Source organism: Schistocerca nitens, chromosome 4 (genome assembly GCF_023898315.1).
Source record: "Schistocerca nitens isolate TAMUIC-IGC-003100 chromosome 4, iqSchNite1.1, whole genome shotgun sequence".
Classification (NCBI taxonomy): Eukaryota; Metazoa; Arthropoda; class Insecta; order Orthoptera; family Acrididae; genus Schistocerca; species Schistocerca nitens.
Window position 1 is genome coordinate 477,161,299 of NC_064617.1, and position 72,089 is coordinate 477,233,387.

The window sequence follows — 72,089 nt, forward strand, 5'->3', positions numbered from 1 at the left end:
CTTGTCAAGCGCTGCAGCTCCCATTGCTGATAAAATATTTATTAGGGACAAATGTGTTTTAATGTGTGCAACAGAACTCCGACCATTTAATATGGTAAGTGGTGAAGGATTCATAAGCTTAGCTCAAGAACTGATAAATACAGGAGCAAAATATGGACAAATCACCGCCCAAGACGTGCTACCTTCCCCAAGGGCTGTAGCACGACATATTAAGGAATTGGCTGATCAAGTCAGGAGTAAACTTATTCCAGTAGTGAAAGACGCTATTGGTAAAAACCAGTGTTCAATGACGTGCGATCTGTGGACAGGCAGTTATCGTAAGACTCATTACCTGACTGTCACGTCCAGCTATACTGATGAGTCGACGGACAAATGGAAACTAAAAAAACTGTGTACTCTTAACTACGAGGTTTCCTGATGTTGCCAAGACTGGTGAACATATCATTACGGAAATATATGAACAATCGGCAGAGTTGCAGATAACGTCCTCGGAACTAAGACGGGTTACTTTCGTTACAGAAAAGGGAGCTAACATCAAGAAAGCACTAGAAGCACACGAACGACTCCCACGCACACACACAAAATTCAATATTAATATCTATGGTAGGCAGGAAAGTGGGTGGCTAGTTTTCCTTGCTACTGCAAGAAATGACTTCGTGTTAATGCTTAGCTTAGACCCCGCAATAAGCGTATCTTCATGTAGAAAATAATTTACAGTCGTCATCTCTTGCTTTATCATAACGTTTCACGATTTCCCTTGTCACCGTTACATGACAGTTGACAGTTTCTGAGTAATCTGAATGCCACCACTGATAGCACTTTTACAGGAAACTTTGGCAGCCTTACTTTTATAATTACGTGGACTTGATTTGTTCGAATGTCTCAGTTTTCATTCGTTCGACCGAAATGTGTCTTAAATATTTCAAAAAGCATTCATACACACCAGCACAACTGCGAAACGTCACACATGTATGTTCCTTCCTAGTATACTTGTAACTCGGATAGCCGCACGCAGTACGACCCGCTTTCGGAACGGCCCAATGTGACGGGCGGCGCTGCAGGTGGCCAGCCGAGAGGGTCGGGTCGCCTCGTTATCGAGACCGCGCTCTCGGAACACGATAATCTCGCAGGCAGCATTCTCGCTGCTCAGTCTCGCTTAGGAGAACGAGCGGGAATACGGCGACAGCTGACGGCCTCTAGTGTAGACATCTAATGCTATACACGTCCACAAACCTACCAACAGATTGTCGGATCCCAGATATGCAGAATCAGTGATGTATTTCGCTCCAAAGGCGGCCAAACAAGCTGTTAGACAGGTGGTCATTACATTTTGACTCATCAGTGTGTGTACCCAATATTATAGGATTGATGTTCACAGTGTGCGCTGCAAGATTTTCGTTGTTAGCAGTGTTAGTGTTATTACTTGCTGTTAGGCGCCGGTATTGATACGGCAACATGGAGCTGAAACACTAACATCATTGTACATTACAGTTGCATATAGGATTGGATTGGATTGGACTGTTTGGAGGAAGAGACCAAATAGCGAGGTCATCGGTCTCATCGGATTAGGGAAGGACGAGGAAGGAAGTCGGCCGTGCCCTTTCAAAGGAACCATCCCGGCATTTGCCTGGAGCGATTAGGAAAATCACGGAAAACCAGGATGGTCGGGCGCGGGATTAAAAGGTCGTCCTCCTGAATACGAGTCCAGTGTGCTAACCACTGCGCCACTTCGCTCGGTACAGTTGCATATGATCAACATAGATGTGTAAACGTGAACGGGGCTTTACTCGTAAAGCCGTTTTATCAAAATAAGAGGAATAGTGCTGCTACTCTTCGCGAGTATCGACGGATTGAAGGAGTACGGAGAGGTCATCTTTCCGCACTCGGTTGCACGAACATGAATCGGAAGTTCGAATTAACTGGCGATTTGAGATCTGCTCCTGGGAGAAACCGAAGACCAATTGCACCACAAATAGTTGAAGAAGTTATTGTTACCATGGCTGAGAATGCTGGGCGAAGTATGCTACCTCCAAGCAGCGCACGAGCTGTATCACGACAGCTAAACATTCCATGGTCCACCTGAGATGTTACGGGCGTCAGTAGAGCCATCTCTAGTGCGGTTCCTGGCTGTCGTGAATGCAGATGGTCGCCACTCGAAGCTCCGTTTGTAGTGTGGAACGTAAACATGATATGCAGGTAAAAAACATTAGTCACTATGTGGAAAGTAGAGTGTGTTTCTTTGAACGGATTATTACTTATTCCTCTTCCTCATGACTATGCAAAAGCGTTCGCAAAGTGTCATTGTTATACGATCACTCGTTTTTCATCGAAAAGTTGCAAAGTTTAATTATAACCACCTTGTACTGTGTTCATTAATATTTTTATAAAAGGTGTGAAAAGGAAAGGTAAAGGAAAATTAGGGCGTACAAATAAATTTCCAGGAATGGATTGCAAGGCATAGATAATAACTTCGCATACAAAATTAGAAACTTTTATTGTTTTACTGTTGATGACTTAGGCGTGCTACGGTGAAATTCATCGAGAAAGCAGGGAAGCAATAATTTTCTCGGTGTCGTGCACCCGTCATAAACGCCACATTTTTACAATTACATGTTTGTTATAAATTTTCAATAGAAAAATAAACTTATTCTGTCTCATCGGACAATTTGGCAGCAAACCACACGTAAGGCATCATTTGCCAAAAATGTTGTAGGGAGCTGGCGGGTATGCAATAGAATTTATTTTGATGCAGTCTTCACAAGACATAATTTCTTTTTCGCTCTCTATGAGATAAGAACAGTGCATTAATGGGGGGTGGGGTGGGGGGGGCGAATAATCACTTAAGTTATGCATCTTTCTTCACCTTCATTTGTTTGTCCTTGTCACAAGTGTCAATCAACACAAGAAGTTCCACATCTCTTTCTAAACCACTGGATCGAGCTCAATCAAATTTGGTACACACATCACTTATTGTCTGAAAAGTATCACTGGGGTAAGAACCACCTACCTCTGAAAAGGAAATTGTGTGTGTGTGTGTGGGGGGGGGGGGGGGAGGGCTGAAAAAGAAGCGTAGTTCATGGCGTGCAAAAAGCCATGCAGTATTTGAGAATGAGAACATTTAATGACTTGCAGCTAACTTAACATTTAATTTCAAACCTTTACGATTATTTAAAGAAGGAAGTTTATCGCCTACTACAATCTCACTATTCATGCAGTAAAACTGCTTCACTGGCGTGACCTTTTAATTTATTACTTATTTACCTCTAATTCTATCTGTAACACATTTTGCAGGCAATTTTAACATATACCACTGAATGCAGCTGCTAACATATACCATATTATGACATGTAATTCGAGGGATATGACATCATAAACACTGAGATGCATGAAATACTGCCCGCATCATGTATGACGTTTCAATTTATTACTTCTTTAATACTAACTTCGTTCGAAATAAATTTCGCAGACATTATACACACGTGTCGTCGTAACTGCCGCCTACATCATGTCTGCTGTGCAGCGAGCTACGTTAATTTAAGTATTAACTATTTTTCTGACTTGTCACTTTTTCTGCCGTGTGTTTTTGCCTTTAGGAAGCTTTAATTGTCGAGTGCTAGTAATAGTGTTCCATAGATTTCGTGTTTTTTTTAAATACAGTCAGAGACAGTCCCTTTAGTCAGCCATAGTGCCAGTAGTGCTAGTGTTTGTTTTGAATACAGTCCAGAGACAGGTTGTGCTATTTTCATTGTTTTCTACAAGCAGTGTCTAGTAACCACAGTTTAGTCAACTATCAGCCGCTTTTATTGATTTAGCAGCCTAGTTAAAAGGTGATTAACTCTCTACAGTAAATTGATTTCTTAGGATGGATAGGATGTGTGACTGGTTTGTACGGACGCAGGAGGAGCTGGCCACTTTTCGCGAACAGCTGAACGTGTTGATGGCCGCGGTCAGCCGTCTTCAGGCTGCTGCCTCGGAGTGTAGCGGCAGTGGGGAGTCTGGTGCGTCGCATGGTACACCCCAGGTGTTACATGCTTGACCCACTGTCCCTGCTGTCGAGACATCTTCGCGGGTACCGGGCGCGGTTGGGCCACCCTCTCCCCAAGGGGAGTGGCGGGTTCAGCGGCGTTCGCGGGGCACGAGGCGGGGGGTCAGTGTGGAGGCTGGCCGTGTGGCATCGCCCGCTCTGCCTGTGAGTGGACATGTGGCCGCTCCTTCAGCAAGGTCCGAGCAGGCACACGGGGGGAGTGGTTTATTAGTGATTGGGAGCTCCAGCGTTAGGCGGGTGATGAAGCCCCTTAGGGAAATAGCGGAAAGGTCGGGGAAGAAGGCCAGTGTTCACTCTGTCTGCTTGCCGGGGGCTCTCATCCGAGATGTGGAGGAGGCCGTGCCGGCGTCGATAGAGAGCACTGGGTGCACCCGACTGCAAATTGTTGCTCATGTCGGCACCAATGACTCCTGCCGTCTGGGTTCAGAGGTCATCCTCAGTTCGTACAGGCGGTTGGCGGAGTTGGTGAAGACGGAAAGCCTCGCTCACGGGGTGGAATCTGAGCTAACTATTTGTAGTATCGTTCCCAGAACCGATCGCGGTCCTCTGGTTTGGACCCGAGTGGAAGGCTTAAACCAGAGGCTCAGACGATTCTGCGGAGATCTGGGGTGCAAATTTCTCGACCTCCGCTATCGGGTGGAGAAATGTAGGGTCCCCCTGAATGGGTCAGGCGTGCACTACACGCAGGAAGCGGCTACAAGGGTAGCGGAGTACGTGTGGAGTGCACATGTGGTTTTTTTTAGGTTAGATAACTCCCTCCCTAGGCCCGACAAGACGCCTCCTGAGACGCGGCAAGGTAGGAGTAGTGCAAGAGTATCTAAGGAAATTGACGGAGATCCGAAATGTGAAATAATTTGGGTGAAGGTCACGGTTAAAGCAGGCTCAGACATGGTAATTGGATGTCTTTATAGGCCCCCTGGCTCAGCAGCTGTTGTGGCTGAGCACCTGAAGGATAATTTGGAAAATATTTCAAGTAGATTTCCCCACCATGTTATAGTTCTGGGTGGAGATTTTAATTTGCCGGATATAGACTGGGAGACTCAAACGTTCATAACGGATGGCAGGGACAAAGAATCCAGTGAAATTTTTTAAAGTGCTTTATCTGAAAACTACCTTGAGCAGTTAAACAGAGAGCCGACTCGTGGCGTTAACATACTAGACCTTCTGGTGACAAACAGACCCGAACTATTTGAAACAGTTAACGCACAACAGGGAATCAGCGATCATAAAACAGTTACTGCATCGATGATTTCAGCCGTAAATAGAAATATTAAAAAAGGTAGGAAGATTTTTCTGTTTAGCAAAAGTGACAAAAAGCAGATTTCAGAGTACCTGACGACTCAACACAAAAGTTTTGTCTCAAGTACAGATAGTGTTGAGGATCATTGGACAAAGTTCAAAACCATCGTACAATATGCGTTAGATGAGTAAGTGCCAAGCAAGATCGTAAGAGATGGAAAAGAGCCACCGTGGTACAACAACCGAGTTAGAAAACTGCTGCGGAAGCAAAGGCAACTTCACAGCAAACATAAACATTGCCAAAGCCTAGCAGACAAATAAAAATTACGCGAAGCGAAATGTAGTGTGAGGAGGGCTATGCGAGAGGCGTTCAATGAATTCGAAAGTAAAGTTCTATGTACTGACTTGGCAGAAAATCCTAAGAAATTTTGGTATTATGTCAAAGCAGAGGTGGATCAAAACAAAATGTCGAGACACTCTGTGACCAAAATGGTACTGAAACAGAGGATGACAGAATAAATGCCGAAATACTAAATGTCTTTTTCCAAAGCTGTTTCACAGAGGAAGACTGAACTGTAGTTCCTTCTCTAGATTGTCGCACAGATGACAAAATGGTAGATATTGAAATAGACGACAGAGGGATAGAGAAACAATTAAAATCGCTCAAAAGAGGAAAGGCCGCTGGACCTGATGGGATACCAGTTCGATTTTACACAGAGTACGCGAAGGAACTAGCCCCCCTTCTTGCAGCGGTGTACCGTAGGTCTCTAGAAGAGCGTAGCGTTCCAAAGGATTGGAAAAGGGCACAGGTTATCCCCGTTTTCAAGAAGGGACGTCGAACGGATGTGCAGAACTATAGACCTATATCTCTAACGTCGATCAGTTGTAGAATTTTGGAACACGTATTATGTTCGAGTATAATGACGTTTCTGGAGACCATAAATCTACTCTGTAGGAATCAGTATGGGTTTCGAAAAAGACGATCGTGTGTAACCCAGCTCGTGCTATTCGTCCACGAGACTCAGAGGGCCATAGACACGGGTTCCCAGGTAGATGCCGTGTTTCTTGACTTCCGCAAGGCGTTCGACACAGTTCCCCACAGTCGTTTAATGAACAAAGTAAGAGCATATGGACTATCAGACCAATTGTGAGATTGGATTGAAGAGTTCCTAGATAACAGAACGTAGCATGTCATTCTCAATGGAGAGAAGTCTTCCGAAGTAAGAGTGATTTCAGGTGTGCCGCAGGGGAGTGTCGTAGGACCGTTGCTATTCACAATATACATAAATGACCTGGTGGATGACATCGGAAGTTCACTGAGGCTTTTTCCGGATGATGCTGTGTTATATCGAGAGGTTGTAACAATGGAAAATTGTACTGAAATGCTGGAGGATCTGCAACGAATTGACGCATGGTGCAGGGAATGGCAGTTGAATCTTAATGTAGACAAGTGTAATGTGCTGCGAATACATAGAAAGATATATCCCATATCATTTAGCTACAAAATAGCAGGTCAGCAACTGGAAGCAGTTAATTCCATAAATTATCTGCGAATACGCATTAGGAGTGATTTAAAATGGAATGATCATATAAAGTTAATCGTTGGTAAAGCAGATGCCAGACTGAGATTCATTGGAAGACTCCTAAGGAAATACAATCTGAAAACAAATGAAGTAGGTTACAGTACGCTTGTTCGCCCACTGCTTGAATACTGCTCAGCAGTGTGAGATCCGTACCAGATAGGGTTGATAGAAGAGATAGAGAAGATCCAACGGAGAGCAGCGCGCTTCGTTACAGGATCATTTAGTAATCGCGAAAGCGTTACGGAGACGATAGATAAACTCCAGTGGAAGACTGCAGGAGAGACGCTCAGTAGCTCGGTACGGGCTTTTGTTGAAGTTTCGAGAACATACCTTCACCGAAGAGTCAAGCAGTATATTGCTCCCTCCTACGTATATCTCGCGAAGAGACCATGAGGATAAAATCAGAGAGATTAGAGCCCACACAGAAGCATACCGACAATCCTTCTTTCCACGAACGATACGAGACTGGAATAGAAGGGAGAACCGATAGAGGCACTCAGGGTACCCTGGCTCGCGGAGTATGGATGTAGATGTAGATGTAGATGTACCACTGGAATTACATCGTTACACGGCAGATAGTTCAGGAGGTATGACATCATAAACAATGGACGAAACAACAAAGCAAAATGTGCTAGAGATATACGTAAAATATGGGCATGTGGGCAAGGCCACGGTTAAAAATTCCTCCTGGTACCCACATTACTTACTATATGGAAATAAATACTCTGGGGTGTTTTTTTGTCTTTCATCGTCAACTAAGGCTTTAGACTCTTTCTGCGTGGTGTCGTAACGTCGTTTGATTGCAAATTTGCAGTACCTGTCGATTACGCGATTGCATAGTAGATAATGAGAATTCTCATCCTCCACTTTTGTTAGTCCCTTTAAATTCTGAAGGCTTATGCCAATAGAGTGCTGGACTGTCTGTTTTTGTGTAAACAGCCACTGGACCTATGAAGTTCCCTTACACCCTGAACAAAAGCGAAGGGTAAACAGTACTGACGCCACGATTCTGCCTAACTAAAGAGAGTCGTACCGATCGAAAAGCGCCGCACCGTAGTGCTAAATGAAATGTCACGCTGTTCCGAGTACTTCCGAGAAGGACCGAGCAAAGACGAAACACGCCGAGCCTCAGCCCGCACATCTAACTCGCATGCGATTTAGCAAGCCAGGGCCAACCTTGATTTTAACTAACTTATTGTGCTACAGAGCGCAGTTACTAATTAAAGTAACTGAATACCTACATCTGTATACATACTCCTCACGTTACCATACGGCGAATGGCGGAGGGTATCCTGTACCACTACTAGTAAGCTCCTTTCCTGTTCCACTCGCAAATGGAACGAGGGAAAAACGACTATCTATGTGCCTCCGTACGGGCCCTAATTTCTCATTTTTGTTTTCGCTGTCCTCACGCGAAACATACATTGGCGGCGTATAATCGTTCTGCATCAGCCAGAAGTGCTGATATTATAAATTTAACAGCACGACAGCTGCCTTTAGTATGACCTGGCGGGTGTCCTAAACATTCTGGCAGTACTCAAGAATGAGTAGTGCTAGTGTTCTATACGCGGCTTCCTTTTTAAATGAGCTACACTTCCCTAAAATTCTCCCAATAACCCTAAGTCTACTATTCACATTCTCTGCTACGGATCTTACGTACTCCATATTCATCTAGCATTGCAACAAAACATCCATACATTGTAACTTACTCTAATTGATCATTTACGTTGTGAGGAGAAGTCGTGTCACACTTCCTTGGAGTGCTCCTGACGATACCATCTACTCTCCATGCAGGGCAACACACTGGGTTCAAAAATAGTTCAAATGGCTCTGAGCGCTATGGGACTTAACATCTGAGGTCATCAGTCCCCTAGAAGTTAGAACTACTTATACCTAACCAACCTAAGGACGTCACAAACATCCATGCCTGAGGCAGGATTCGAACCTGCCACCGTAGCGGCCTAGGACCGCTCGGCCACCGCGGCCGGCCAACACACTGGGTTCTGTTACTTAAAAAAGTATTCATAGCGCATTCTGGGAACCTATTCCGTAAGCTCAAAGCTTCGTTAACAGTCTGCAATTGAGCACATTGTCAACCGTTTACAGGAAATCTGGGGATATGGAATCTGCCTGTTGCCATTTAACCATGAATAGCAAGATACTGTGTGAGAAAAAGGCAAGCTGAGTTTCACACAGGTGATACTTTCTAAAACCACGCTGATTTACGGACAAAAGCTTTTCCGTGTCGAGGAAATTTATTATATTAGAACTTAACAAATGTTCAAGAATTGTGTAGCAAACCCGTGTTGTCAAGGATATTGGACTGTAATTTTGGGAGTCCATTCTTTTACCCTATTTACCGGTATAGAGGAGTCATATGCACATCTTTCCAGACACTTGAGACAGACAATATAATAGTCTCAGTTTGACACTCAAGGGTGTGCAAAGTTTTAATTTTCACCCAAGTTGCTTACGTTAGAAGCGAACGATCTTTGTTGTTTTCTAGGTATGACTTTACTATTAAATCAACAACGCTAATAGTACCTAATACCATTAATTTGTTAAGATTAGGCATACTCATCAATCTGTCGGTCCGAGAAGACCTGAAACAAGACTCAAAAGACCAGACGTAAAAGCTTGTAATGCACATGCCTAGGTTACCCAGCTCAAAACTAGTATATGAACTATGTACACTATAATGATGATGCCTCTCGTCAAACGAACAATACAGTGCTACCCTACTATTATGTTGTGGTCCTGTAATTGTAACTTAAATTTCCTATCATATCCTGATAATTTCTATTTGCTCCATTATCTCAAACCACTTTGTCGCCAGCCGCGGTGGTCTAGTGGTTCTAGGCGCTCAGTCCGGAACCGCGCAACTGCTACGATCGCAGGTTCGAATCCTGCCTCGGGCATGGATGTGTGTGATGTCCTGAGGTTAGTTAGGTTTAAGTAGTTCTAAGTTCTAGGGGACTGATGACCACAGATGTTAAGTCCCATAGTGCTCAGAGCCATTTGAACCATCTGAACCCACTTTGTCTGGTGGTTAATACTTCTCCACAGTCTGTTTGTGCATTGTAACCCTTGACAGGGATGACATAGTTGTGACCGGATATATTTAGACAAGCTTTCGAGAAACTGAATATAGGTTTCAAAATGAAGTTTCCAGTATATGTCAAGCATCCATGGATTACCAGTTTTGATTCGAAACAAAATGATACCCAGCCAGACATCACCGTTTTATAGATACCTGTTGTCCCTGCTACCTAGTTACAGAAGCCAGAAGAAGAATAAGCGGAGAAGAAGAAACTTTGGAATAATTCATGATACTGAAATGATTATTTGAAATTCAATTTGTTTTCGAAAGTCGTCCCACAATATAATATATTTTATTTTCGTTTTCCAAATAACCTGCATGTATCCTCAAAAATATTTCTAACCCCTTGGCAAGGTATGAAGAAGATGTTGCCCATAGTTTTCTTAATCTATTTTTTAAGTTGCCTTTTTCTTCTAGAAAGTTAAAAAAAAAAACAACATCCATTAACCTCCTTTAGACCACTCCCTGTCTCGAAATTCTTGTGGTCGAAAGTTTGAATGAAACAAATATGCAATCACCGTTACTTGTACGGGAGGCTAACGAAGAGTCCGCTACGAAGAATCGTCTCAGTAAGTTTGATCTGTTGATTAATGCATAATAGACTTTACAATGAAGTGTTCCCGACAGTAACGACTATCAACGACATCTTGTCACGAAATTTTTAATTTGTTGATGAGGGTTGTCCATTACCTAAGTACACTTTACTAGAAGACTCTGGACGAGGTCTCGGACGAGAATTGCAGAATCGATAGAAGTCGAAAGGCATTGGTCGTTAGTAACTATTTTCCCGTGGCTGCCACTCTTAGCCAGCTTACAGTCCCGAATTTCCGCGAAATCAGGAGTGGAAAGTGGATTTATCATTGAAACGTTGTAAGTAATTAAGTTGTAGGTCACTTCATTCATAAAACTATTGTATGCATAAGTCGGAGAGCCGTCTGTTTTCTAAAGTTGCTAGGAGAGAAATTAGTCTACAGTGTCATTCATCATCATCCGGTTGTTATAGACCTAGCTGCTCCGGTCAAGTCACCTCTCTGACAGTCTTCTTTGAGTTCGCATTCAGCGAATGACCACGACGCGATCAGTTGCGATGAGATCTTTCGTCTTGCCTATAAAGTAATCAGACCGATACCAACTTCTCCATTTCGAAAAGAGCTCGCTTATTTAGTGTGCTACCTATGCCCATTCAGAAAATAAAAGTATTCACAAGTTCCTTCTCTGTTGCTGCTCTCTTACTCTGGAACAAACCACCATGCGCTCTGCGTACAGTTCGGTGCCCTGTTGTATTTACGAAAAAGCTGAAGTATTTCCTATTCTCATCGACATACATTTTACTTGTGAATTAACGTATATGGTCAGTTTATCAAGCAGTAATTTGTGATTTCATTTTCAGCCACTGATGTCACTATCTGTCCGCCTCATTTTATTACTTGTGTTTCTACCGCGTTCCTACTTCTCTACCTCCCCTACCCCTTCTCTACATCCACTGCAGACAATACTCTCAGTTTTGATCTACCTACCTGGAATATTACGATGCTGTTGTACTTTTATGAAACCAACATAAACGGTGTTTTTCTCCTACTGTAGCAACTACTCGTTACACAATAACTGTTACTGGTCTGCGCACGGTACCAATGTGTTCCAAACAGTCGCTCTCGAAAATAAGATGTTTCAGGTGGTCATATCTCGGGTTTATCAAAGAGATGAGGGGTCAAGTATTTTGGGTAACTCTTGGCCTAGCGGCCGTTTGTATACCTTCCGGAAGAACGGGCACTGTATTTGTCCTACAGTACAAGGTCAAAACTTAAACATTACACACTTCCTCCAGCACAGGCCCACTAAGTAAATCGGTTAGCTCGTTTGATTGAGGTGTTCTCAAGGTAGCTTGCATAGCATCATTTGTTTATGAGCGGTTCCAGAGAAAACCCCGAAACCATTATTTTTGGGTACCAAAAGTACCGTTTGTGGTGATGTCCACTTCTATAAATTCTGCTCATGGCACACAAACTAAATTTTTGTCTTATGCTCTTAACATAATATTCTCAGGGATCTTCCAAACTTTTTCGATATCATTATCCGTTACCTAGATCCAGAGTTTCAAATGTACCGTATTTATGCGGAAAACCGCAAATATCGTGTTTTTGCCGTTTTTGTACCGTGGGTCGCAATTATATACACAACTAACCGTAGCAAATGGTTCAAATTTTACCTGTACGTTCTTTAGACATTAACATACAAATGTCATTTTCCCGTTTTCGAAAATCTTTATCCGTTCACAAGACGTCCTCGGGGAATCTGGACACTTTTCCGAAATCATGTCTCCGTTACCGAGAGCCAGAAGATCGAAGTTACCGTGTTTATGCTCGTAAAATGTGCGTGAAATACCAGGTATGACGTGTAAATGTTGTTTAATATATTTAGTGACCCCATGGAAAAGGTTTTGGTGTCATCGTAAGAATTCTGACGTCATGATACTACTGTAAGTTCTCAGTCAGCATTATTTCACCAATAAATCTTTGTGACGAGCTGTCTCTGCATAGAGTGCTTTACCCCTATAAAAATATGAGCAGCGGTTCTGCAATGACAAAAATGGACTAAAAATTATCTTAACATACCCGAAATGAAACTAAAATATCGTCCAAAAATTACGTAAAATGAAATGACCCCAAATTTAGTAACATAGTTCTAATAGCGTTTTTACTCTTTTAAGATATAAACCATAAGCTGAGCGTTGTCGAAGAGCTATGATTGAGGACCAAAGTATTCACAAAAAATTTAAAGGAAATGTCTTTGTGTTAATCTTATACTGTGCGTACTTACTTGCTCATTTGTGTGTCTAAGTATAAAAAATATAGAAATATTTCGAAGTATGTAAACAAACTGTCAGAACCTTACTCAGCTATAGAATCCGTTTTATATAAGCAGCGCACCCTGCTGTAGCAGGGAAAGCACAAGAACCAGTAGAAAAAGGCTAATATGTTCCTCTTTAAAAGACGCTGAGAGGGAACTAGGGAACCAGCTGTCTCATTCCGCTTCCCTTAGCAAAAAATTTTGGCACTTTTTTGTGCTGAAAGCGAATAGGAGACAGAAAGTGATGCTGGAAGGGAGAGGAGACAGTGCCAATGGGAGAGAAATAGAAGACAATGATGGTGGGAGAGAGAAAGTGGCAGTGAAAGAGAAAGAGAGATGAATAAAGTGAAGAGCAGTGGGAACCACAGAGATAGGGGTTATTGATGGTTAGTGAGAAACAGTGTCAGTAGATGACAAAGAGAAATGGATTGAGATAGAAGCTGTCGAAGCAAAAGAGAGACGAGTCAGCGGAAATGAAAAATACAGATAAGTGTGGACCATACTTACGCTTGAGGGGTCTGGAACGTCCCACACCGCCGAATTAGGTATAGGGGAGGGCTCGTTCTGGACCGAAATTTAAACACGTGGGTATAGGGGAAAAAGTAAGTTGGGCAACCAGAATTTCTGAGCTACCCAGGTATGGTGGAGACAATGGCAGTGGTAAAGAAAGAGAACAAGGGACAGGGTGAGTGAGAGAGAAGGCAGTGACAGTGGGATACTCTGCAAATCAATGGGAGAAAAAGAAGACAGTACGAAAAGATATATATAGACAGTAGCAGTGAGAGGGAGATGCCGAATATGAAACCTTAACTACATATATTGTGTGGTCAGAAAATGTCTGAAACGCTTGTAGGGATGTTGCAGGGCAGGTTCTACTGAGATATGAATGTTACGAAAAAAATTCGGTACGTTGCGCCGTTTCCGAGTTATTTAGCATTGAAGTTAGCCAATCAGATCGTCGCGCGCGTAAATCCAAGTTTCAGCTAACGAGACAAAGCACTCGTTGGGCAACACCGCCCCTGGTAGGCCGCTTTAATGTGAGCGCGCGCCAACCATAGCGCCATCTGGTTTCCACCTTCAAGCTAGACAAGTTTCGTACTTTGTACTTTTTTCGTTTGACGCTTATTTTTTGGGATATTTGGCCCGGTCACGATTAATGGGCCTATATATATATATTCTTCATTTTCCTGAAGAAGTTTCGCACATTCGGGTAGAGGTGAATCTCGCCGCAGTTTGCAAGAGACGTGGACAGTGAAATATGCTTGTGTTTGTGCGGGAGACAACACAGCGGCCCTATACGGAGGCATTAACGGCGGTGGGCGAACCATTACGGACTGAGAATATATATATATATATATATATATATATATATATATATATATATATATATATATATATATATATATATATATATTACGCGCAGTTGGAGGTGAGCCGCCAGCAGTGGTGGATGTGGGGAGAGAGATGGCGGAGTTTTGAAATTTGTCATGAACTGCTATATATATTATGACCATTAAGGTGAATACATTCTTTGTTCTCTATTAAAATCTTTCATTTGCTAACTATGCCTATCAGTAGTTAGTGCCTTCCGTAGTTTGAATCATTTATTTAGCTGGCAGTAGTGGCGCTCGCTGTATTGCAGTAGTTCCAGTAACGAAGATTTTTGTGAGGTAAGTGATTTCTGAAAGGTATAGGTTAATGTTAGTCAGGGCCATTCTTTCGAAGGGATTTTTTTTGAAAGTCAGATTGCGTTGCTCTAAAAAAAATATTGTGTGTCAGTTAAGGCACAGTCGTGTATAATTGTTCGAAGGGGACGTTTCAGAGTAACTACATGGAAATGAAATGCCGACAGTATAACTACACTACTGGCCATTAACACTGCTACCCCACGAAGATGACGTGCTACAGATGCGAAATTTAACCGACAGGAAGAAGATGCTGTGATGTGCAAATGATTATCTTTTCAGAGCATTCACACAAGGTTGGCACCGGTGGTGACACCTACAACGTGCTGACATGAGGAAAGTTTCCAACCGATTTCTCATACACAAACGGCAGTTGACCGGCGTTGCCTGGTGAAACGTTGTTGTGATGCCTCGTGTAAGGAGAATAAATGCGTACCATCACGTTTCCGACTTTGATAAAGGTCGGATTGTAACCTGTCTAGATCGGTTTATCGTATCGCGACATTTCTGCTCGCGTTGGTCGAGATCCAATGACTGTTAGCAGAATATGGAATCGGTGGGTTTAGGAGGGTAATACGGAATGCCGTGCTGGATCCCAACGGCCTCGTATCATTAGCAGTCGAGATGACAGGCATCTTATCCGCATGGCTGCAACGGATCGTGCAGCCGCGTCTCGATCCCTGAGTCAACAGATGGGGACAACAACCATCTGCACGAATAGTTCGACGACGTTTGCAGCAGCATGGACTATCAGCTCGGAGACCATGGCTGCGGTTATCCTTGACCCTGCATCACAGACAGTAGCGCCTGCGGTCGTGTACTCAACGACGAACCTGGGTACACGAATGGCAAAACGTCATTTTTTCGGATGAATCCAGGTTCTGTTTACAGCATCATGATGGTCGCATCCGTGTTTCGCCACATCGCTGTGAACGCACATTGGAAGCGTGTATTTATCATCGTCATACTGGCGTATCACCCGGCGTGATGCTATAGGGTGCCATAGGTTATACGTCACGGTCACTTCTTGTTCGCAATGACGGCACTTTGAACAGTGGACGTTACATTTCAGATGGGTTACGACCCGTGACTCTACTTTTCATTCGATCCCTGCGGAACCCTACATTTCAGCAGGATAATGCACGACCGCATGTTGCAGGTCCTGTACGGGCCTTTCTGGATATAGAAAATGCTCGACTGCTGCCCTTGCCAGCAAATTCTCCAGATCTATCACCAATTGAAAACGTCTGGTCAATGGTGGCCGAGTACCTGGCTCGTCGCAATATGCCAGTCACTACTCTTGATGAACTGCGGTATCGTGTTGAAGCTGCATGGGCAGCTGTACCTGTACAAGTCATCCAAGCTCTGTTTGACTCAATGACTACGCATATCAAGGCCGTTATTACGGCCAGAGATGATTTTTCTGGGTAGTGATTTCTCAGGATCTAAGCACCCAAACTGCGTTAAAATGTAATCACATGTCAGTTCTAGTATGCCGCAGTCGGCGACCTCTGCTGGCTCGTCCCCTCCCTCAGTCCGTAATGGTTCGCCCACCGCCGTTAATGCCTCCGTATAAGGCTGCCGTGTTGTCTCCCGCACAAACGCAAGCATATTTCCCTGTCCACGTCTCTTGCAAACTGCGGCGAGATTCACCTCTACCCGGATGTGCGAATCTTCTTCAGGAAAACGAATGCTTGGAGTCCAGCCCCGACTTCGCCCCAGTGAGATCACGAGATACATAGGTTCCCTTCAGAAGAAAGCCGGTCTCTTCAGGTTTTGGCATCTTGCACTTCTTACTAGGTAGAGAAACTACATGGAAATGAACTGCCGACAGTATAATTATATACTCTTCTACTTTGATGATTTGTTGAATTGCAGGCAGTTCGTATTTTGAAAGGGTAAAGCTATTTTTCTATATATTTGTAGATATGTAGCTATTTTTCTATACATGGTGTTACAAAAAGGTACGGCCAAACTTTCACAAATAAAGAAAATATGTTATGTGGACATGTTTCCGGAAACGCTTAATTTCCATGTTAGAGCTCATTTTAGTTCTTCCACCTACGCTCAATGGAGCACGTTATCATGATTTCATACGGGATACTCTACCTGTGCTGCTAGAACATGTGCCTTTACAAGTACGACACAACATGTGGTTCATGCACGATGGAGCTCCTGCACATTTCAGTCGAAGTGTTCCTACGCTTCTCAACAACAGATTAGGTGACCGATGGATTGGTAGAGGCGGACCAGTTACATGGCCTCCACGCTCTCCTGACCTCAACCCTCTTGACTTTCATTTATGGGGGCATTTAAAAGCTCTTGTCTACGCAACCCCGGTACCAAATTTAGAGACTGTACGTGCTCGTATTGTGGACGGCTGTGATACAATACGCCATTCTCCAGGGCTTCATCAGTGCATCAGGGATCCCATGCGACGGAGGGTGGATGCATGTATCCTCGCTAACGGAGGCCATTTTGAACATTTGCTGTAACAAAGTGTTTGAAGTCACGCTGGTATGTTCTGTTGCTGTCTGTTTCCATTCCATGATTAATGTGATTTGAAGAGAAGTAATAAAATGAACTCTAACATGGAAAGTAAGCGTTTGCGGACACATGTCCACATAACATATTTTCTTTCTTTGTGTGTGAGGAATGTTTCCTGAAAGTTTGGCCGTACCTTTTTGTAACACCCTGTACAGTGAGAAGTGCAAGATGCCAAAACCTCAAGAGACGGGCTTTCTTCTGAAGGCAACTCGTGGTCCCACTGGGGCGAAGTCGAGCTTGTACTCCAAGCATTCGTTTTCCTGAAGAAGATTCGCACATCCGGGTAGAGGTGAATCTCGCGGCAGTTTGCAAGAGACGTGGACAGGGAAATATGCTTGTGTTTGTGCGGGAGACAACACGGCAGCCTTATACGGAGGCATTAACAGCGGTGGGCGAGCCATTACGGACTGAGGGAGGGGACGAGCCAGCAGAGGTCGCCGGCCGACTGCGGCTGCCCCTGCGCCCTGCTCAGCTCACACCAGTCAGCGGGTTACGACCGCTGCCGCAGCCGCAGGACGCCTTCCTGCTACTACGGACGTAAATATTACATGAGTTCTAATAGGTCGCAAATGGCTCAAATGGCTCTGAGCGCTATGGGACTTAACTGCTGAGGTCATCAGTCCCCTAGATCTTAGAACTACTTAAACCCAACTAACGTAAGGACGTCACACACAGCCATGCCCGTGGCAGGATTCGAACCTGCGACCGTAGCGGCCAGAACCACTCGGCCACCCCGGCCGGCAATAGGTCGCAATTTGAGTTGGAATTCTTATCACTCGGTATGCTCCAGACAATCAACATCCTACACGTCGGAGGCGTGTAGCACGGAAAGGAAAAGCGGTTCGATAAGTAAGATTTTTTTTAAATGTTACGTTTGAATTTAGATATTCTGAGTATATGTTTCAAATAAAACGTCTTTCTGATACAGCCGATAGTAATAATTTAGTAGCTTAATATGCATTACAAGCTGAGTTTGCTGGCAGACAGTCTGTTTGTAAGTGGGCTACTTCTGTGTTGGCAGTGCTGTGTAGCGCTTTGCATAGGACTCTGGCTGAACTTTCTTTGTAAGAGACTCTATGGATGGTTGGACTAGCTGGAATTTAATCGTCAGTAGTATTTGGCAGCTGAAAGTTAGTCGCCAGCAGTGATGGAAGTACTGTTGGGCAGTTGGACGTGAACAGCTAGCAGTGATGGATGTTAGATGTGAGAAGTTGGCATTGATGGAGGGTTGAGGTCTGAAGAGTTAGCGTAGGCTAACGACCTGAACATGTTCGACTTGGAAACTGAATATTATTCATGATTATATACCTTTGTATTAGATGTCAATGACGATTTATATTCGTCTCTGAACTGGATGTCACATTATTATGGTTTGCAACAAAATTTTTCCGTTGCTAACCACACGCCTATTAGTAGTTAGTGGTTTTAGTAGTTAGAATCTTTTATTTAGCTGCCAGTATTGACGCTCGCTGTATTGCACTAGTTCGCGTAATATAGATTTCTGTGAGGTAAGCGCTTAATGAAATGTATAGGTTGTTGTTAAGAGTTCTTTTTAGTCAGGGCTGTTCTTTTGAATTAATTATTTGAGGTCAGATTAAGGTTATCCTTTTTTTGAGCAGTCAGATTGCGTTGCGCTAGGATATTGTTGGGCTCAGTCATTCAGCAATTTAAGTACAGCCACACTCATTTAAATAAAGAAATTTCAAAGTATATGGAGATATAGGACGAGTCTGAACTCTTCGGCAAATTTTCGAAGACTGTTCAGGGATATTTTCTGAGTAATTTGGTATGAGGAACCCGTCGTCTCCAGAGATGTACACCAGTGGCAGAAGCGCCAAAGTTGAGCCCCACTCCTCAGAAAAACTAACTTTATGTTATTATTTCCATGCAGCTATAGTAAATTTTAAGTAGGTTTAATAAAATTTAAGCAACGAGAAACCGACCTTCTAGATAGGTTTGGATGTTTGGTACAGCTGTTTGGTTAAGCGTTAATCACGTTGATTAGCGGGGAAATTTGCGACTTTCGATAGTATAGCAACTTTCATCGTTTCATCTGCGCAAGAATAACAAGATACCGAAGACGTGGGTCTTAGACGTATCGCGCCTGATGGTATAGCGCTAAAGCGCGTGCCTGTAAACCGAGGGGTTGCGGGATCGAATTCCAGCCGGTCCACGGAAATTTTCAGTCTGCCTTTAATCTCACCTACACTTCTCAACAGTGTGAGTAATCATCTGGAACGACACATGCTTTCGATTTCAAGTCAAACTGTACGTCTCCTTTCCCAATTGGAAAACTGGAGCAGGTTACGAACATACAGGTCACCAATACAGCGTCCAGTCGGAAGACTTGCAATGGACCATTGAGCTATTCGCGATGAAAACGCCACATGCTTGAGCAATGCAGCCGTTGACAAGTGGCAGCGCATACCTTCTTTTACTTGACGGTTCCATTTGGATGCACAAAATATAGCTGTCTACAGACACAACGACTAATGTCTCGCTGCGCAGGTAATGGAGCCACTCAGGGAAATAGTAGGCAAGAAGCTTAAGAATGTCAGGAGGTACTCGGTATGCTTGCCGGGGGATCACTTCAAAGACGGGGAGGAGGCTCTGCCGACGGCTACCGAGCGCCTCCTACTGGGGTTCTGTGAGGACGTAGTCGGTTCCTTTCGGCGGATGCTTTCTTTAGTGAAGGCAATTAGTGTAGTACGCAGGGTGCAGGAGAAGCTTGCTACTTGTAACATCGTACCCAGTTTCGATCGAGGTCTCCTGGTCTGGAGCAGAGTGGTAGGTCTAAACCAGTCGATTCTGCGATGTAATCGGATTCGAATTTCTCGACCTCCGCTACCGGGTGGAGAATTGAAGGGTTCCCCTTAATATGCCAGGCGTTCACTGCACGCAGGAAGCGGCTTCTAATTTAGCGGAACATTGAGGTTTTCTAGGTGAGAGGACCCGCCTAGTTGGCATCAGAGACAATTTGCCTGCGAAAATCGAAGACACATTAGCCACAATGTTCTTAGAGAATGTTCGACTCGCATACAGAATAAAGAACGTTATTACTAAACTGCAGGAGCATCCAAGAAAACGCCCAAGACTTGGAGTTGCTTATGGAAGATTATAATACACACAAAGTATTAGTAATAGAAAGTTGGTTGAAACCGTAAGTGAATAGCAATGCAATCCTAAGTTCACATTGTAATATTTGTAGTAAGGATAAGTTAGTCACTAATGGTGGCGGCGTATTTATTACAGTAAAAAATCTGATAATATCTAGCATTCCGAATATGAATTAATCAGGCTGAAATTAAGTATCAACGGTCGGACAAAATGGGAATCAGATACTTTTAAGGACCGTCTGTGTCAGGAGCTGCAGTTGTACAGAGCTTCGGAGAGAACTTGCACAATATTACTAGTTATTTTCCTGATCGTGCTGTTGTACTACGGGGTGACTTCAAATTGCAACGTTAGATTGGGAAAGACATGTGACCAAAATTGGTGCCAGAGAGAGGGGCTCACGTGACATTATTCTGAAGGCCTTCTGCAAAAATTACATCAAGCAGGTAATAAGAGAACCAACTCATGAAGCTAGCGTCATGGACCTCCTAGTAACAAAAACCTAAACTGATCGAATCAGCCGGCCGCGGTGGTCTCGCGGTTCTAGGCGCGCAGTCCGGAACCATGCGACTGCTACGGTCGCAGGTTCGAATCCTGCCTCGGGCATGGATGTGTGTGATGTCCTTAGGTTAGTTAGGTTTAACTAGTTCTAAGTTCTAGGGGACTGATGACCACAGCAGTTGAGTCCCATAGTGCTCAGAGCCATTTTTTTGATCGAATCAGTTAACGCAGAGAAAGGTATCATTGATAACTATGATCACAGATTTTACAAGGAAAGTTAGGAAAGGTAAGAAAATATGTTTGCTTAGCTGGAGTTACAGGATACAAATTGTATAGGTAGTAAGTAGTTAGCATCTAGTATTCAGTTCTGAGGACGAAGACGTGGAGCACAAACGGAAAAAATTCGTTCGATATGCATTAGAGAAGTATGTTCCGGGCAAGGTGTTGAGTGATGGAAAAGACCAAACGTGGTTAACAGCCATGTTAAAAAACTGCTGCTTGAACAAAGAAGTTCATCACAGATACAAGAGAAGACAAAACGTATCCATCAAACAGAAGCTGAAAGGAAATAAAATGAACGTAAGGGAGCAATAACAGAACCGCTCAATGACTAAAATTTTGTCATCCGATTTGAGTAAAAACCCCAAGACGTTCTGTGTTTCGGTAAACAGTTTCCAATTCTCTATTCAGTAACTCAGTGCTATACTGGAGCGAAACGGAAGATGAGACAGAGAAGACCGAAATACTGAATTCGCTCTTCCGGAATTGGTTTCTATCGTTTTAAGAACCCTGGAATGACAGGCATTGAGATAACCGATCGCGAAATAGACAAGCAATCTTTTAGCAGCGGATCAGATGAGATACCTGTAAGATTCTACAAGGATTATGGGAGAGAAATTGCTCCCCTTCTAGTAGCAGTCTGCCGTATATTGCTGGAGCAGAAAACGGTGAAGAGCCTTTTACAAATCTGTCACAGCTGCAGTACACATATTTTGGAGAAAAGTTTCGACCCGGCTTCAGACTGACAGCCTGCATATCGATATACAGTGGTTCTATAGTTAGTCCGAGTACTTTTAAGTTTTCATCGTATAGTTGCGCTCCCTAACATGATTTGGAGGCGTCAAAGCACTACCGCTTTTGGATGCTGCTTATTGCTTTGCACTTAGTCACTATTGCTGTAATGTGACCATTTTGCACACGTCTATTGTTACCAGTGTCTTTTTTACTGCGTGTTCTGTGATGCTATTGCTGTTAGTTAATAACAGAAAGAAGACTATGTGCGGACATCAACAGGTGCCATGGCACATATGGCACTGATGTTTACGACTTAAATGGTTATAAAAAGCAGAATGTTAAAGACATTTAGAAGGCTCTGACATGCATGCTTCACATGATAGCTCTTTTATTCTGATACTTTTTAAAGTCAAATGCCCAAACCGGGTCTGGTATCCTCGCAGTGGAAAGCGAGTAAATTGGTAGTTTTGGAGCTGGTGTTCTGTGTGGCCATTCACGAATTCTCCGAAGGATTTCTGATTTATGGAGTATTGAAAGGTGGCTACACTGAGCCACAGCGCCAGAGATCGCGCTAGAGAGCATTGTTCCGCCGCCTCCACTGGCAGTGATTATTGAGAACTCGTAGTGGGCAGTGCTTTGGGAGAACTCGTGGTAGTCAGTGCTGAGATGTCGTAGTGAGGAGTGTTTGTTGAGATGAGCTAGTAGGCAGTGCTTGCTGAGATGTGATACTGAAAAGTTCTTGTTGAGATGTGGTAGTAGCGAGTCGGTGTGGAGAGATTGTAATGTCTAGAGTGCTTTTCATCAATATAAATTAAGGTAACAAACTACTTTTCTTTTCTGTCTCATTATTTCAATGTACTGAATAATGCGTCATTACAGGTTCAGTCAACAAAGCATCTGGCTTGTGTTCTTGTATTAGAGTGTAATTCTGGTTTTCTTGAGTAATTATGGTATTTCTATTTTCTTTAATTAATTCAGTATAAATGATATTTAAAATTTCTTGTGTTGTTGAAGAAGAACCGTGCCAGATGCGTACGTTGAGTCATACTTCCACACACAGAACAGTTACACTTGTGCTTTGGTTTCGTAGGTTTTATAGTTGCTGGGGACTTAATTAATTAATTGTGTTAATGAAAATTTCCATTTCATTCTTTGTTGTTGTTTCTTTGCAGTCAGATAGCGTAATAATACTAGTCAGAGCCAACCGTTACGAGACTTCGTAATCGGACAAACAGCTACCAAAAATTAAAATTATTTGCATTTTCATTTAATTAAGCCCCCATGCACGTGGCGACCCTGCCAGGATCGTCCCTTGGAATCTTCTGATTGTAAAAATAGTTGTTGTTGTAGTAATTTGTAGTTTAGCAATTGTAGTCTATTTTGCATGTGTAGATTTGGTAATTGTCATTCTTCTAATGGTATTTTTTTTTTTTGCAAAATTTCATTTCTGTTGTCTTGTCTATGGGTTTGACAATTAGTGCAATTATTTCAATTGTTCGGTTAATCGTGTTTGGGGGAAACATTTCGTGTGAATGGTATTGTTGGAGATAAAGTTTCATTGTGTGTAATTTCTTATAGTGACGAGTTTTGTATGTTTTGTAAATGATTACGCGGTCGATGAAAAAGGCAAAAATGATGGACAGTGAGAATGACGAAATTGTTGACATGGCGAACTCGCCAACACAGGACAACAGTATGATGAATAATGGAGTGGAAAACAATTTAATAAGTCGGGAAAATAGTCCGGAACCATTTCAAAATTTTTCTCAATCAGGAAATTCACAGAATACGAGATTAACGATAGAAGAGTCTGAAATAGTATCGAACACAGATAGCTTTACAGCTATGACGAAGGAAACTGGTTTTGCGGGAAATGTTAGGGGCGAAAGGAGTTTCGAATCAGTTACTATGGAGCAGTTGATGAGTGCTATATTAAAAATGGAAACACGGTTTGGATCTGAATTAAAAACACAGAGGGGAACAATGGAATCACTGGGATCACAAATAGGAACAATTAAAACAGAGATGGGAACTTTACGATCTGAATTAAAAACTGATATGGGAACAATGGAAACACGGTTTGGATCTGAATTAAAAACACAGATGGGAACAATGGAAACACGGTTAGACTCACGAATAGGGACATGTTTCAAAAACATGAAAGATGAATTAAAGAAAGAAATCAGAGAAGAAGTACAACCGATTTTGAATGCTCACAATAATAGATTAATTGCAGTAGAGATTAGACAAAGGGAACAGGATAGAGAACAGGAGGAAAGAGATCGCGTGATAGTACAACAATTTTCAGAGTTAAATTTACAACGTGCACATGATAAGGAAGAAATATTTGAGAGAATCGAGGAATCCGTACCAAATGACAGAATAAATAATCTAACACAACAATATGAACAGTTAACTACCAAATGTGTCAATACTGAAACGCGAGTCGCGACACTTACGGAAGACGTAAGTAAACAGAAAGAAAAAATAGGTGACTTATCGGAAAGAGTTGAGGAGATTTCAGATAAATTGACAAGTCTTAGTTTAAATGGGGATAGAGATTCAGATGATACAGCTCCATTACCATTTGCAGAAACCGAAGAGTACCAGAACATAAGTAAGCATGTTGAAAACCAGGGAAAATTTAATGAACGCGTTAAAAGGGAAGTTGAGGCATTACGAAAGCAAGTCAAACAAATTGAAGGCGAAATCGTAGGAAAGGACAGCAAAAGAAATTTGGAATCACAGTTAGCGGAGGGGTTTGAAGAAAATAATTTGTTTCATTTACGGGATGCAACAAGGGAGCGCCAGGCGCGCGAACTTGACAATAATCAACATTGGGACTGGGACAGACGCGGTAGGTCTTTGTCGCCACGAGGCGAAAACTGTGACTATAAACACTTTTTGACTGTTCGGAAATTTAAGATCTTCCGCAATTCTAAGAATGACATACATCCATGTGCATGGTTAGATCAATTTATGTATGCACTCCCACCAAATTGGCCACTAAGTCACAAACTGGAATTTATGTGTGGATATTTAGAAAATGAACCGGCGACGCGGATGCGCGCACTCATTAGAGATTGTAATAATCTGAATGATTTTTATCATGCATTTCTATCGGCATATTGGTCCGAAAACACGCAAGACAGAGTCAAACACAGTCTTATTATGCAGCGTAATTTCAAACAGTCTGAGTTCCGCACGCCAGCGGAATATTTTGAAGACATGATTCGAAAGAATCAGTTCCTTTCCAACCCTTATAGCCCGACTGAATTAATTCGCATTTGTTTAACTAAGCTGCCACAATCCATAAGACAAATTGCTTTAGCCGGAAGATGTAAAGACGACATTGAGACTTTTAAGACTTTGTTACAAGAACTTGAGTATGACAACGATGACGGGACTTCTTGTAACTTTTTCAGTAACAGTAATTACGATATATTTTCAGAGAAAAGGGATAGTGATCGGAACGGGCGTTATATGGGTAATTTTGAGAATGACAGACGTAACAGACAGGACAATAGATACCAGCATTATGACAATAACAGACGTTCTAACAGAAATTACACAGACAATTATAATAACGGTAATTCTTACCGGAATGATCAATCATACGGAAACAGTAATCGGTATCAAATGGTTCAAATGGCTCTGAGCACTATGGGACTCAACTGCTGCGGTCATCAGTCCCCTAGAACTTAGAACTACTTAAACCTAACTAACCTAAGGACATCACACACATCCATGCCCGAGGCAGGATTCGAACCTGCGACCGTAGCAGTCCCACGGTTCCGGACTGCGCGCCTAGAACCGCGAGACCACCGCGGCCGGCCCAGTAATCGGTATCATCAAGACAGAAATTATCCATACAATAATAGAAATTCTTACTACAGAAATGACCAGGGTAGTAGATACAACAATAATTACAGAAGTGACAGTCGAAATTATACAAGAAGTAGTTATGCAAACAGACAGGAAAACAGGAATTTTAATAACAGACACAACCAAGAATTTGCATCTAACAGACAGGAAGGACCTAATTGGCATCCTCCGCGTGACAGAAATTCAGAGAGACAAGTGGAAATAGTAGAAATTGATCCGCGAAATGTCGGGAATAATCAAAGACGTGACGCAAACAATCGACAATGACTAGCAGCTTCGGCTTCTGGCAGCAATATAGACGGGTCAGAAAGTAATGACACTACAACTTTACACTACGTACGCCTGGAAGATATGAGAGACATTTTGCTAGGCGAAAAGGAGAATAATGTAGACGCATTTTTACATCCTGTTATTGAACTATGTGTGGGTAAGAATAAGTTCACTGCAGTTCTAGATTCTGGGAGCCCATTGAACGTCATTAGTGAATCAGTTTTTCGTATATGTGAAAGAACTATTGCCTGTCCTGTGTTACCTATTTCTAAAACTACAATTCGAGGAGCGATTTCTGGAAAAGGTGTGGAAGTTAAACAACAGACCAACCTAAATTTCATTTGTCAAGGATACGAATTGTCTGCTAATTTTATTATTGTTCCATTACTCAGTACACAGATTATATTAGGTATGGAGTTTCTTAACACACATAAGGCAATTTTGAACTTTAAAGAAGGAAGTGTGAATTTGACTGTTGCCGGAATGCCGAAATGTCTGAAATTTTTCGAGTGTTTAGCAAGATCTGAATCAGATACAAAATGTTTAAGGTTTCTTACTTCTGATGTTTTCGTTGAGCATTATGACGACAGTGTGTTTATTCATGACAATGACAATAGATACAGAGACGCGATGGAGGATATAATTAGTAGCGAAGAATTAATTAATGAAAAGGTTAAAAAAGCTGAAGTGCCAGATGACGTTGCAAGAGAAGAGCTGCACCATATTTTGACTTCACATGCTACAGTGTTTAGTCATCACACAGGAACTATAAAAGGCTTACAATATTTATTTAAAGTAAAAGAACACACACCATTTCGCGGAAAAACGTACGCTATTCCTTTGGCTTACAGAGACAAGGTTAAGAATGAACTTCAATACATGTTAGATCAGGTCATTATTGAGCCAGCAGTCAGCCCTTATACCAGCCCATTACACGTTGTTCTTAAAAAGAATGGATCAATTCGTTTGGTTCTGGATTCCAGACAGATAAATAATATTATTATTCCTGAAACTGACCGTCCACAAAATTTAGATGAACTTCTTCAACATTTCCATGGAATTAAAGTTTTATCCACGATTGATATGTGCGCAAGTCTTTGGCAAATAGAACTCCACCCTGTTTGTAGAAAATACACTGCCTTTTTAGCCTTTGGTAACTGTTACCAGTTTCGGAAATTACCGTTTGGACTTACTGTGTCTCCTGCAGCATTCATTCGTAGTTTAAATGAAATTTTACCTGTTTATCTTCGTGACAATATTACTTCATATGTTGACGACATTCTTATTGCTAAACATTCTTGGAGTGAGCACAACAAAATTTTAGATTCATTATTACGTATTTTTGCAAGAGTTGGCATTACAGTGAACTTAGAAAAATCTGAATTTGGTCGTTCACAGGTGAAATTTCTCGGTCACATTGTTTCTACAGAGGGTATTCTCCCTGATCCAGAAAAACTAGACGCTATTCGTAATTATGCTGTTCCTACCACAAAACGTGATGTTCGTAGTTTCCTTGGTGTCTGTAATTTTCTTAGACGCTTTGTTAGATTGGACAATTTGGCCACACCTCGTTTATGTGAACTATCTGGAAAGAAATCTAACTGGTGTTGGGATGAGGAAGCTCAGTCAGAATTTGAACAACTTCGTGATGCTTTAGTTGCTGCTCCACTTCTTTCACACCCGGATTTATCTAAAGATTTTTGTTTGGCAACGGATTCATCATACAAGGGCCTAGGTGCACACTTATTTCAAGAGATAGAAGAAAACGGCGTTGTAGTACAGAAGACTATTGCATTTGGAAGTCGTGTTCTCTCTAAATCCGAAAAGAATTATTCGATTACGGAACTTGAAGCTTTGGCTGTTGTTTGGGCTTTCACAAAATTTCGCACATTTTTGTTTGGTAGACATACTAGGGTTTACGCTGATCATCGAGCTTTGTAATTTCTAATGTCGTTAAAATTAACTCATGGCAGATTGTCACGATGGGCGCTGTATCTACAGGAATTTGATTTTAGTATTGTTTACATACAGGGATCTTCAAATATTGTTGCTGATGCTTTATCACGTGCACCTATGGGTTTGAAACAAAGTGCTGAAGAGGACTGCAAAGAAAACCATTATTGTTTGATGTACATTCAAGGTGTTGCGTTTGAGAACTTTATTTCATCTTCGCTCCAGGACATCGCTAAGGAGCAAAATAAGGATCCAATCTGGAAGGACATTAAGGAGAAGTGGAGGAGAAAGGAAAGCGTAGCGATCAGACAGTATTATTTAGTTCGCAATGATATTCTTTTCAAACGAAAATCGGTCGACAACTGTGTTTGGTTAGTTTGTATTCCTGATGAGTGGGTCAATAAATTGATTTGGTACACACATTTTAGTTATGCGCACTTTGGTCCCAGAAAATGCTTTCATAAATTACGAGAAAATTGCTACTTCAGTAATATGGAAAAACGTATAAAATCTGTTCTTGCCAAATGCAAATTATGTCAAAAGGCTAAGCCGCCAACAATTTCTCACAGAGCACCGTTGTTTCCTATCATTCCAGCGAAATTAAAGGAGATGGCTGCAGTTGATTTGTTCGGTCCAGTGGTTCGATCTACTAATGGTTTTGCGTATATTTTTGTAGCAGTGGAATTGACATCAAAATATGTGTGTTTTACACCGTTACGCAAAGCAACAGCTCGTTCAGTATCTAATGCTTTCATCAAACATTTTCTTAAAGAAGTGGGTCATGTTGATAAGGTTATATCAGATAATGGATCACAGTTTCGCTCTAAAATTTGGCTTCGTACTCTACGGCGTCGTAAAATTAAACCAATCTTCATTTCACTTTTTCACCCTCAATCTAACGCTTCAGAAAGATGGATGAAGGAAATCAATAAATTGTGCCGTCTTTATTGTCATCAGAATCACAGAACTTGGGATCAGTATCTTCATATTTTTCAAAACATTCTGAATGAACTTCCTAATGACTCAACTTCTTTACCGCCTCTATTGATATTAAAAAATAAAGTACCAACAAATCGCATTTCTGAAATCGTTCCATTTCCGCCTTCACGGAAACTGCGGCATTCTGAAGTTGTCAACCTGGCTCTACAAAATATTGCATCTGCGGCTGCTAGAAGAGAGAAATCAGCTAAACGTCCTGGTCGTTTAAAAATCTTGTCAGTTGGTCAGAAGGTGTTAATTAAGTCTCATCGTTTGTCTCATAAAGGAAAAGGCTTATGTCGCAAATTTTTTCTGCTTTATAACGGTCCATATAGAGTTAGCAAAATTATTCATGATAACACTGTTGAAGTAGAAACTCTTAAATCTCGGCGCTCTAAGGGAATACATCATATATCGAACGTAAAAATTTTTGTGGAATGACATACTTTTGAGAAACCAACAGTTATAAGTAAATATGCGGAGAATGCAAGGATACCGCGCCGTGTTCCGGCGGCGGCAGATACTCAAAGCAACAGTGAAGTCGGCGCGCCGCACAAGGCAGTCGTTGACCGCAAACAATTACTTCCTACGTCACGCGCCTACAGCTGATCGAGCGCTCAGTGCGAATGCACTGACAGCCGTAAACAAATACACAGTCTAATTTTTCCGAATAAATTCTGTATAAAGCTATGGTGACTTTATAAATTATGTTATTAACGTTCAGTATTTTTCAGGATACGGTTGTGTAAAATATTTAAGACCTTTAGGTAAATTCTGTGCGTGTCCGACGTTAAGACGACTTGCTATTGAGAAAATTTCAGGAAGAATGTCATTTCGAAGAAGAAAGTAATAAACAAAAAAGGTAACTATTTATTGAGTTTATTTTTCAGGTAACATATTTCCACTTAGGTACGTACTTTAGACGTAATTTGCTGCTTGCGATTACGTGACTCATACTTTGTGCTAAATTTCGTGTTCTATGAATTTACTTGTGAAGCGACGTGCTTACGCACATTAACTGATTTTGACGATGATTGATTAATGAACAGGCTTGTTATTTGTATATATTACGCATCGCTTGGCTGAACTGCTTTTTCACTGATGTCACATTTTTCTATTATGTGCCTGCTGTGCTTATTTATTTAAATTATAATTGTCACCTGATTAATTGTGCTGACTGTAGTTAGGTATGTAGGTTACACTTTGTGATTTATCTGCTTGCGCCTTCATGTTTACTTATTAAGATTACATATGAACATTTATTTGCTTATGCTGAATGATGCTAATGACTTGTTTATTACGTAAGATATATGTTTGCTGCTGTGCGTATGGATTGCATATTTACACACTTCTGTTTTGTTGTCATAACTATAAGTTGGTATATAGAAATGCTGATATACTGTGTACAAACATAGAGTTTAGGTCACACTATGGTATTAATTATAGATTGTTCGCTTGGCAGAGCCTCGTTGTAGGGATTGTGTTGCATCCACTTGTTGACATTCTGTTCTCTACTGGTATATTTACTCGCGATTGCATGTTTTGCTTACACTCAGTGCCTGATATTTTTAAGATAAGAAAATGAACTGCTATAATGCTACGAACGACATTAGTACAAGAAATTTCATAGAAGTCACATGAGATGGAGGTTTTATGGAAGCTGTATAAATTTATGCTAATAGGAAGGAAGCTAACGACATGACATACCAACACTAGGATAGACCATTGACAGTTATTACACTGCATTTTTCGTGAGTAATTGAAATAGGAAGTGACACGACTCAAGAAATACTCCACATGTTTGCTTCTGTTTGCCATAATTCTTGAAGTGGTGTACACACTGTGAAATATTATGATCATTAACACTTCGTAATCGTAATTACTTACTGCAAGTTATTCAAACTAAAGGCTGTTAGAGGTCATGTATGCATTTCTTTTATTTAATGATGGACAAGGAACCAAAATGTATCTTATAATTTATAATGAGTAGAAAATTTGTGTCAGATGGATTACACAGAGGTTGTGTGTGGACACTGTGTCTTCGGATTGTATGAGATGATGAATTGAGGTTTCCATTAGGAGTTTATCTGTACTTGTTCGAGGAGACTGAGTAGAGGAAAGAGTTGTTATGGAAGTGAAATGATATTGGTGCTAAGGTGTATATGTATCGATGTATTGATGCTGATGATTATTGGAGTTTTGGTGGATAAGAGGTGAAGTAAGTGAGGAGCATATTTTTTTTTGTTGGTCTATATGGAACAAGGAGGATATAGATGGCAGACTAGAACACTCAGGTAGAAGGAAGATTGTCTACGCACACACTTTGTTAAATCACTAAGCAGTATATACTTTTTTTGAAGAGAGGAAGTATTTGCATATCTTGGCTCACTGACAGTTGTTCAGCAACCGTACATTTTGATTTGGCTTGGCAAACATTGGTCTTGACATGATGACTATGACGTTGACTAACTATTATTGACTGTTATACATTGCTGCCACTACTACTTGATACACATGATGAACATAAAATTTTGATAGAATTGCATTTACACAGTTAACACTATTCAACTACACAGTAGCACTAAATGTGGATGAAAGATGAGTGAGTGTGTTTTGTGTGTTTTCCTTTTATAATCACAGAGAAGTGATCCCAACCTATCTCCTAAATATTATTTTACTTGTTGTTGTGGCTTGCACTGACACCCATAAATATTATAGGTTTACTGGTATTTGTGTATTGTAATAGTTAATAGGACAATTATCTGATATCATTTGTGTGTTTGTTATGATTTGTAGGTTTAGTGTAAAAGCATTGTATGTGTATTCAAACTATTGTTCATGCCTGAACTGTCTGATTAGTGATGGTGCTGCACTTCTCAACATGGTGGATGCCACCAGGACATGTTTAATTTCTGCTGATGAACTGTGTGATTAGTGATAGGGAATGTTATGGACTGTTACTTGCACTTTTTCTACATGATTGGTGCCACTAGGACATGTTTAATTTCTGCTGATGAACAGTGTGATTAGTGATAGTGAATTTTATGGACTGCGGTCAGCACCTGGTCAACATTACTGGGTGCCACTAATGGAACTGCTTATACGGAAATGGTGTTACTTGTTGATGTCTGCACCTGCTCAACATTGCTGGGTGCCACTGATGGACTGCTTCTACTGAAATGGTGTTACTTGTTGCTGTCTGCACCTGCTCAACATTGCTGGGTGCCACTGATGGACTGCTTCTACTGAAATGATGTCACTTGTTGGTGTCTGCACCTGCTCAACATTGCTGGGTGCCACTGGTGGACTGCTTCTACTGAAAAGATGTCACCGGTTGCTGTGTGCACCTGCTCAACATTGCTGGTGCAACTAATGGAACTGCTTATACTGAAATGGTGTTACTTGTTGGTGTCTGCACCTATTCAACATTACTGGGTGCCACTGATGGACTGTTTCTACTGAAAAAATGTCACTTGTTGGTTTTTGCACCTGTTGACCATTGCTGGGTGCTACTGCTGGAACTGTCAACTGCTTATTCTTGAGCTATGGAAAGCGTTTATGTGAATATTTGTATAAACTGATTTTTTTGTGTATTACTGTTTGTGAAAAGTTATGAGACTCTTACCTGCACATATTCGTCATTGCTGACGCTATTGATTGAACTGTTTAACCACATAATACTTGTGTAAACTGTTATGTAAAGTCACACGTATGAAAGAATTTGTATTGCTTACTGTATTTTATATATTAGGTTATTGAAAGGTCAGTGCAAAGCCAAAATTTTATCTAGTTATATGATATTTACGCATGAATATTATCTTTTATTTTTGTCTGTATTTTTTTTACGAATTTGGTGGTATTTTCACCACCAAAGCTGGCAAAAATACCATCAAATTCTAGCCCGTGGAGGAAGGGCATATTGTATGAAAGGTGGCTACACTGAGCCACAGCGCCAGAGATCGCGCTAGAGAGCATTGTTCCGCCGCCTCCACTGGCAGTGATTATTGAGAACTCGTAGTGGGCAGTGCTTTGGGAGAACTCGTGGTAGTCAGTGCTGAGATGTCGTAGTGAGGAGTGTTTGTTGAGATGAGCTAGTAGGCAGTGCTTGCTGAGATGTGATACTGAAAAGTTCTTGTTGAGATGTGATAGTAGCGAGTCGGTGTGGAGAGATTGTAATGTCTAGAGTGCTTTTCATCAATATAAATTAAGGTAACAAACTACTTTTCTTTTCTGTCTCATTATTTCAATGTCCTGAATAATGCGTCATCACAGGTTCAGTCAACAAAGCATCTGGCTTGTGTTCTTGTATTAGAGTGTAATTCTGGTTTTCTTGAGTAATTATGGTATTTCTATTTTCTTTAATTAATTCAGTATAAATGATATTTAAAATTTCTTGTGTTGTTGAAGAAGAACCGTGCCAGATGCGTACGTTGAGTCATACTTCCACACACAGAACAGTTACACTTGTGCTTTGGTTTCGTAGGTTTTATAGTTGCTGGGGACTTAATTAATTAATTGTGTTAATGAAAATTTCCATTTCATTCTTTGTTGTTGTTTCTTTGCAGTCAGATAGCGTAATAATACTAGTCAGAGCCAACCGTTACGAGACTTCGTAATCGGACAAACAGCTACCAAAAATTAAAATTATTTGCATTTTCATTTAATTAAGCCCCCATGCAATATTCTTTGAGATGACTTCTTTGCTCTCGCCGCAACTCGCTGGTGCGAGGTAAGCCAGCTGTTTCATGCTCGTCCCGCGTGTACGTCTTCTCCAGTGGCATATAGTTGATTGGTATTATATGTTATATGAGGACTATTCACGAAGTAGACCTAAGCGAATACCTAAGCTGTGCCATCGTGGTCGAACTTCATCTCTTAATGAGAGTTTATTTTGAGGGTGTTTCATTCACCATATCAACTGAGGAAATTTTTCTTATTAATATTAATATATAAACTAAATGTAACTTCTATTAACTGTTTCAGAAGATTGTCCCGTTATATATCAGAAATCTTTCTTCTAAGGCCGATATACAGGGAGTGGATTGCAATGCGCGTTTCAAATATGACGCAAGCTTGATTTAAATTATGTGAGGTACTCTGCAACACTTGCTTGTGTTCAATAAACGGATTGTATGCGAATTCTTAGTATAGTTAATTCATTACAGTATTCATTTTATCTGAAGACATTGAAATATCTGCACAGTGAATCGAAAAAAGTTATAATTCCAATTTATTTGTCTTGGAGAGGGACATACAATGATACCACACTCTACCCTATACCCCACTCCTTGCGTGGGTGGAGAGCGATAACTTTGAAATCGTCAATGGGAATTCCGTTTTTTATTTGAAATTACGATTCTACGGCAAAATCTGCACACGTTTTGTCTGAAACATTTTCTTTATTTCGCCACACATAGCACTGTAATCGGAGGAATAGAAATGGGTACACAATATTAATTTACGACATGCTAGCCAATCTCCGTTGCATATGACACATGGGACCGCACTTCCATGCTGCGACGGTAGGACATGCCAGTACTTCACAACTTCTAATTGGAAACCCCATTCGCAACGTTGTATTCCCCAATATCGAACAGGGTCGCTGATGATCTCACCGCTGAGCGCCTGTAAGCACCAACAACCAGTCGAACAGGGTACTACTCGATGTGCCGCTGTGGCCGGGACTCGAAGCAAAACTACTCTTCTTTTCCATTTACAGTAAGTGTTAAAACGTAGTACCGCCAGATTCAATACCCTTAGTAATTCGTTTTTTAAATTATACCACACAGGACACAAGCATATCTCCGGGAATGTCAGCACAGGAGTTTCTAATGCGGTCGAACATGTCGTCACGGTCTGTTGGCAGGTGGTAGCACACATAATCTTTTAAATATCCCCATAGAAGGGAACGCGGTGGCGTCACAACCAGTGACCAAGCGGACCAGTTGATAGGGCCACCTATGCCAATCCACTGACCAGTGTAAACACTGTCTAATATCTCCCGTGCTTCAGTTACGTAAAGCGATGGGAAACCGTCATGCTGAAACCACATATGTACGTTGTCGAACGTCCAGGGAAACGTCCTGCAGTAGTACCGGTAGTTTCTGAAAAAACGTCCATCAGTATCCTGTTCGATAAAATACAGGCCATTGATTTTGTTCCCCCTGACACCACACCATACGTTAACCGACCAAGGATGGCCAACTTGCCATAATCAGTGGGCACTGTCTAGACTGCAGTAACGCGCGTTATGCTGGTTAACGCTACCCTCGTTTGTGAATGTAGACTCATCGGAAAATACGCTTAAGAGCTAAAAAAACCGATACGCCTGCCTAATATCGTGTAAGGCCCCCGCGAGCACGCAGAAGTGCAGCTACACGACGTGGCATGCACTTGACTAATGTCTGAAGTAGTATGGGAGGGAACTGACACAATTAATCCTGCAGGGCTGTCAATAAATGCGTAAGAGTACGAGAGGGTGGAGATCTCTTCCGAACAGCACGTTGACGGCATCACAGATATGTTCAATAATGTTCATGTCTGGGGAGTTTGGTGGCGAGCAGAGATGTTTAAATTCAGAATTGTATTCTGATCAGACAGAATGCTTAAGTGAGTGTCACCTGTCAGAGTGGTATCTAGACGTATCAGGGGTCCCAGGTCTCTCCCCTTGCACAATCCCCACACCATTACGGAGCCTTCATCAGCTTCATCAGTTCCCTGCTGATATGTAGGGTCCATGGATTCATGAGATTGTCTCCATATCCGTATATGTCCACCCGCTCCATACAATTTGAAACGAGGCTCGTCCGACCAGGCAACATGTCTCCAGTCATCTACAGTCCAATGTCGGTGTTGCTGATAAAATAATTACAACGTCGCAGGCGCAGCGCTATATTTGTTGAGGTAATAGTTGATGACCTGTTTACTAGATCATCTGCACATTCCAAATATCACTCGGACAACTGTTATCCTAAGAATTCTTTTGAGCAGATAGCCAACTCGTAATGCGGCAAATATAGAGTAACATCCGCAAAAATTATTTAATTTACAAATTCGTTCCCTCTAACAAGGGAACCTCCCCATCGCACCCCCCTCAGATTTAGTTATAAGTTGGCACAGTGGATAGGCCTAGAAAAACTGAACACAGATCAATCGAGAAAACAGCAAGAAGTTGTGTGGAACTATGAAAAAAAAAGCAAAATCAAACTGAGTAGTCCATGTGGAAGATATACAACATCAAGGGTATGTGAGCTCAGAAGCGCCGTGGTTCCGTGGTTAGCGTGAGCAGCTGCGGAAAGAGGGGTCCTTGGTTCAAGTCTTCCCTCAAGTGAAAAGTTTACTTTTTTTGTTTTCGCAAAGTTGTGATCTGACCGTTCGTTCATTGACGTCTCTGTTCACTGTAATAAGTTTAGTGTCTGTGTTTTGCGATCGCACCGCAAAACCGTGCGATTAGTAGACGAAAGGACGTGCCTCTCCAATGGGAACCGAAAACATTTGATCGTAAGGTCATAGGTTAACCGATTCCTCCACAGGAAAACACGTCTGATATATTCTATACGACACTGGTGACGGCATGTGCGTCACATGACAGGAATATGTTGTTGACCCACCTAACTTGCACACTGGCTAATGGCTAAAAAGATTCTTCTACCTTGCCCGATTTAGGTTTTCTTGTGGATGTGATAATCACTCCAAAAAAAGCGATGAAAACATAAGAATTTGTCACATAAACTGCAACAAATGAATGCACCAGTTTCACAGTCGCACAGTTTTCCCTGTGCTCTGTCAAAACATATGTTTTTAACGTTTTCAAATTTTTCCGTTTAGGTGTAGCGTCCCCATACTGCAGCGCAGTTACCTCACATCGGACGGACAGATAATAATCGTCTGAAAATAAAAAATTAAACTTCTCACTCGAGGGAAGACTTAAACCAAGGACCTCTCGTTGCGCAGTTGCTCACGCTAACCACTGAACCACGGCGCTCCTGAGCTCACATTACCCTTGATGTTGCCTATCTTGCCCATGGATTACTCAGTTTGTACATTTTGCTTATTTTTTTCATAGTTCCACACAACTTCTTCCTGTTTTCTCGATTGATCTGTGTTCAGTTTTTCAAGGCCTATCCACTGTGCCAACTTATATCTAAATCTGAGGGGGGTGCGATGGGGCGGTTCCCTTGTAAGAACTGACGGAGGACTCGATTAGAATCTGGTTTTATATTACGGAAACCGGTTGCAAATGTCGTGTGCACTCATTTTCGAGATGTCGGTGTAGTTCAGCTGGCTCCATCTGGGACGCAACAGGATGCGCCTCTACCAGCGCTCTGCACAAAATCATTGTAGACTCGGTCGGTGTTTCATAGAGACACCGTCCTCTTACGTCCGAAGTGACCTGCGATTCAACAGTGGATGTCACATGCCTCACTTCCAAGGCTTGTGCATATTTCCAGTAAAGAGTAGGGCAAAAGATAATACAGAACAAAACGTGTTGGCTTCCTGTTGGTACTGAGGAAAGAGAAGGAATTGTCATTATATGCAGCAAACATTATTTTTTAGCTAAACAGTAGAATAAAAATGGAACAGGAATATAATAATATTTTTGGTATGTTAATATCCTGATGTCGGGAGATCGTCTCACCGAAAGTGATCTTCGAGTAATTTTCTCTTCCAAAATAAACGAAGCGGAAGACACGGGAAGCTTTTAAGTCCATGTAATCAACAATGGGACACTGTGTAGCTGGCAGGTTTAGAGAATAATATTTATATTTTGAGTCAATAAACATGTAAATTTCGGATTCTGATTCTAGACAGACACTTATAACATATTTTTATTATCGTGTAAGTTACCTGGTAACCATTGCTCTGCACCGTGAAACAATGGGCCAAATGTCAGTTTCCATTATTTTCTCAATCTTCAAATGTCTAGTCCCTTATGAAATTTAGTTAAAATATGATTTCAGTAGGAACGAAACTAAACGTAACTATCGCCTAGTTGTTACGTAGTAATATACTACATGTCATCTGTTAACATTAGTATTGTTTTGTCTTCCAACCTCGTAGCAAGTAATTGATGATCTTTATTGGTTCAAATGACTCTGATCACTATGGGACTTAACTACTGAGGTCATCAGTCCCCTAGAACTTAGAACTACTTAAACCTAACTAACCTAAGGACATCAAAAACATCCATGCCCGAGGCAGGATTCGAACCTGAGACCGTAGCGGTCGCGCGGTTCCAGACTGTAGCGCCTAGAACCGCTCGGCCACTCCGGCCGGCTGATGATCTTTATTAAGCGGATTTTTGGTAGCTAATTCTTTCTTCATTCATTCTACGAGAATTTCAGAATAATGAGCTTAGCAATGTTCCTTTATTTGAAGTGATACTCCGTATCACTTTGTCTTAAGCACCTCATCTGACCCGATAGACCTTCTGCCACGTAACTGAAATTACACTGCATTTCTTCCAAGCTTTGTCTGATAATCGCACAATCTATTGCAAATTCATGTTAGACTATTAATATATGACTAAGCCTGTTTCTTCAGTAAAATTTCCAGCGCTATTATTTCCTATCTTCAGTATTAGTCTTAACTCAATTGTATTTTTGTTAGACCTTACGTTCGTCTTTCTGTGTCGAGATACGACTGGAACAAGGCTATAAGATTTACTTCCCCTCAGACTATTGACGTAAGTAAATGTTATTCTGTAGACGATGCAATTTGTTATAGGTTATGTTGTGTTGTACGATACGTAAGCTAATTATTATTTTTATGGTACTGGAATATTCGAAAAACATGCGATGTTCTTTGAAAACCGCGTTTGCCCATATAAAAGTGTAAACAAAATGGGAATATTAAGTGAGTGTGATTTCACACACAGAACCTATTAGCAAAATTTGCAGCTGTAACGTTAGATGCGACAAAAATCTACATACATTCATTTGTAATTCGCTATCGGAGGATCTGTTAGGTGACGTTAAGTTAAGCTTTCGGAAAGTTAAAAGCACCAGAGAGGCAGTTGTGACACTGCGCTTCACAACAGAAGCAAGAGTCAAGAAAAACCGAGAAACGTTCAAGACATTTGTCGACGTAAAAAAGCATTTGACAGTGTAGAACTGTGTCCCATGTTCGAAATTCCCGTGAAATTGGTGTGAGATATAGGGAATGACGATACGTGTAAGAATCAATAGGAATAAATATGAATAGGAGACGAAGAGTGAAGTACTCGGATTAGAACTAGTATAAGACGGCGATGAGTCTACTGCCTCTATTGTTCATCCTATACACCGAGGAAGTAACGACGGAAATAAAGGAAAAGTTTAGGAGTGAGATTAAAATTCAGGTTGAAGGGATATTAATGTTAAGAATCGCTGACGATATTGATATCCTTGTTGAAAATGAGAACGAGATGCTGAACCTGTTGAAATAAATGAACGGGATAATGAGAACACACTATAGAGTCAGGGTAGACCGCATAAAGACGAAAGTAATGAGGAGTAGAATAATTGAGATTAGGGAAAAACTTAACTTCAAAATTGAAGACGTGAAGAAATTATACTGTATTCGGAGCAGAATGACAACGACCGAAGAAGCAAGGTGGTCTCAGAAAGATGACTACTAGTATCAGACATCTGCCTTAACTTGAGGAAGGAACTTCTGAGCATGTACGTTTGGGTTCAAAAATGGTTCAAATGGCTCGAAGCACTATGGGACATCTGAGGTCGTCAGTTCGCTAGACTTAGAACTACTTGAACCTAATTAACCTAAGGACATCACACACATCCATGCCCGAGGTAGGATTCGAACCTGCGACCGTAGCCGCAGCGCGGTTCTGGAGTGAAGCGCCATAACCACTCGGCCACAGCGGCCGGCCGTACCTTTGGGGCACAGCGTTGTATGCACGTGAGTCCTGGACTGTGGGAAAACCAGAAACGAAGAAAATCACAGCACTTGAGGTGTAGTGTTCAGAATGATGTTGAAAAATAGGTCGACTGAGAAGATAAGAATTGAAGAAACTGCCCGTAGAATACGCAAAGAGTGGAATATGTGCAAAACATCGACAAGAGGAAGGAACAGGATGACAGTAGTTGCGTTAAGACATCAGGGAATAACTTCTGTGGTATCTGAGGAAGCTGTTGAGGGTTAAAAGTTTAGGGGAAGATAGAGACCGGAATACACTTAATAAGCAATTGAAGACGTTGGTTGCAAGTGCTACTCTGCGATGAAGAGGTAGGCACAGGAGCGGAATCCATAGCGAGTTGCATTAAAGCAGGTACAAGAGTGATGACTCAACGCTCACAAATGGGATTTTTCTGGCAGTTTGACACCGCAATGCAAGTCCTTCGCTAATCAACTGAAGCACTGATCGTGAAGCTTCACTTTGAAAAGTAAATTGGCAAGGAGACGCTACTGAAAACACAGAAGACGTATTTTATTATTTGCTATTCCATTTATTTCACCGTTCGGGGACCAATAGCCGCAATGGCTATCACGAAAAGTATCTTACGGTCGTCGAAAACTGGCCCATTTAAGAGTGTGTCCTCTGCTTGTCAGATTATTACATGTGACATTTGTAGCAGGAATCAACGATGGAAACTGGAAGGAGAATCTCATCGGCAAGAGGTGCGGTCGACAGGCGGTGTAAGCGAAGTCGGGCCGGGCCCCTAAAGCTGGCAGATTTACGGGAACAGCCGGCCACGGCAGCCTCTGCTTCCGCGGACAGAAGACACGCCGCTAATTGCGCCGCCGTATCTCGACCCCAATTAACGTCCACGGCTACACACTCCGTACAGTGCACACACAAGCCTCCACTGACGCTTCTGGGTCAGCCGACACGACCGATTCTGGCTTTTGCGGCAGCGAGAACTCGGCACAGAGAAACGACGGCTCCACACGGCCTCAGCAACCGACCGGTAAGCCCGACTTACCCTGTTTTCGTGACTTCCCTATATCGTTTTACTGTTCTTTTCAGGTATGCGTTGACACTGTGCTACTTACATCACTGACCATTAAAACTGTTAAGCCAGGAAGGACACCAAATTACTAAACTTTACTTATAGTGCCCGATGTTAAGCAACTCTTTTCCTACAGACTGGTACAGCACATGTGCAAATTCATAATGACACTCCCATTTGATCGGAATATTTAACCGGTGCTGAGGAGTATGATAAACAGCAGTACTAGTTATTTTTGGTGACTGACTAACATATCCTTACCCTTGTTTTGATCTTGATTCAGATATGCATGCCTCGTAGAAGTCGGAGAACGCTGAAAGCATTCTCGAAGCTGCAAAAAGCACGCGGACCTCTAGGGACAGTAACAGCCGGCCGCCATGAAAGCCATTCCACAGAAGGTTTTATGAGGGTGAGGCGAGAGGCAATAGCCCACGGCCAGGTAATTCTTTGTGACGCCAACCTGGGCGTATAAAGCTTCATGGACTAACAGATAGGACCTTCTGTGGCATGAGCAAAAAGCTTCAGCACACTGCTTACTTTGACACTTTGCTCGAAAAAATGGTTCAAATCGCTTTAAGCACTACGGGACTTAACAGCTGAGGTCATCAGTCCCCTAAACTACTTAAATCTAACTAACCTAAGGACATCACACACATCCATGCCCGAGGCAGGATTCGAACCTGCAACCGGAGCAGCCGCGTAGTTCCGGACTGAAGTGCCTAGAACCGTTCGGCCATATAACCGTTCGGCCACCGCGGCCGGCCACAATTTGCTCGTTAGAGGCACGCTAACTTCAGCAGTTACTTACATTGAAAACATTTGCGACTCGATCGATAATTTCAAGTCACCTTTCAAAATTTCATTCAGTAGACGACGTCTTCACAAGAACGCTGTACAATATCGTGGTATGAAATTCAGTCTACATTCCGTAGTAGAATCGCTAGTGTTGTTGCAGATGCACCATAGTGCCCTCCGTGGAAGGCTCTAAGTGTGATATAAAGGTAGAGCACCATACGATGATTACCTGTATACTGGTAGCTGAAGCTACTTTCAAGACACTAGCGTAACTGAGAAAAATAAAAGACTACCTTAAGATGCTAAATTTGAGTAAAAGTCACTGGCAAAGTGTATTTCCAACTGGGTGTGAGCCGTACTCAGCTCGCGGTCATGCCGTTTATTGCAAGGCATCTTGTTTTTATGGTTCTTTCTTATTCAACTTTTTGGCGTCACTAAGTTGATGATTTGCTTGCCCATGAGTGGCAACAGTGGCACTTATCGATAAGTGCACTGTCGTACTATCGCTGGAGCGACCCCTAGCATTTCCTTCTCATCGTGTGTTGGGAGTTCAGTCGTGGACGGAGCGCCAGTGAGGCGCGGACAGCCAGTACTTGCCGACCGCTGGCCACACACATGAACTGTCCGTAGGTAGGTGATTGGACCGGGAACGACCGCTGGTCGGTCGTCTCGTTGGGCGACGTGTATTTTGTCTTTTGACTGTTCCTGAGCCTCCTCAGTTGGTCATCTTTCCGGACGTGAGTCGGTTCCTTCCTTCTGCAGAGATGTCGTAGCCAATGGGCAAGAGTTACCTCTTCATGTTTAGGTCCTAGCCAGTGCGCCCGGGTCGCCTTATCTCCGAGTTCCGAACGGACATCGAGTTGAGTCGGGTTGGAGCTGCAGTCAGCTCCGGACAGCCAAGACTCGCCTGGCCGTTGCCGACACACATAATTTGAGTGTGGACCACCTTGCATGGGGGCTTAATTATAATAGAATGCAAATAATTTTAATTTTTTGCTTCAGTAGCTGTCTGTCCGATTACGAAGTCTCGTAACGGTTGGCCCTGACTAGTATTATTACGCAATCTGACTGCTTAGAACAATAACAAAGAATGAAATGGAAATTTTCATTAACACAATTAATTAATTAATTAAGTCCCCAGCAACTATAAAACCTACGAAACCAAAGCACAAGTGTAACTGTTCTGTGTGTGGGAGTATGACTCAACGTACGCATCTGGCACGGTTCTTCTTCAACAACACAAGAAATTTTAAATATCATTTATACTGAATTAATTAAAGGAAATAGAAATACCATAATTACTCAAGAAAACCAGAATTACACTCTAATCCCAGAACACAAGCCGGATGCTTTGTTGACTGAACCTGTAATGAAGCATTATTTACGACATGGAAATAATGAAAAATAAATCAAGTTTCGTTACCTTCATATATTGACCAAAATCACTCTAATCATTACAATATATCTCCACACCGACTCGCTATTCCACATCTCAACAAGAACTTTTCAGTATCACATCTCAGCAAGCACTCCCTACTAGCACATCTGAACACGAACTGACTACTACGAGTCCTCGACAAGCACTGCCCACTACGACATCTCAATAATCACTGCCAGTGGAGGCGGCGGAACAATGCTCTCTAGCGATCTCTGGCGCTGTGGCTCAGTGTAGCCACCTTTCATATGCCCTTCCTCCACGGTTAGAATTTGATGGTATTTTTGCCAGCATTGGTGGTGAAAATACCACCAAATTCGTCAAAAAAATACAGACAAAAATAAAAGATAATATTAATACGTAAATATCATATAACTAGATAAAATTTTGGCTTTGCACTGACCTTTCGATAACCTATTATATAGAATACAGTAAGCAATACAAATTCTTTCATACATGTGACTTTACATAACAGTTTACACAAGTATTATGTGGTTAAACAGTTCAATCAATAGCGTCAGCAATGACGAATATGTGCAGGTAAGAGTCTCATAACTTTTCACAAACAGTAATACACAAAAAATCAGTTTATACAAATATTCACATAAACGCTTTCCATAGCTCAAGAATAAGCAGTTGACAGTTCCAGCAGTAGCACCCAGCAATGGTCAACAGGTGCAAAAACCAACAAATGACATTTTTTCAGTAGAAACAGTCCATCAGTGGCACCCAGTAATGTTGAATAGGTGCAGACACCAACAGGTGACATCTTTTCAGTAGAAACAGTCCATCAGTGGCACCCAGCAATGTTGAGCAGGTGCAGACATCAATAAGTAACACCATTTCAGTAGAAGCAGTCCATCAGTGGCACCCAGTAATGTTGAATAGGTGCAGACACCAACAAGTAACACCATTTCAGTATAAGCAGTTCCATTAGTGGCACCAGCAATGTTGAGCAGGTGCTCACAGCAACAGGTGACATCTTTTCAGTAGAAGCAGTCCATCAGTGGCACCCAGCAATGTTGAGCAGGTGCAGACAGCGACAGGTGACATCTTTTCAGTAGAAACAGTCCATCAGTGGCACCCAGCAATGTTGAGCAGGTACAGACATCAACAAGTAACACCATTTCAGTAGAAGCAGTCCATCAGTGGTACCCAGCAATGTTGAGCAGGTACACACAGCAACAAGTCACATTTCTCAGCAGAAGCAGTTCCATTAAATTCACTTTCACTGATCACACTGTTCATCAGAGTTTATAAGCAGAAATTAAACATGTCCTAGTGGCACCAATCATGTAGAAAAGGTACAAGTAACAGTCCATAATTTTTACAATCACTGATCACACAGTTCATCAGCAGAAATTAAACATGACTAAATGTCACACATCATGTTGAAAAGTGCAGCACCATCACTAATCAGACAGTTCAGGCATGAACAATAGTTTGAATACACATACAATGCTTTTACACTAAACATACAAATCATAACAAACACACAAATGATATCAGATAATTTTCCTATTAACTATTACAATACACAAATACCAGTAAACCTATAACATTTATGGGTGTCAGTGCAAGCCACTACCAACAAATAAAATAATATTTAGGAGATAGGTGGGTAGGATTAGGAAAGGAAAACACACAAAACACACTCGCTCATCTTTCATCCACATTAAGTACTACTGTGTAATTGAATAGTGTTAACTGTGTAAATGTAACTCTGTCCAAGATTTGATGTTCATCATGTGTATCAAGTAGTAGTGGCAGCAATGTATAACAGTCAATAATAGTTAAGTCAACGTCATAGTCATCATGTCAAGATCAATGTTTGCCAAGCCAGATCAAAATGTACGGTTGCTGAACAACTGTCAGTGTACCAAGATATGCAAATGCTTCCTCTCTCAAAAAAAAGTATATACTGCTTTGTGATTTGACAAAGTGTGTGTGTAGACAATCTTCCTTCTACTTGAGTGTTCTAGTCTGCCATCTTCATCCTCCTTGTTCCATATGGACCAACAAAAAAAAAAATATGCTCCTCACTTACTTTACCTCTTATCCACCAAAACTCCAATAATCATCAGCATAATCTCAATACTTCACTAATACCTCTTCAATACGTCGATACATATAAACCTTATCATCAATATCATTTACCTTACCTCTTGTCCACGAAAACTCCAATAATCATCACTTAATCTTAATACTTCAATAATACCTCTTCACTACGTCGATATATATAAACCTCAGCACCAATATCATTTTACTTCCATAACAACTCTTTCCTCTAGTCAGTCTCCTCGAACAAGTATAGACAAAATTCTAGTGCAAACTTCAATTCATCATCTCATACAATCCGAAGACACAATGTCAACACACAACCTCTCATGTAATCCATCTGATCCAAATCTGCTACTCATTATAAATTATAAGATACATTTTGGTTCCTTGTCCATCATTAAATAAAAAAAATGCATACATGACCTCTAACAGACTTAGTTCGAATAACTCTCAGTAATTAAGTACGATTACGGAGTGTGAATGATCATAATATTTCACAGTGTGTACACCACTTCAAGAATCATAGCAGAAGCAAACATGTGGAGTATTTTTGTGTCAAGTGTCACTTCCAATTTCAATTGCTCACGAAAAATGCAGTGTAATAACTGTCAATGGTCTAAACCTAGTTTTGGTATGTCATGTCGTTAGCTTCCTTCCTATTAGCATAAATTTATACAGCTTCCATAAAACCTCAGCTCATGTGACTTCTATGAAGTTTCTTGTACTCATGTCGTTCGTCGAATTATAGGAGTTCATTTTCTTATCTTAAAAATATAAGGCACTGAGCATAAGCAAAACATGCAATAGCGAGTAAATATACCAGTAGAGAACAGAATGTCAACAAGTGGATGCAGCACAATTCTTACAACGAGGCTCTGCCAAGCGAACAATCTATAATTAATACCACAGTGTAACCTAAACTCTATGTTCGTACACTGTACATCAGCATTTCTATATACTAAATTGAGGAGTAGTTATGACAACAAAACAGAAATGTGTAAATATGCAATCCATACGCACAGCAGCAAACATATATCTTACGTAATAAACAAGTCATTAGCATCATATCAGCATAAGCAAATAAATGTTTATATGTAATCTTAATAAGTAAACATGAAGGCGCAAGCAGAGAAATCACAAAGTGTAACCTACATACATAACCATATCAGCACAATTAATCAGGTGACAATTACAATTTAAATAAATAAGCACAGCGGGCACATAATTAAAAAATATGACATCAGTGAAAAAGCAGTGCAGCCAAGCAATGCATAATATATACAAATAACAACCCTGTTCATTAGTCAATCATTGTCAAAATCAGTTAATGTGCGCAAGCACGTCGCTTCACTAGTAAATTCATAGAACATGAAATTTAGCACAAAGTATGAATCACGTAATCGGGAGCAGCAAATTACGTCTAAAGTACGTACCTAAGTGGAAATATGCTACCTAAAAAATAAACTCAATTAATAGTTACCCTTTTTAGTTTATTACTTTTTTTTTTTTTTGAAATTATATTCTTCCTGAAATTTTCTCCATAGCAAGTCCTCTTAACGTCGGACGCACACAGAATTTACCTGAAGGTCTTAAATATTTTATACAACCGTATCCTGAAAAATACTGAACGTTAATAACATAATTTATAAAGTCACCATAGCATTATACAGAATTTAGTCGGAAAAATTAGACTGTGTATTTATTTACGGCTGTCAGTGCATTCACACTGTGCGCTCGATCAGCTGTAGGCGCGTGACGTATGAAGTAATTGTTTACGTATAACTGTTGGTTCCTCAAAAGTATGTCATTCCACAAAAATTTTTACGTTCGATATATGATGTATTCCCTTAGAGCGCCGAGATTTAAGAGTTTCTACTTCCACAGTATTATCATGTATAATTTTGCGAATCCTATATGGACCGTTATAAAGCAGAAAAAATTTGCGACATAAGCCTTTTCCTTTATGAGACAAACGATGGGACTTAATTAACACCTTTTGACCAACTGACAAAGTTTTTAAACGACCAGGACGTTTAGCTGATTTCTCTCTTCTAGCAGCCGCAGATGCAATATTTCGTAGAACCAGGTTGACAACTTCAGAATGCCGCAGTTTCCGTGAAGGCGGAAAAGGAACTATTTCAGAAATGCGATTTGTCGGTGCTTTATTTTTTAATATCAAAGAGGCGGTAAAGAAGTTGAATCATTAGGAAGTTCATTCAGAATGTTTTGAAAAATATGAAGATACTGATCCCAAGTTCTGTGATTCTGATGACAATAAAGACGGCACAATTTATTGATTTCCTTCATCCATCTTTCTGAAGCGTTAGATTGAGGGTGAAAAAGTGAAATGAAGATTGGTTTAATTTTACGACGCCGTAGAGTACGAAGCCAAATTTTAGAGCGAAACTGTGATCCATTATCTGATATAACCTTATCAACATGACCCACTTCTTTAAGAAAATGTTTGATGAAAGCATTAGATACTGAACGAGCTGTTGCTTTGCGTAACGGTGTAAAACACACATATTTTGATGTCAATTCCACTGCTACAAAAATGTACGCAAAACCATTAGTAGATCGAACCACTGGACCGAACAAATCAACTGCAGCCATCTCCTTTAATTTCGCTGGAATGATAGGAAACAACGGTGCTCTGTGAGAAATTGTTGGCGGCTTAGCCTATTAACATAATTTGCATTTGGCAAGAACAGATCGAATACGTTTTTCCATATTACTGAAGTAACAATTTTCTCGTAATTTACGAAAGCATTTTCTGGGACCAAAGTGCGCATAACTGAAATGTGTAAACGAGGTGTGGCCAAATCATCCAATCTAACAAAGCGTCTAAGAAAATTACAGACACCAAGGAAACTACGAACATCACGTTTTGTGGTAGGAACAGCATAATTACGAATAGCGTCTAGTTTTTCTGGATCAGGAAGAATACCTTCTGTAGAAATAATGTGACCTAGAAATTTCACCTGAGAACGACCAAATTCAGATTTTTCCAAGTTCACTGTCATGCCAACTCGTGCAAAAATACGCAATAATTAAACCAAAATTTTGTTGTGCTCACTCCAAGAACGTTTAGCAATAAGAATATCGTCAACATATGAAGTAATATTGTCACGAAGATAAACAGGTAAAATTTCATTTAAGCTACGAATGAATGCTGCAGAAGATACAGTAAGTCCAAACGGTAATTTCCGAAACTGGTAACAGTTACCAAAGGCTAAAAAGGCAGTATATTTTCTACAATCAGGGTGGAGTTCTATTTGCCAAAAACTTGCGCGCATATCAATCGTGGATAAAACTTTAATTCCATGGAAATGTTGAAGAAGTTCATCTAAATTTTGTGGACGGTCAGTTTCAGGAATAATAATATTATTTATCTGTCTGGAATCCAGAACCAAACGAATTGACCCATCCTTTTTAAGAACAACGTGTAATGGGCTGGTATAAGGGCTGACTGCTGGCTCAATAATGCCCTGATCTAACATGCATTGAAGTTCAGTCTTAACCTTGTCTCCGTAAGCCAAAGGAATAGCGTACGGTTTCCCGCGAAATGGTGTGTGTTCTTTTACTTTAAATAAATATTGTAAGCCTTGTATAGTTCCTGTGTGATGACTAAACACTGTAGCATGTGAAGTCAAAATATGGTGCAGCTCTTCTCTTGCAACGTCATCTGGCACTTCAGCTTTTTTAACCTTTTCATTAATTAATTCTTCGCTACTGATTATATCCTCCATCGCGTCTCTGTATCTATTGTCATTGTCATGAATAAACACACTGTCGTCATAATGCTCAACGAAAACATCAGAAGTAAGAAACCTTAAACATTTTGTATCTGATTCAGATCTTGCTAAACACTCGAAAAATTTCAAACATTTCGGCATTCCGGCAACAGTCAAATTCACACTTCCTTCTTTAAAGTTCAAAATTGCCTTATGTGTGTTAAGAAACTCCATACCTAATATAATCTGTGTACTGAGTAATGGAACAATAATAAAATTAGCAGACAATTCGTATCCTTGACAAATGAAATTTAGGTTGGTCTCTTGTTTAACTTCCACACCTTTTCCAGAAATCGCTCCCCGAATTGTAGTTTTAAAAATAGGTAACACAGGACAGGCAATAGTTCTTTCACATATACGAAAACTGATTCACTAATGACGTTCAATGGGCTCCCAGAATCTAAAACTGCAGTGAACTTATTCTTACCCACACATACTTCAATAACAGGATGTAAAAATGCGTCTACATTATTTTCCTTTTCGTCTAACAAAATGTCTCTCATGTCTTCCAGGCGTACGTAGTGTAAAGTCGTAGTGTCATTACTTTCTGATCCGTCTATATTGCTGCCAGAAGCCGAAGCTGCTAGTCATTGTCGATTGTTTGCGTCACGGCTTTGATTATTCCCGACATTTCGCGGATCAATTTCTACTATTTCCACTTGTCTCTCTGAATTTCTGTCACGCGGAGGATGCCAATTAGGTCCTTCCTGTCTGTTAGATGCAAATTCTTGGTTGTGTCTGTTATTAAAATTTCTGTTTTTCTGTCTGTCTGCATAACTACTTCTTGTATAATTTCGACTGTCACTTCTGAAATTATTGTTAGACCTACTACCCTGGTTATTTCTGTAGTAAGAGTTTCTATTATTGTATGAATAATTTCTGTCTTGATGATACCGATTACTGTTTCCGTATGATTGATCATTCCGGTACGAATTACCGTTATTATAATTGTCTGTGTAATTTCTGTTGGAACGTCTGTTATTGTCATAAGGCTGGTATCTATTGTCCTGTCTGTTACGTCTGTCATTCTCAAAATTACCCATATAACGCCCGTTCCGATCACTATCCCTTTTCTCTGAAAATCTATCGTAATTACTGTTACTGAAAAAGTTACAAGAAGTCCCGTCGTCGTTGTCATACTCAAGTTCTTGTAACAAAGTCTTAAAAGTCTCAATGTCGTCTTTACATCTTCCAGCTAAAGCAATTTGTCTTATGGATTGTGGCAGCTTAGTTAAACAAATGCGAATTAATTCAGTCGGGCTATAAGGGTTGGAAAGGAACTGATTCTTTCGAATCATGTCTTCAAAATATTCCGCTGGCGTGCGGAACTCAGACTGTTTGAAATTACGCTGCATAATAAGACTGTGTTTGACTCTGTCTTGCGTGTTTTCGGACCAATATGCCGATAGAAATGCATGATAAAAATCATTTAGGTTATTACAATCCCTAATGAGTGCGCGCATCCGCGTCGCCGGTTCGTTTTCTAAATATCCACACATAAATTCCAGTTTGTGACTTAGTGGCCAATTTGGTGGGAGTGCATACATAAATTGATCTAACCATGCACATGGATGTATGTCATTCTTAGAATTACGGAAGATCTTAAATTTCCGAACAGTCAAAAAGTGTTTATAGTCAAAGTTTTCGCCTCGTGGCGACAAAGACCTACCGCGTCTGTCCCAGTTTGAATGTCGATTATTGTCAAGTTCGCGCGCCTGGCGCTCTCTTGTTGCGTCCCGTAAATGAAACAAATTATTTTCTTCAAACCCCTCTGGTATCTGCGATTCTAAATTTCCTTTGCCGTCTTTTCCTACGATTTCGCCTTCAATTTGTTTGACTTGCTTTTTTAATGCCTCAAATTCCCTTTTCACGCGTTCATTAAATTTTCCCTGATTTTCAACATGCTTATTTATGTTCTGATACTCTTCGGTTTCTGCAAATGGCAATGGTGCTGTATCATCTGAATCTCTGTCCCCATGTAAACTAAGATTTGTCAATTTATCTGAAATCTCCTCAACTCTTTCCGATAAGTCACCTATTTTTTCTTTCTGTTTATTTACGTCTTCCGTAAGTGTCGCGACTCGGGTTTCAGTGTTGACACATTTGGTAGTTAACTGTTCATATTGTTGTGTTAGATTATTTATTCTGTCATTTGGTACGGATTCCTCGATTCTCTCAAATATTTCTTTCTTATCGTGTGCACGTTGTAAATTTAACTCTGAAAATTTTTGTACTATCACGCGATCTCTTTCTTCCTGTTCTCTATCCTGTTCCCTTTGTCTAATCTCTACTGCAATTAATCTATTATTGTGAGAATTCAAAATCGGTTGTACTTCTTCTCTGATTTCTTTCTTTAACTCATCTTTCATATTTTTGAAACATGTCCCTATTCGTGAGTCTAACCGTGCTTCCATTGTTTCCAACTCTGTTTCTAAACGTGTTGCCACTGTTTTTAATTCAGATCCTAACCGAGTTTCCATTGTTCCCATCCGTGTTTCCATTTGTGAGTCTAACCGTGTTGCCAAAGTTCCCATCTCTGTTTTTAATTCAGATCGTAACTGTGATCCCAAATTTAATATTGCACTCATCAACTGTTCCGTATGATCTGGTTCGAAATTCTTTTCGCCCCTAACATTTCTCGCAAAACCAGTTTCCTTCGTCATAGCTGTAAAGCTATCTGTGTTCGATACTATTACAGAATCTTCTGTCGTTAATCTCTTATTCTGTGAATTTTCTGATTGAGAAAAATTTTGAAATGGTTCCGGACTATTTTCCCGACTTATTACATTGTTTTCCACTTCATTATCCATCATACTGTTTTCCTCTGTTGGCGAGTTCGCCATGTTAACAATTTCGTCATTCTCACTATCCACCATTTTTGCCTTTTTCATTGATCGTGTGATCATTTACAAAATATACAAAACTCGTCACTATAAAAAAAAAAATTACACACAATGACACTTTATCATCAACAATATCATTCAAACGAGATGTTTCCCTCAAAGACGATCATCGAACAATTGAAATAATTGCACTAATTGTCAAACCCGTAGACAAGACAACAGAAATGAAATTTTGCAAAAAAAAAAAAAAAAAAAAATACCATTAGAAGAATGACAATTACCAAATCTACACATGCAATATAGACTACAATTACTAAACTACAAATTACTACAACAATCCTACTGTCTACTATTTCTACAATCAGAAGATTCCAAGGGACGATCCGAAGCAGCGGTCGCCACGTCCATGGGGGCTTAATTATAATTGAATGCAAATAATTTTAATTTTTTGCTTCAGTAGCTGTCTGTCCGATTACGAAGTCTCGTAACGGTTGGCCCTGACTAGTATTATTACGCAATCTGACTGCTTAGAACAATAACAAAGAATGAAATGGAAATTTTCATTAACACAATTAATTAATTAATTAAGTCCCCAGCAACTATAAAACCTACGAAACCAAAGCACAAGTGTAACTGTTCTGTGTGTGGGAGTATGACTCAACGTACGCATCTGGCACGGTTCTTCTTAAACAACACAAGAAATTTTAAATATCATTTATACTGAATTAATTAAAGGAAATAGAAATACCATAATTACTCAAGAAAACCAGAATTACACTCTAATCCCAGAACACAAGCCAGATGCTTTGTGACTGAACCTGTAATGAAGCATTATTTACGACATGGAAATAATGAAAAATAAATCAAGTTTCGTTACCTTCATATATTGACCAAAATCACTCTAATCATTACAATATATCTCCACACCGACTCGCTATTCCACATCTCAACAAGAACTTTTCAGTATCACATCTCAGCAAGCACTTCCTACTAGCACATCTGAACACGAACTGACTACTACGAGTACTCGACAAGCACTGCCCACTACGACATCTCAATAATCACTGCCAGTGGAGGCGGCGGAACAATGCTCTCTAGCGATCTCTGGCGCTGTGGCTCAGTGTAGCCACCTTTCAACCTTCGTTGGTCGTTCGGTCGGTCGTCTCATCGGACGACGTGTATTTGGTCGCCGACCGCTTATGAAAACTCTGTGTGTATGTGACTTGTCATTTCTCCTTGTTGTTCCACGGTGATTGGTTTTAGGATTGTCGGAGTTCTTGGTGTAGGTGTTTACGTGGAGCTGTATGTAGCTTCTGTGATTTCCGCTGAGCATATGAATGCTGTCTGCTTACTGGAGTAGCCAGTCGGCCGGTTGCGAGAGAGTGTGCCTTGACAGTGTTTAGATGCCAATTATCAAGACGTACTGCTGCTGCGACCTTCGTCCTCGCTGATATTTTCGGTTGTCGTGCCGTTGTTCGGGTGGAAGGGAATTGATTAGGCTGTTGGTTGGTTCGTCAGCCGTCCCTAGGTCGTGCTGCCACCTGATTGTTCACTGTTGCGCTTGGCTGCTTGTCTCACCTAAACTGTTGTTAGTCTACTCCCCAGGCCGACCCTGGGAACACTTCTGAGCACCAGTGTCCTGCCGTTTGTGACTGTGATATTCTTTTGTCGCAAGTACTGTGTCAGGTCTTGAGCCGTGCATTAATTTTGTCTGTTCTACGTTCAGTATATGGCCTTCAGCCGAATCTTATGTGAAGTATTTTAAGATTAGGCCTTCAGCCGTGTTTTATTTAAAATTCTTGTTTGCTCTATATTTAGACCTTCAGCCGCGTTTGTTTTAAAGTCTGTGGCTTTCAGCCGTAGTGTGTAAATTCCTGTCTGTAAGGTTTCTCTTTAATTATCTTGAATTCTTAAAATGGCCTTCAGCCGTACTGTGTAAATGCTTGTCCTAAGGTTTGTCTTTAATTATTTTGAATAACTGTTTGGGCCTTCAGCCGTCAACATATTTCAAGTTTTTTTTAAGATGGTTTTCTGTTGTACTCTGTAATTGCTTGTCTTTAAAGGTTGCCTTTTAATATATTGAAATATTATTGGGCTTTCAGCCGCGGAATTAATTTAAATTTTCGTTAATATGGCTTTTAGCCAAGATTTGTAAATGCTTGCCTTTTAAAGACTTTCCTTTGCTGAACTGAAATATTATTTGGGTCTTTAGCCGAGAAGATATTTTAATTTCACTTAAGTAGGGCCATTTGTCTAAATTCTTGTGCCTTAAAAGGAATTATTTAATGATATTTTAATTTTACTTAAGTAAGGCCTTCAGCCTTTTCTCTAAATCCTCGTGTTTTTAAAAGGAATTATTTAAGCTTTATTATTGTGAAGTTACTTGGGCCCTCAGCCGTGAATTGATCGTTGTTGTTTTAAAGAGAAAACTGTGCAGTGGTTTTCGCGGAATAAAGTTGTGTTTTCTTGTGTAACTAAAAGTAACTGATCTTGGCCCCTTTCCACAACCTTATCCGCTCTGTCCTGCGAAACCAGATTTCAGGGTGTTGTTATTATTTGGTCCAAACATTGTTCGCCGCTTCAAGAAAAGGATAAAAAGTTACCACTCTTGTCAAGATGCCGAGGGAGTGAGACTTTTCTACCAGTCTTTAGCAGTGCAGATACAGTTGTTACTCCAGAACTTCCAGACAGACTACAGTTCCGTGCTTGACTGCGACTGGAATCCGAAATCTTGCCTTTCACGGGCAATAGTCTTATGGAATGAGCTATCCAGGCACAACCCATGGGTCACTTTCAATGGTTTATTTCGGCTAAAAGTTGTCTCCTACGTTTAAAACTTCTGAGAAGTTCTCTTGTATATCGAGCGCCCCAGGAAGGAAGGGCACATCGTAAGTCTTCTTTTTCTTGTGCCTTTATCCCGCATCAGAACAGGGTCAGCACGGTTAGTATAGGATTTTGTATGGTTGGTTTGAGAGGTCGCCTGATGCCCTTCCTGTCGCAACCGTTTAACCGCTCTCGACAGAGCCATCCGGAATGGCCGAGCGGTTCTACGCGCTTCAGTCTGGAACCGCGCGACCACTACGGTCGCAGGTTCGAATCCTGCCTCGGGCATGGATGTGTGTGATGTCCTTAGGTTAGTTAAGTTTACGTAGTTCTAAGCTTAGGGGACTGATGATCTCAGATGTTATGTCCCATAGTGCTCGGAGCCATTTTGAACCTGTCGACAGAGTACATGTCTCCAGTCGTCTCCGTGTAGCGTTATTCATGTGGAAGTGAGAGAATTTTTTTTTACATCTTTTCGAATAGTTTATCAGAGGCGGGACTTGGGTACTAGCCCAGTATTCCCCTATTGTGATGCGGGAAACCGCTTAAAAACCACATCCATACTGGCCGGCACTTCAACTACCGTCGTTCACCGTCAAAGCAGATTAGATCCGGGGCCGACGTACTTCCCCATACCGCAAGCAGCGCTTTACCACGCGCGGCTATCGAGGCGGTTAAAGAATGTATTGTGAGTAGCGCCTAGATAACTTAGTATTGCCCGCGAAGGAGTAGGTTCTCAGTTCAAATGACAGTCTGACATAGAGTTTCAATCTGCCGGAGCACACTCTGCTACAGAATGACTCTGAGCACTATGGGACTTAACTTCTGAAGTCACCAGTCCCCTAGAACTTAGAACTACTTAAACCTAACTAACCTAAGGAAATCACTCACATCCATGCCCGACGCAGGATTCGAACCTGCGACCGTAGCGGTCGCGCGGTTCCAGACTGTAGCGCCTACAACCGCTCGGCCACCCCGGCCGGCCGCTACAGAACAAAAGAGTCGTTCTGGAGCTTGTAAACTGGTACCTAAAGTAATAACAGAAAAGATTTCTAATCATCCCTTTGTGATTGGCTTACTGCAAATCTTGAGTCTGCTGCTGATGAGCGCAGGCTCACAGGACGGTGCGAGTAGGCAGGAAGGGGGCGCGGCGCCGCGCGACCTCTCGCACAAGTGCCGCCATTACCTGCGCCGGCCGTTCGCGGCTCCGACTTGGCGCCCGATGCTTTATGCTTAAGGCCCCCGCATTCATGTTAACACCACGCATCCGTGTGAACACAGATGTTAGCGTGTAGCGAGATAGCCTTTCGTGGAGACCCTACGTCATCGGAGGTAGAAACGACACTCCGTCTACCAAAATTATGATGGTGCGCTTGTCTTGCTCGCCTCCACAACCTTAACGCAACATTCGGTGTTCTTCACTGGAATTTATCTCTGAAAGTTACGGAAGAGCTGTCTCGTGTGCTAGTTCCACAAACTACCAGTGTCGTAGATAATGTCGCAGAAAAGTGCTGTTGTAAATATAAAGCTGTTACCAGCTGTCATTCATCTTGTATCCTATGCTATCTGGAGCAATATGGATATAGAACTACAAACAGATATTAAAGTATATGCATGCAGTGTAGTTATAAATAACTGCTATTTCCTTATCCACTGTAACTTCTTTTACCACAATGAATTCAGTTCAGCGCTTTAAAAACTCCCTAATTTTCTCAAGAATCTGTAACTTGTGATTCGAGTAGAATAACATTTAAGTTCCGCGTTCTGACCCTGGACGGGCCTATCGGGTCCGACCTACCGCCATGTCAACCTTTTGTAATGGTGTCAGCGGATGACGTATGGAAGGCGTGTGGTCAGCACACCGCTCTCCCGGTTTTTGACGGATTTCTTGACCTTACGACCGGTACTAATCGGGCAGGTAGCTCGCCAGTTGGCCTCACGAGGCTGCGTGCACTCCGTATCTGTCGTATCACGAGCAAAATTTGCTGGCAGTGCTGGAAATCAAAACCGCATCTTCAGCATGGCAGCAGCCTTGCTGACCACTCACCAGCTTCCTTTCTTGCCTCCATCCTCCTCTCACATAACCGCCAGACGCTCGCCAATGTCGCCTTCGTCAACGCTGGCACATAGAACATAAATTTCCGAATGCCATGAACCATGGACCTTGCCGTTGGTGGGGAGGCTTGCGTGCCTCAGCGATACAGATAGCCGTACCGTAGGTGCAACCACAACGGAGGGGTATCTGTTGAGAGGCCAGACAAACGTGTGGTTCCTGAAGAGGGGCAGCAGCCTTTTCAATAGTTGCAAGGGCAACAGTCTGGATGATTGACTGATCTGGCCTTGTAACAATAACCAAAACGGCCTTGCTGTGCTGGTACTGCGAATGGCTGAAAGCAAGGGGAAACTACAGCCATAATTTTTCCCGAGGGCATGCAGCTTTACTGTATGATTAAATGATGATGACGTCCTCTTGGGGAAAATATTCCGGAGGTAAAATAGTCCCCCATTCGGATCTCCGGGCGGGGACTACTCAAGAGGACGTCGTTATCAGGAGAAAGAAAACTGGCGTTCAACGGATCGGAGCGTGGAATGTCAGATTCCTTAATCGGGCAGGTAGGTTAGAAAATTTAAAAAGGGAAATGGATAGGTTAAAGTTAGATATAGTGGGAATTAGTGAAGTTCGGTGGCAGGAGGAACAAGACTTATGGTCAGGTGACTACAGGGTTATAAACACTAAATCAAATAGGGGTAATGCAGGAGTAGGTTTAAAAATGAATAGGAAAATAGGAATGCGGGTAAGCTACTACAAACAGCATAGTGAACGCATTATTGTGGCCAAGATAGATACGAAGCCCACACCTACTACAGTAGTACAAGTTTATATGCCAACTAGCTCTGCAGATGACGAAGAAATTGAAGAAATGTATGATGAAATAAAAGAAATTATTCAGATAGTGAAGGGAGACGAAAATTTAATAGTCATGGGTGACTGGAATTCGAGTGTAGGAAAAGGGAGAGAAGGAAACGTAGTAGGTGAATATGGATTGGGGCTAAGAAATGAAAGAGGAAGCCGCCTGGTAGAATTTTGCACAGAGCACAACTTAATCATAGCTAACACTTGGTTTGAGAATCATGATAGAAGGTTGTATACATGGAAGAACCCTGGAGATACTAAAAGGTATCAGATAGATTATATAATGGTAAGACAGAGATTTAGGAACCAGGTTTTAAATTGTAAGACATTTCCAGGGGCAGATGTGGACTCTGACCACAATCTATTGGTTATGACCTGTAGATTAAAACTGAAGAAACTGCAAAAAGGTGGGAATTTAAGGAGATGGGACCTGGATAAACTGAAAGAACCAGAGGTTGTAGAGAGTTTCAGGGAGAGCATAAGGGAACAATTGACAGGAATGGGGGAAAGAAATACAGTAGAAGAGGAATGGGTAGCTTTGAGGGATGAAGTAGTGAAGGCAGCAGAGGATCAAATAGGTAAAAAGACGAGGGCTAGTAGAAATCCTTGGGTAACAGAAGAAATATTGAATTTAATTGATGAAAGGAGAAAATATAAAAATGCAGTAAATGAAGCAGGCAAAAAGGAATACAAACGTCTCAAAAATGAGATCGACAGGAAGTGCAAAATGGCTAAGCAGGGATGGCTAGAGGACAAATGTAAGGATGTAGAGGCTTATCTCACTGGGGTAAGATAGATACTGCCTACAGGAAAATTAAAGAGACCTTTGGAGAAAAGAGAACGACTTGTATGAATATCAAGAGCTCAGATGGAAACCCAGTTCTAAGCAAAGAAGGGAAAGCAGAAAGGTGGAAGGAGTATATAGAGGGTCTATACAAGGGCGATGTACTTGAGGACAATATTATGGAAATGGAAGATGATGTAGATGAAGATGAAATGGGAGATACGATACTGCGTGAAGAGTTTGACAGAGCATTGAAAGACCTGAGTCGAAACAAGGCCCCCGGAGTAGACAACATTCCATTGGAACTACTGACGGCCTTGGGACAGCCAGTCCTGACAATACTCTACCATCTGGTGAGCAAGATGTATGAAACAGGCGAAATACCCTCAGACTTCAAGAAGAATATAATAATCCAAATCCCAAAGAAAGCAGGTGTTGACAGATGTGAAAATTACCGAACTATCAGTTTAATAAGTCACAGCTGCAAAATACTAACACGAATTCTTTACAGACGAATGGAAAAACTAGTAGAAGCCAACCTCGGGGAAGATCAGTTTGGATTCCGTAGGAACGCTGGAACACGTGAGGCAATACTGACCTTACGACTTATCTTAGAAGAAAGATTAAGGAAAGGCAAACCTACGTTTCTAGCATTTGTAGACTTAGAGAAAGCTTTTGACACTGTTGACTGGAATACTCTCTTTCACATTCTAAAGGTGTCAGGGGTAAAATACAGGGAGCGAAAGGCTATTTACAATTTGTACAGAAACCAGATGGCAGTTATAAGAGTCGAGGGACATGAAAGGGAAGCAGTGGTTGGGAAGGGAGTAAGACAGGGTTGTAGCCTCTCCCCGATGTTGTTCAATCTGTATATTGAGCAAGCAGTAAAGGCAACAAAAGAAAAATTCGGAGTAGGTATTAAAATCCATGGAGAAGAAATAAAAACTTTGAGGTTCGTCAGAGACAGCAAAGGACTTGGAAGAGCAGTTGAATGGAATGGAGAGTGTCTTGAAAGGAGGATAGAAGATGAACATCAACAACAGCAAAACGAGGATAACGGACTGTAGTCGAATTAAGTCGGGTGATGCTGAGGGAATTAGATTAGGAAATGAGACACTTAAAGTAGTAAAGGAGTTTTGCTATTTGGGGAGCAAAATAACTGATCATGGTCGTAGTAGAGAGGATATAAAATGTAGACTGGCAATGGCAAGGAAAGCGTTTCTGAAGAAGAGAACTTTGTTAGCATCGAGTATAGATTTAAGTGTCAGGAAGTCATTTCTGAAAGTATTTGTATGGAGTGTAGCCATGTATGGAAGTGAAACATGGACGATAAATACTTTGGACAAGAAGAGAATAGAAGCTTTCGAAATGTGGTGCTACAGAAGAATGCTGAAGATTAGATGGGTAGATCATATAACTAATGAGGAAGTATTGAAAAGGATTGGGGAGAAGAGAAGTTTGTGGCACAACTTGACCAGAAGACGGGATCGGTTGGTAGGACATGTTCTGAGGCATCAAGGGATCACCAGTTTAGTATTGGAGGGCAGCGTGGAGGGTAAAAATCGTAGAGGGAGACCAAGAGATGAATATACTAAGCAGATTGAGAGGGATGTAGGTTGCAGTAGATATTGGGAGATGAAGAAGCTTGCACAGGATAGAGTAGCATGGAGAGCTGCATCAAACCAGTCTCAGGACTGAAGACCACAGCAACAACACTCGTAGGAAAAATAAAATTCGACGCTAGACACTTGCAAATGGTTGTTTCCTTATATGTCTTAATTTGTATAACCAAAATGAGGTAGTAAATTAAGGTGAAATAAATAACAGACTGACATTTAAAAGCCGGCCGGGGTGGCCGTGAGGTACTAGGCGCTTCAGACTGGAACCGCGGGACCGCTACGGTCGCAGGTTCGAATCCTGTCTCGGGCATGGATGTGTGCGATGTCCTTAGGTTAGTTAGGTTTAAGTAGTTCTAAGTTCTAGAGGACTGATGACCACAGAGTTAAGTCCCATAGTGCTCAGAGCCATTTAAACTTTTTTTTTTTTTTTTTTTTTTTTTTTTTTTATACACTGAAGAGCCAAACAAACTGGTACACCTGCCCAGTATCGTGTAGTGCCCCCGCGAGCACATAGAAGTGCCGCCGTATGATATGGCATGGACTCGGCTAACGTCGAAGTAGTGCAGGAGGAAACTGACACCATGAATACGAGTGGTGGAGGTCTCGTCTGAGCAGCACATTGCTAGGCATCCCAAGTATGCACAATAATGTTCATGTCTGGGAAGTCTGGTGGCCAGCCGAAGTGTTTAAACTCAGAAGAGTGTTTCCGGACACTCTGTAGCATTTCTGGACGTTTGGAGTGTCACATTGTCCTGCTGGAATTGCCCAAGGCCGTCAGATTCCACAATGGACATGAATGGATGCAGGTGATCAGACAGGATGCTTAGGCACGTGTCACACGTCAGAGTCGTATCTGGATTATCAGGGGTCCCATATCACTCCAACTGCACACGCTCCATACCATAACAGAGCCTCCACCACCTTCAACAGTCCTATGCAGCGTCCATGGATTCATGAGGTTGTCTCCGTAGCCGTAGATGTCCATCCGCTCGATACAATTTGAAACGAGACTCGTCTGACCAGGCAACATGTTTCCAGTCATCGACAATCCGTTGTCGGTGTTGACGGGCCCAGGCGAGGCGTAAAGCTTTGTGTTGTGCAGTCATCAAGAGTACACGAGTGGGCCTTCGGTTCCGAAAGCCAATATTGATGATGTTTCGTTGAATAGTTCGCACGCTGGCACTTACTGATGGCCCAACATTGAAATCTGCGGAATTTGCGGAAGGGTTGCACTTCTGTCACGTTGAACGGTTCTCTTCAGTCGTCGTTGGTCCCGTTCTTGCAGGATCTTTTTCCAGCTGCTGCGATGTCGGAGATTTGATGTTCTACCGGATCCCTGATATTCACAGTACACTCGCGAAATTGTCGTACGTGAAAATCCCCACTTCATCCCTACCTTGGAGATGTTGTGTCCCATCACTCGTGTGCCGACTATAACACGACGTTCAGACTCATTAGATCTTGATAACTTGCCATTGTAGTAGCAGTAACTGATCAAACAACTGCGCCAGACTCTTTTTGTCTTATATTGTCGTAGCCGGGCGCAGCGCCGTATTATGCTTGTTTAAATATCTTTGTATTTGTATACACATGCATATACCAGTTTCTTTGGCTCGTCAGTATATGTCTTAATTTACATAACCAAACTGAGGTACTAAATTAATGCGAAAGAAATAACAGACTAGTATTTCTAATACCAAGAGTTCGTCCTACTTACATAATACGGTCAAAACTGTGACGAATAAAATTATTAAACAATTATTCATTCGAAGAACTTAAGGTATATTGCTCTGTATGCTATGCGGTGCTTTTGAGGAAGGAGTGTGTCTTTCCTGCACGTGCTAAATTTGAATTGATGGACAGGAAATGAGTGTAGACAGTAAGTTGAATAATGTTGCCGGTCATCAGACTTTGGACACTGAAATTTCAGACGTGAGCCACAATACTTTCTGACATTAGAGAATTCCGCGAATAATATAGTCACTTCTTCTTATTTCTAACTTGTATCCCGTGTCAGCATGTTAATCTGGATTTGGCAGTGATAGTGGTAGAACTTAACTGGATGTCCTACCTGTGTTTCCCCCCCCCCCCCCCCCCTCTCCTATCTGGGACGGAATTTTTGCATCCTCTCTGTCTGCGTCATGTGTTATCCTATGTGAAAGTGTGTGAACGTTTTCTAAATGTTTGCGAAGCGTGTAACTGAGGCAGGACGTGGGTATCAACCCGCTATTCACGTAGTCACATGTGATAAATCGCCTAAAAACCTCATCCAGGATGGTCGACACACAGGCTCTCGTCGTTAAGCCTCCCGGCGGGTCCGATCGCGCACTTCGCGTTTTCCCGAATACCAGGAGCACCGTGCTAAAGCCCGTGGATATTTGGATGGATTCACTCAACATGGCCGCATTTTCATTTAATTGTTTGGAGGACTGTAATTAGTAAACAGGTAACACATAGACACTCAACAGTACTCCTCCTCTCTATAAAAAATCTGTTGTCATGACTTCTCCATCAGATTGTATACTTTTCGTTTTTTTCTTTTGGATGGCGTCGCAAGGCGGAAATCAGCTGGTTTCGCTCTTTAATACTCCTAGATTGGAAGTAAGGTAACCATATTTCAAGAGTACGAAAATGAGTCCCAAATAAATATATTTCCGCAATTCCAGAAGTGTGGCCAGTCCTGGGACGCATATTGCCACTTATTCAGTTCCAAATGTTACAGCAGAAAACCAAATACTGGTTTCCTTGAGACGTTCAGTGTCTGCATTGTAATTTGGATCTTCGATCAAAAGTAGTGAATTCATGGATGATGTTACCACGTGACGTTCTGCACGCCCTGCAGGATCCACTGGTTGAAATGGAGCATGTCAGATGTGGGGTCGAATCTCTTATTCACCGTTCTGACTGGAGTGTCTCCGCACGTTGCTTAAAACAAATACTGTAATTATTTCTTTGGAAAAGGACATGGGTGGTTTCATTTCCTGTCCTTACTATGGACGAGGTTGAGCTCTGTCTGTAATGAACACTTCGTTGACGTAACTTTAGATCGTCATCTTCATTTTTTAGAATATACTGTTTCATACGAAGCGTCGCAGTGCATTTTCGGCGTTCTGCGGGAAAAAAATCATAGAATTAAATGGAAAATAAAGCGTGCGACACTGGCACTGCCCATTTCCAAAGATAACGACGTATCAATTCACCCCCCCCCCCCCTTTACGTATGCATATTGATGGACCTCTGTATATGCGAGTACTACAAATTTTTCGAGAACTGTGCTATGTTTGCGTACAATACGAAGAATAATTTCATTAAAAAATCTTGTAAGTGTATAGCAGCACATGTTACAAGTTCCACCTTTAGGTTAGGGCAAAATCGGAAACCCAAGTAGGCGATCTAGCAAAATATTTGCTGTCGGAGTCCCACATCCTGAAGAAAATCTTGTAATGCTTGATCTACGGTTTCCATCAATTTCACATGAGGTAAGCGAATTAGGTGTTGTGGCTATGACACATTTACCCAAATGTGGCACTTTAGATCTGTGTTCATTTCCAGCCATAGTGCGTTGCAAGAATGACGTGAACTTGGTTGAATGAGAAAAATCCAAAGCAAACTAGGATGGTTCGCACAGGAAACTGGCACCCATGACCGAAGTTATACGAAAAAAGTGCCAGTCTCCTAAAATCAGATATTTTTTGTTCACCTTCCTCCCACTTAAAAAATTATCTGAATATGGACGCCTTAGATGTTGTAAAAAAGTTTTGTGTCTCCTTTGGCAAAAATATTGTTCTGTACATTCATTGGTAGGTGCCATTCTGTAAGGGGCATACTTATTTAATAACTACTTGCAAACACTAACCCTTGCGAGGATATTAATGTTTGAGCCATTCAGTCAGGTGGCGCAGTGGTTAGCACAGTAGATTAGCCCTGTGTAGGAACTGAGTCCAAATTCTGGGCCAATCATCCTGATTGAATGATTGTCACTCATCCTGCCACAAACTTGCATGCTTTCTCTCTATGACCCCGTCGTGGAGACGCAGTTAAACTGTAATATCCTGATCTTAAGTTTGAAGGCTTCGACAGTCAGTGTCAGTGTGAATAAAATTATTTTGGGTATCAGAACTGGTCATAATGAAACACCAGACTGCTGCACTGGCCGAACGGTTCTAGGCGCTCCAGTCTGGAGCCGAGCGACCACTACGGACGCAGGTTCGAATTCGGTCTCGGGCATGGATGTGTGTGATGTCCTTAGGTTACTTAGGTTTAATTAGTTCTAAGTTCTAGGCGACTGATGACCTCAGAAGCTAAGTCGCATAGTGCTCAGAGCCATTTGAACCTTTTTTTTGTTTTTTTTTGTTTTTGAAACGCCAAAGCACTAAAATGTGACGTTTCGACCGACTTTGGTAGTACGATATTGCAGTGCCTGTGTTATTCCGAATACGATGCAAATTTCCTTTGGACATGCGTGCATGTCCATATTCACAAATGCGAATACTATTTAATGGACTTTGGTATACCATACCAATTGCTTACCAGAGTAGCATGCGCAGTATTCTACTGCACAGCCAACCCTCCATTGCACTCTTCACTTCGACTGTAGAACAGCATCCCAGAGTGTGACGTCAGTAGCTACCTGACATCGGAAATAAGAGAGTATATAGAGGAAGACCATCACCAGAATCCAGTAGTTACTCCGATGTCAGTTGAGACGTTCTAGATGTATTAGTTTTTCATAATAAAGCAGCCTAATACCTCCTGTACGTACGGTACGCAGGGTTGTTTTTAGTTTTGGAATAACGTAAACACGCAATGTGTTTAAGTAATAAATGGATGTTTCGTTATGTTTCCTCTCGAATTGTTACCTAATAACTGTAATGCGTCTCGCCTAATTCATTTCCTGATACAGAAATGGATGAGTTACACATCTGAATTGAAACCGTCGTAGAACGGAAACGGTACATGTCCGGACATGGGCTCCTGCTCAAAATGTTATGTACTCACTCCCCGCTACAAGGCCAAGAAGTTTGCAACGGAATTTCCGAACACTCTGTATGCTAATTAACACACCTAATTTTCATTTTTTATAAAAATGTTCATCTTCTTATTTCTAATTACAAATCGCACACAAAAAAACAGTTTTCATTGCAAAAATAAATTCTTAGTTACTGATTTTTAAGATCTGTAGCTTAAACTAAAAATTAAATTTTTTCATGATTATATATTTTACTCTTCACGTAAATACTTGTACAACATGCACCATTGCTTGAAAATGAACCTCAGCTGAGAATGGGACCCAAGCCATCCACATGGCAGGCGAGCATTTTACCACAGAGCCACGTTTTCTTCCAATATATTTTATTGTACTGAAACGAAATGAATTACATGTTAGACAAAAGTTGATAGAAATTTAATCTTTATCAAACCATGATTCAAACTGTTACATTAATCAAAGAATTATTTTTCTTAATTGAAGGAAAACATATTAAAATAAGGGGCAATATCGGTTAATATTCGCGTCCACAGCATGAACTGATTTCAACTTTTTCTTATAGAAGATACTCACTGTGCTATCTTGACGTGCTGCTTGAACTATTTTTAGATATAAATGAAGGAACAGAATTTTAACAAGTGCCACAGATAGTTGTCAAATGATATTTGCTCTTTTAATGATTAATGCTGTTATCCTGTGCGAATATGTCCATAAATCTGCTGCAGACCGATAGCAAGGACCATGGTCTGTAATTTTAGGGGTCCGTTCTTTTATCCTTCTTATTTGTAGGAGTCAAATGCGCTTTTTACAGTCGCTTCTGACTCTGCCCTGGACGAGAGATTCGCGATAAATGAAATCTAGTTCTGACGTCATCGTGTTCAACTTAATTTTTGCTGTTAATCCAAACTGTGTGGGAAAATATTCTTTGACAAAAACTGATAGTTTGTTACATGATGTCATTTCTAATGTTTGCCAGAATTGTGGATCACAACCAAGACAAAATACTGCAGAATTTCTTCGTTCCCAACCGCTTGCAGCACTGAGCCGTCAGAAGCGTATCACTTAGCGACAATTGGTGGTTACGGCCCACTGCAAGTGTTACCTCTTCAGGAGGCGACCGGCCAGCGCGTTGTTTTAGGGGAAAGCGCGGCCACGCCAGCCGGCGGGCCCCTCCCGGCGCCTGACCTCGCCTCGCTCTGCCCGCCAAGATGGATAGTCGTCGGGCGAAAGCTCAGCGTGTTGTCACTCCGTCCAAACCGAAGGAGATTAATGGTAGCGCAGCCGAGAAGAATGGGGAGCACCGGGAACCATTTAACCCCTCTGCCGCGGCTCGAAGCAGGCGTGAGACTCACCCCGCCGCCTGCCTGTTCCGCAATTTGTCTCCCAGCCTAACGCTCTGCGGCAGCCTCTCAAAAGACGTAAGGTGGACTACATTAAACTGTTGACTTTGCAGTACAGTACCGTAGGTATGAAATGAGTCCTGGACTGACGAGCAGAAGTACAGTTCAGTAATGGTCATAAGCAGGTTGCAAATGAGTACTACATTTCATTAGTTAAGGTCACTCGGTTCCCCTTGGTTTCTACGGAGAACACGCAGCTCCTGTCTGGGGATACGCTGCGCCCACACGCCTGCGCCGTCTGCAGATCATGCAAAACGAAGTACTCAAAATCATAAGCAATGCTCCACGATACACACGCATCGCGGACCTTAACCGGGAATACCGACTTGAGACTCTCACGGAGGTAACCCACAAACTCACCACAAGACTATACAGAAACTCCAGACATCCGCAGAACCCGTTTATTCTGAATCCGGGGAACTACGACCACAACCATAGGTGGAAACATAAAAGACCAAAAGACATACTTGTAAGGACCTAACATCTATGGCCAAGTACACGCAAACACAACGGTACAGGTGAGCCCCTGTTAATCAGACGCCATTACTGGATATCCAGCTGGAACACACTTGCCGAATAACTGGCACCACGCAGGGAAGCCGTACCGTACACTGCATGCAGACAAGCTCCACACATCCCCCACACAGTGAGATGATCTATGGCTAATCTCCCACTACTATATAACGATCTTGATTGTTTCAGGAATGCAGCGGCTGCAGCAGACTGGGATACATCGCTGTCGCTTGCCACGGTAATGATGCATGATACCCATATTAACAAACCCAATCTTGCACGAACTATCGCAACTAGTAAGCCACTGCTGCTCTTACTACCCATCCCACTGTCGCAGAGGTTTCCTCTGCTCTTCAAATTGCTACCCTCACTCGCGTTTCGTCCACTACCCATTACCCGATGGACCGTGTTAATGCGTAGTCTTACCCAGACGCACGGATGACATCACAGCCAAGCATCCTGTGATCCACCTATTAGATAACTAACATGTTGACGGAGGTGACAGTAGAACTTTTGGTCTGGTCACCACGTTGGTGCTGGCGTGGAGGGGCCCCATCTCTATTAAAAAAAAAAAGTCATAGTTATTACCTGGCAAAGTAAAGTGAAGACCTGTCCAGGTGGCAGCACCGTTGTACCTACGCCCAAGATACAAGGCGACGACAGATCATCCCCTACCGTCCACTCGCTGGAAACAATTTCCTTCCTCCTACAAACATGCGGGCTGCATAGTGAGCCAAACAGATTGTTTTTTTGCGATTTCCGTAAATCTCTCCAGGCAAATGCCGGAACGGTTCCTTTTGAAAGGGCACTGCCGATTTCCTTCCCCATCCATGAGACATTTCCAACTTGTGCTCCTTCTCTAATGACCTCATTGTCGACGGAACTTTAATACTTACCTTCCTTCCTATCAATAATATCACAAATTGAGTCCGCCTTGATGCAAAATACCGAGTTATTTGTTTATTTCTTTATTATCCCAAACTAGTTTCGGCGACAAATACCACCATCATCAGTGGGCTTCTTTAATCTAAAACATGCAGAAAATGGTATGGTTGTACAAACACAGTAAAACATTATTACATTTTTACAAATCGTCTTTTGAAATACAGTTTTACATTGATACTTTTATACTACCTTATTTATTGTATGCTATAGCATGTTTGAAGCTATTATTGGCGCTGTTTGTGACATATTTTCTGTGCTCTTTTTTCTGTTGCTGTCTTTTTACTTGGCGAACATCATGTCATCTGCAACCACGTGAGCGGCTGTTAGCAAACAAATACTCAAAGGTGAACTTCGTATGTCAGCAGTATATACTTGGGGTTGTGGTAGTGTTGTGGAAACCAGTTATTTTGGTGTGTATTTAGCTGTTGCTTAACTATTAGTGTACTGGCGTTCGTTGGATATTTCAAAAGACGATTTGTAAAAATGTAATAATGTTTTACTGTGCTTGTACAACCATACCATTTTCTACATGTTTTAGATTAAAAAACCCCACTGATGATGGTGATATTTGTCGCCGAAGCTAGTTTGGGATAATAAAGAAATAAACAAATAACACGGTGTTTTGCATCAAGGCGGACTCAATTTGTGATATCATTGTTTTTCAATGCAAACACGGACCAAATGGAAGAGTTCCAAGATAATATTATTGTCCCTTCCTATCTTTTGTATAGGGAGCGGGCTCACAAATTGTAACTGATGGCTCAGGAAATACTTACGACACTGACAGATTTACACAGAATTCATCTAATAAGGAACAAAGAACAATGCATTTTGTCACGTGCCAAACCAGACTGTATTGGGGCCTGACACTCTTTAATGCCGCCAAGAGTGTATAGTATAGAACATTGATCGAAATCCGACGTATATAGGACATGATGGACGAAAATTGACATGTAATTGGCACACGTCAGACACACAACTCTAACATCCTTACAAACGCAGCACAGTCAGACGCAGTAAGTCTGTTCCCTAATGTCCCGTCGAACACAAAAATTAAATAATGACCGGGATGTTTGTTTCACAAAACTGCTCACGCATTATCGCCGTGACATTTCCGGAGAGTAATGTGTGTGAATAATTCTTCAGTTTTGCAGCTTCATTTTCTTCGTGAAATTCAAGTGTAGTATGCTTTTTTGACAGTACGTCGTCTTGTTCGTACACGACGACTAGTCTAGTCTAACGCATTTATAGCTACATCCTATAATCAGAACAATTTTTATCAGAGTTTTCTGCCTGCCTTGTTGTCCAGTTCTGGGCGACCAAAGCTCTAAGTTTTCGCAAAGTTCGTAAATCTTTGTATTACTCACACTGTGACGGAATTGACTGCGTAATGCGCAGAGGCACACAGAAATGTCGGAGACGTCTGGCGAAGGCGTGGCGGCGACGTTGGTAAAGCACACTGGAGTGGCGCTGCATATACTCGTAGGGGCCCTGTGGCGTACGCCACAGCATGCGCCACTGCAGGTCTTACAGGCTGCAGCGACCGCTTCTAGCGGGAAGCGAGTTTCTACACACATCAAAAAAAGTTTCGCATCACCCCAGATCCCAGAACTCCTGAAGATAGACCTTGACTGGGGATATAGTATCACAGATACAGTCCCTTTGGCTGTTCAGAGATGTCACTAAACCCAACCAAAGATGTAAACAACCATGCATGAGCAGTGCCTATTAGACGAAGGGGGTCCGACAGCCGATCTCTACCAGTCATTCCATTAGGAAGGAGGTACACGGCTCGTGTTTGTAATTCAACCACGCCTAGACGGTCAACACCCTGTTTTATCGAGTCCGCATTGTTTCTTTGTGCCAGGAAGGGCTCTCAACAAGAGAAGTGTCCAGGCACCTCGGAGTGAACCAAAGCGATGTTGTTCGGACATGGAGGAGATACAGAGAGACAGGATCTGTCGATGACATGCCTCGCTCAGCCTGCCCAAGGGCTACTACTGCAGTGGATGACCGCTACCTACGGATTATGGCTCGGAGGAACCCTAACGCCAACATGTTGAATAATGCTTTTCGTGGAGAGACAGGACGTCGTGTTGCGAGGTGCCGGGACTAGCAGTGTATTTAACACTAAATTCTTCGAGAATCTTCATATATAAATGATGCTCTAAGCCCCCCCTATTCTAACTCCGTCTTTTGCTGTTGCACATGGATTAAAAAGAAACGCGAACCGACTGTAATCGACCCTGCAAGTGGAGTAGAAAAGAGTTTGGCACCTGCAATAATTTAGTTTGATAGACATTAATTAAATAAAGGAAAGTTTCTGTAACGTAGTGAGAAATGAAAGGGTTGCTCTGCCGATTAACAGAATGAAAGTTCTGTCCAAAATAACAATATGATTTACTATGACTAAACTCAAAATAATAAACAAAACACATGAAACATTTACAATACATCAATTTGGCTCAAATTGGATACTCAAATAAATGCTGTGAAGGTGAAGTTGTCCCTAAAGTGGATTGTGACATTTATGACGAAGTGGTATGTGGAGCCAATTCCTTGCAACTCATATCTTAAGAGAAAACACACAGCCAACCCAACATTAATTGCTGCTACCCAAGACAGAACAAAGTTAGAAAAAGACGAACAGGCGCGCTCTGCTTAGCTCTGATTATCACCTAGGAAAATCCCTATCTGCCGGTGCTGCGGACATACATTACCAAACTGTCTTCTTAACTGCCAGAACACGATCTGGCGTACCGGAGGCGATGGCTGGTTGCTTCGACGTCCCGTCGTGGTGATGATAATGTCGCGAGTATAGCCCGAAACAAATTATTCTGGTTTGGTTGCTACAGACTAAAGACTTCCTAGCAATACAAATGCGCCTCTGAGGGAGACGAAGAAGGCTCGCCACACAATCACTGACGGTACAGTGATTGATTTTAGCAAGCGAAGTCACACTGTAACTCCGATACAGTCAACTTTAGCCAAAACTGCTCAAGACAGACAACATAGGCCGCTTGTACGCAGAACGCTCAATTGCCAACTGTACTCGGAAAGTTACGTTGAAGTCGAAACTTCAGCAACTTCGTCAAACAGTTACAATTAAATAAAAGTATATTAGACAGCCAACGGAAGGCAGCCTGTCCAGACCAGCGAGAGCTCAGTCTTGTAACCTACTCCGACCGAAAGGCGAGAGCCGACTCCCCACAAGAGCACCCATACAAACCGAACACAGAACATTCCCGCCTCCACGACAGTGGCTGTGGTTAACCGTTCCCATCAGCAACTCGAAAACCGGCGGAAAATTCCACTCTATTGCCGGAGCACTACCATTCCACCAATGGAGATTCTTGGCGCCAATTTCTGCGCCGATTTTGCTACGTCACGGAGCTATGCCCTGAGCAAGCCAATCACAGTTACTATACGGCAGAAAACGCGGGAATTTGCGCGCCAAGGCTGCTTGGGAACACAAGTCATTCCCACGCCTCGCTGGTAGCCCGCCAGAAAGTGTTTTCGCTAAGTTTCTGCGAAGTAACTGAACCTCTAGCCCAGCCGCTACTTCAGGCCCCTCCGGGCGTGTCTTTTGACAATGTCGGCGTCTGGAAAGCATTCACTCGACTCCCTCACACCCGTCGTCTTACCCTTTCAAGATCAGCAGAGCCCGCCTGTCACCTGACCACCTGGGTGACGAGAGACGCTGCGTGGGAAGTCCGCGTGTGAAGGAATAGCAACTTTTCACTGCATGCAATTAGAGAGGAAAATCGTAAGATAGAAATGCGAGGGGGGCTCATGCCACCTCTCAGTGTTACGACTCAAACTGTGCGCAATACGCTGCATGATGCGCAACTTCACTCCCGACGTCCATGGCGAGGTCCATCTTTGCAACCATGACACCATACAGCGTGGTACAGATGGGCCCAACAACATGCCAAATTGACCGCTCAGGATTGGCAATACGTTCTCTTCGCCGATGAGTGTTGCATATGCCTTCAACCAGACAATCGTCTGAGATGTGTTTGGAGGCAAACCGGTCAGGAGGAACGCCTTAGACACACTGATCAGCGAGTGCAGCAAGGAGGAGGTTCCCTGATTCTTTGGGGTGGCATTATGTGGGGCCGTCGTACACCGCTGGTGGTCATGGAAGGAGCCGTAAGGGCTGTACAATACGTGGATGCCATCCTCCTACCGATAGTGTAACCATATAGGCAGCATATTGGCGAGGCATTCGCCCCCATCGTGCACATCTTGTGAATGACTTCCTTCAGTATAACGTCATGGCTCGACTAGAGTGGTCAGCATGTTCTTCAGACATGAACCCTATCGAACATGCCTGGGATAGATTGTAACGGGCTGTTTTGCCAAATTTACTCCCCTACTTGTGTTGCATCTTCAGCGAGTTCACTTATTGGTATTTTGAATCCCATTTTAGATTGCTTTTGCAAGCTGTACAGATGTGGAAAG